Consider the following 69,184-nt stretch of genomic DNA (forward strand, 5'->3'; position numbering starts at 1 on the left):
TGGCACCACCGTGGCTGCGGGGCTCCCTCCCCTCCCCCATTCCACCCGCAGACGGGAACCAGGACGCGTGCAGGGGAGGGGCGGGGAGAGGAGGGGAGGGGAGAAGAGGGGAGGGGAGGGGAGAGGAGAGGAGAGGAGGGGAGGGGAGGGGAGAGGAGGGGCGGGGAGAGGGGAGGGGAGAGGAGGGGAGGGGAGGGGAGAGGAGGGGAGGGGAGGGGAGAGGAGGGGCGGGGAGAGGGGAGGGGAGAGGAGGGGAGGGGAGGGGAGAGGAGGGGAGGGGAGGGGAGAGGAGGGGAGGGGAGGGGAGAGGAGGGGAGGGGAGGGGAGAGGAGGGGAGGGGAGGGAAGAGGAGGGGAGGGGAGGGAAGAGGAGGGGAGGGGAGGGAAGAGGAGGGGAGAGGAGGGGAGGGGAGAGGAGGGGAGGGGAGAGGAGGGGAGGGGAGGGAAGAGGAGGGAAGGGGAGGGGAGAGGAGGGGAGAGGAGGGGAGAGGAGGGAAGGGGAGGGGAGAGAAGGGGAAAGGAGGGAAGGGGAGGGGAGGGGAGGGGAGAGGAGAGGAGAGGAGGGAAGGGGAGGGGAGAGAAGGGGAGAGGAGGGAAGGGGAGGGGAGAGAAGGGGAGAGGAGGGGAGAGGAGAGGAGAGAAGGGGAGAGGAGGAGAGAGGAGGGGAGAGGAGGGAAGGGGAGGGGAGAGGAGGGGAGAGGAGGGAAGGGGAGGGGAGAGGAGGGGAGAGGAGGGAAGGGGAGGGGAGAGGAGGGGAGAGGAGGGAAGGGGAGGGGAGAGGAGGGGAGAGGAGGGAAGGGGAGGGGGGGGCGGCTCCGCGTCGGCCCCGCCGGCACCCGGGCCTCTTCCCATCCACCCCGAAGCCACCGGCTTCTGAATCCGCAGCGCCTGCTCGGAGCCCTTAGATGGGCCTCAGTTTCCCCAGGGGGAACGAGGAAAGAGCGGAAGGGGAGGCAGCGAGGGCGGGAAGCGCTCTCGGAGCGTGGAACCCAACGAAACCGCGCCAAACCGTCACGCAGCACCGGGGAAGGGCGGACCCCGGCCTCCACCCGACCCGGGCGCCCCGACCCCGGCCTCCACCCCGACCTCGGCCTCCGCCCCGACCCCGGCCTCCACCCCGACCCCGGCCTCCACCCCGACCTCGGCCTCCGCCCCGACCCCGGCCTCCACCCGACCCCGGCCTCCACCCGACCCCGGGCGCCCCGACCCCGGCCTCCACCCCAACCCCGGCCTCCACCCGACCCCGGGCGCCCCGACCCCGGCCTCCACCCCAACCCCGGCCTCCAACCGACCTCGGCCTCCACCCGACCCCGGCCTCCACCCGACCCCGGCCTCCACCCGGCCCCGGCCTCCGCTCACTCCGGGCGCCCCGACCCCAACTCGGGGCCTCGATCCGCCGCGGGGGCCCAGCCTCGGCCGGGAGCGCGGCCACGCCCCAAGGGCGCAGGCTGGGGCTGCGAGCCCGGGCGCCGCGGGGAGGGGGCGCGCGCCGGCCGCCGTCCCCCGTCCCCGCCCCGCCCCGCCCCGGTGCCCGCCCCGCCCCGCCCCGTCCCGCCCCGCGCGCGGCGGGGACTCGGACCGCGGCCGGCGCGCGCCCAGTGCAGGAGCGCGGCGCGGAGCGGAGCGAGCGCAGCCGACGGCGGACGCGCCCGGCCCCGCGTCCCGCGAGCCGCCGGCCATGGCCGCCCCGGGGGCGCCGCCGCCTGCTGGCGCTCGCGCTGTGCTGCGCCTGGGGGGGCGCTGGCGGCGGTCGCGCCCAGGCCCGGCTCGGGCTGCCCGGGCCGCTGCCTGTGCTTCCGCACGACGGTGCGCTGCATGCATCTGCTGCTGGAGGCCGTGCCGGCCGTGCCGCCGCAGACCTCCATCCTGTGAGTGCGCGGGGCCGGGGCCGGGGCCGGGGCCGGGGGAGCCGGGGGGAGCCGGGCCGGGCGCGGGGAGGGACCGGGGCGCGGGGCCGGGGCCGGGGGAAGCCGGGCTGGGCGCGGGGAGGGACCGGGGGAGCCGGGGGGAGCCGGGCCGGGCGCGGGGAGGGACCGGGGCGCGGGGCGCGGGGCCGGGGCCGGGGGAGCCGGGGGGAGCCGGGCCGGGCGCGGGGGAGGGACCGGGGCGCGGGGCCGGGGCTGGGGGAAGCCGGGCTGGGCGCGGGGAGGGACCGGGGGAGCCGGGGGGAGCCGGGCCGGGCGCGGGGAGGGACCGGGGCGCGGGGCCGGGGGAGCCGGGGGGAGCCGGGCCGGGCGCGGGGCGGGGGGGGGCCGGGGGAAGCCGGGCCGGGCGCGGGGAGGGACCGGGGCGCGGGGCCGGGGGAGCCGGGGGAAGCCGGGCCGGGCGCGGGGCGGGGGGGGCCGGGGGAAGCCGGGCCGGGCGCGGGGAGGGACCGGGGCGCGGGGCCGGGGGAGCCGGGGGGAAGCCGGGCCGGGCGCGGGGAGGGACCGGGGCGCGGGGCGCGGGGCCGGGGCCGGGGGGAGCCGGGGGGAGCCGGGCCGGGCCGGGCGCGGGGCGGGGGGGGGCCGGGGGGAGCCGGGCCGGGCGCGGGGAGGGACCGGGGGAGCCGGGAGGGCGCGGGGCCGGGGCCGGGGGAGCCGGGAGGGCGCGGGGCCCGGGAGGGGGCGCGGGGGCGCGCCGAGCCTTTGTCCGGCCGGGCGCGGACCTGGGCGCCGAGCGCCGCCTTTGTTCGGAGCCCGGGGTCCCCGCGCCCCCGCCCCCGGCGCCGCCAGCCCGGCCTCGGCCCCCGGCCCGCGCCCCCCTCCGCCCCCCGCGCCGCCCCCACCCCCGGGACCCCGGCATCCGCCCGGGCCTCGGCCCCGCGACCCCGGGCGCGGCGCTCGGCCGGCGTTCCCGGCGTCAGCCCTCGGTTCTCCTCCGCGCGGCCTCCGCAGGCCCCGAACCCCGGGAATCCCGGGCCCCCGGGCGCCTCTTCCCGCCCCCCCCCGGTCCCCCTCCCCGGGCGGCCAGGCTGCGGGGACCCGAGGCCGCCCGCGCGCGCGCCCGCCATGGTCCTCGCCCCCTGGCCGGGCGGAACCGCGCGGAGCCTCAGCGAGGGGCGGCAGCCTGGCCTCCGAGCGGCCCCGCACCTACCCCCTCCCCGCACCTACCCGCTCCCCGCACCTCCCCTCCCCGCACCTACCCCCCCCCCGCACCTACCCCCTCCCCGCACCTACCCCCACCCCCCCCTCCCCCGCACCTCCCCCTCCCCCCACCCCCCTCCCCCGCACCTCCCCCTCCCCCCACCCCCCCCGCACCTCCCCCCTCCCCGCACCCCCCCACACCTCCACTTTCCCGCACCTCTCCCTCTCTCCCACCTCCCCCACTTTCACCTCCCCCGCACCTCCCCCTCCCCCTGCACCTCCCCCCTGCACCTCCCCTGTCCCCTCCTTCCTCCCCCTCCCCCCTCCCCAACTCCCTACTCCCTCCCCACCCTTGTCCCCTCCCCCTGCATCTCTCCCCTCGCCCCCCTTTCGCCCCCCTTTCCGGCCTGGCCTGCCTTTGCCCTCGGGAGCTGGGGGAGGGGTACCCCAGGGCCACCAAGGGTTTTCCAAACCCCAGGCTGAACTCTCCAGTGAGTGGCTGGGACACCTGGGTCCGGACGCCATTGCTCACCTGTGGTCAGAGCCTCCATGTACGGTGTTCTGCTCTCCAATCTGAACAGTAGGGGTTGCAGCACACAGGTGCACAAGTGAGGTGCTTTGCCTTCTTCCACGGTGTGGTCCCCAAAAGTGTAGCCGAGAATCAGCAAGGAAGCGCAGAGCCATCGCTCGGAGACAACTCCGAAGGGGTCAATCGCAGCAGCCATACCTTTCAAGACTTAGGTGTGATTTTGGGATTCTCAGAATTGAGTTCTGAAGTGAAAGCACACATTATGTGACCCAAGCCCCAATCAAATCCCCCAGAGAGACGAGCAGAGGTGAGATGATGGCTTGGGGACAAGCTCATTTCATCCCCTGTGGCCTGGTCTGGAAGAGCAGAGGCTGGAAGCCAGGAGCGGGGCAGGCAGAGTCAGGGTTCGGGAAAGGGGGCTGGGAGGAGGGAGAGGCAGAGGAGGCCCTCCAATGGAAAGGGGACAAGGCCAGAGCAGCCCTGCTGAGCGTGGTGGTGTGGGCTGCACTGACTGTCTCGCAGAAGGATCGACAGCCTTGCTGCAGCTCCCAGTGCTTATGCACCCTGAGATGGGCTGTTTTGAAGAAATGGGGGGGGGCTGAGATTGTATCTGAGTCTGAACTGTTACAGCATGCCTGAGGCCCAGAGCTCCACCCACTGTGGAAAGGAAGAGCAATAATGTAAGAAAACAATTTGGTAGCAGATGCGGAATCAAGGCTGTCTGGTGTCCACGGGGCCACCCTGTTGACCCATTGTCCTCGGCCTGCTGTCTCAGTCCATTGTCCCATGCTTCAAATTCCACCAGGGAAAACGCTGTCTGCCCCTCCTGCCCAACGCCTGTGTTTCCTCTGGTTTCTAGCTTGGGGCCTCAGATAGAGCAATAGGAGATAGGAGAGGGAGGAGGGGCTCTCTGTGGGGCCTGGGCGGACAGGAGTTGGGGGGTCTCATCGCGCTTGTGTCCTGCCTGAATTACACACCTGAGGCTCCGTCACCCATCACCACCAGGGGTACAGATCCCACCAGCTCCCATAAAGCTGGTCACTCCCTGTGAGAGGGGAGAAGGCGTGGGAGGGCCACTCTTGCTCTTGGCCCCTGGCACTGCCCATGTGTGTCCTGCTAACAGGAAAGGCACTCGGCTCCTGGCCATGACCCTGGGGACCCCACTGTCCCCTGCCATGTGGCCTGGGTGTGTCACAGCTGTTTGGCAGTCCTTAGTTTGAGCCTTTGCTTTGTGTAAGACAAATTTTTGCTTTCTTTTTATAGTTACTACTGACTTGAAGCCACAAGACGCTACTGTAGCCATCCCGATACATTTGAAAATGCCATACACGCACTTAGGAAACACTAGAGCCGGCTAGGCACTGGTGGATCAGCTTGGGAGCCTCCTGAGCAGAGAGGCTGAGGGCTGAGGGCTGAGGACAGGTTTGAAGCCAGCCCAGGCAGGCAAATCCAAGAAACTCTAATGTCCAGTAAGCCAGCAAGAAGCCCACAGTTGAGATGTGGCTCAAGTGGTAGAGCACTAGCCTTGAGTGAACAGAGATAAGACATGGCGTCCTGAGTTCAAGCCCAAGTACTAGGCCCTCCCCCTCCCCCCCCCATGAGTTTTGATAACTATAGGAGATAAAGCCATTCCTCTCTCCCACTGTTCAGTGCTCTGCCAGGGCCGAGAGGTGGTTGAGTGCACTGAGAGCCTCTGGTGCACGCACAGAGGGGAGAGGCCTTTCCCTCTGGGCCCAGGTCCCTTCCAGTCCCCCAGTGCCCAGCCCTGGCCCCCCACCCCCCGTCTCCTCCCAGTGCCCTGCCCTGGTCCCCCCCTCAACCCCCCCCGTCTCCTCCCAGTGCCCTGCCCTGGTCCCCCCCCACCCCCTCCCAGTGCCCAGCCCTGGCCCCCCCCATCCCCTCCTAGTGCCCAGCCCTGGCCCCCCCATCCCCTCCTAGTGCCCAGCCCTGGTCCCCCCCCTCACCCCCCCGTCTCCTCCCAGTGCCCTGCCCTGGTCCCCCCCCTCACCCCCCCATCTCCTCCCAGTGCCCAGCCCTGGTCCCCCCCTCAAACCCCCCCCGTCTCCTCCCAGTGCCCTGCCCTGGTCCCCCCCCTCCCGTCTCCTCCCAGTGCCCTGCCCTGGTCCCCCCCATCCCCTCCCAGTGCCCAGCCCTGGCCCCCCTCATCCCCTCCTAGTGCCCAGCCCTGGTCCCCCCCCTCACACCCCCCCCGTCTCCTCCCAGTGCCCTGCCCTGGTCCCCCCACCCTCCTGTCTCCTCCCAGTGCCCTGCCCTGGTCCCCCCACCCCCCGTCTCCTCCCAGTGCCCTGCCCTGGTCCCCCCACCCTCCTGTCTCCTCCCAGTGCCCTGCCCTGGTCCCCCCCCCACCCCCTCCCAGTGCCCAGCCCTGGTCCCCCCATCCCCTCCTAGTGCCCAGCCCTGGTCCCCCCCTCACACCCCCCCCCGTCTCCTCCCAGTGCCCAGCCCTGGTCCCCCCCCTCCCCCCGTCTCTTCCCAGTGCCCAGCCCTGGTTCCCCCTCCCTCCCTCCCTCCCTCCTCACAGTGGTCTCACTCGCTTCCTCTGTCCTCACAGTGGTTTTCCTCTGAGGGCCATGTCTTCCTTGTGAAGGAGGTGTGTTGACCCACAGCCAGGGCAGCCCTGACTTGGAGTTAGACGGGCAGGTTCTGCCATGGTTGTTTGGTCCATACCACCGGTGTGCCCAGGCTTCCTTTTATGTTGGTCTGATTGGTGGAGTCCAGGGGCAAGACAAGGAGGCCGGAGCACTCAGGGGTGGGGCTGAGAGCCAGCAGGAGCACTCACATTGCTGGGGGAGCATTCACATAACTGGGGGAGCACTCACATTGCTGGAGGCTGAGAGCCAGCAGGAGCACTCACTTTGCTGCGGGAGCACTCACATTGCTGGGGGATGAGAGCCAGCAGGAGCACTCACTTTGCCAGGGGAGCACTCACATTGCTGGAGGCTGAGAGCCAGCAGGAGCACTCACATTGCTGGGGGAGCACTCACATTGCTGGGGGAGCACTCACATTGCTGGGGGATGAGAGCCAGCAGGAGCACTCACTTTGCTGGGGGAGCACTCACATTGCTGGGGGCTGAGAACCGGGCAGAAGTGGGGTTAACTGTCCCCAGGGCTGCCCAGCACAGCTGCCACTCACAGGTATGTGTCACGGGAGGGGTGCTGTGTTACCACATGAAAATAAGCCTTTCAAAATCGAGAGTTGGGATGCTTTGTTTTCTTAGTCCAGTGTTTAATTAGAAAAGCAGGAGAGACCTTGTTCTCTTCTTCACAAGTCTCAAGCCCACAAACAGAAGACGGGAGATAAGCCGCTGTTTCTGGACGTGACTGCTGACGGGGCCTGGCCCGGCAATGACGTGGGCCACGTTCCCCAGTTAAGTCCTGCCCGTGTGCAGATGCACGGTGCTGGTCGGTGTGGTGGAAATGGCTGGAAACTGCCACCTTTCTCCTCCTACCTGACCGAGGACCAGGACCACGAGGAGAAGATGGCAGGCCCCGGGCGTGGCCCCCAGACCTTCTTGTCCTGTGGGATTCACTTCAGACATTTTTGTTCACGATCTCACGGCCCACAGCATGTTCGCTCCTAGAAGCCCAGGCTCAGTCCTGTTCCCTCGCCTCCCTTTCTTACTGAGATTTGAACTTCGGGCTTTGCATACCCTGGGCTAGCTGCTGTGGGCTGTGTAGAGTCACACCTGCAGCTCAGGAAAGATGAAACCTGACAATAACTGGTTTTTTATTTTTGTTTTTTTGGTCAGTTGTGGGGCCTGAACTCTGGGCCTGGCGCTGTCCCTCAGCTCTTCAGCTCAAGGCTAGCACTCTACCAATTGAGCCACAGCACCACTTCTGGCTTTTTCTGCTTATGGGGTGCTGAGGAATTGAACCCAGGGCCTCATGCATGCAAGGCAAGCGCTCTACCACTGAGCCACCTTCCCAGCCCCAACCTGACAATAACTGTTACAGTGAATGGGCTTGGTTCCCTGCTTGAGGCGTGTGTCCAGTGGAGCCCCCCCTCCCTGGGTGGGTGCTCCTCCTTGTAGTCCACTCCCTCTGCTCTAGCTGAGGAACTGAGCCCAGTGGGTCACCCCTCTTTTGTTTTACTGCCTGGTCCCACGTGGAAGCTTAACCTGGGGCCCTTTCCTTATTGACTTTCATTTGGATAATCAAGCGTCACTTGGAGGGTGTGGAGGGTGTGGGGAACCTTATCACAAGACGATTGAAATTCCCAACTGAGTCTTATCAGCCGTGCTGAGAGTTTTATTCTAGGTTTTCCCCTTCCAGCCTTCTGCACAGCCAGAAGGTGGCTTTTACTCTTCTTTGGCTTTTCCTTACTGGAGTAGAGTGGTCTGATCTTGGTGGCCTCACGGAATGAGAAGCACTGGAGCCTGGTCCGTGTGCTGGGGTGGGCTGGGGTGGGCTGGTGTAGGCTGGTGTAGGCTGGTGTAGACTGGGGTGGGCTGGTGTAGGCTGGTGTGGGCTGGTGTAGGCTGGGGTGGGCTGGTGTAGGCTGGTGTAGGCTGGTGTGGGCTGGTGTAGGCTGGGGTAGGCTGGGGTAGGCTGGTGTAGGCTGGGGTGGGCTGGGGTGGGCTGGTGTAGGCTGGTGTAGGCTGGGGTGGGCTGGGGTGGGCTGGGGTGGGCTGGTGTAGGCTGGGGTGGGCTGGGGTGGGCTGGGGTGGGCTGGGGTGGGCTGGGGTGGGCTGGGGTGGGCTGGGGTGGGCTGGTGTGGGCTGGGGTGGGCTGGTGTGGGCTGGTGTGGGCTGGTGTGGGCTGGTGTGGGCTGGTGTGGGCTGGTGTGGGCTGGGGTGGGCTGAGGTGGGCTGGGGTGGGCTGGTGTAGGCTGGTGTAGGCTGGGGTGGGCTGGGGTGGGCTGGGGTGGGCTCCAAGGTGCCTCCTTCACTCCCCAGTGTCTCCTGCAGCCTCCCTGCAGCCTCCTGGTCTTGGCGCTCCCTCTCAGGGTGGTGTTAAACTTCTCCCACTGAGGGCTTCCCCGGGGAGCCGTTCCCCAGTGTGGAGGGGACGCCAGCGTCTGCCCACGCCCTCCATCCTCACAAACCCGCTTCACGCCCTCCGTCCTCAGGGACCCGCGTCTGGCACTTCCTTGTTTCTGTGGGTTCCGTGAGCTCTGTGGTGACATCAGCGTGTGCCCACAAGTAGAAAGTCGTTCTTGCCTTTTTTCTTTTGCCACCATAACCAGCCTTTGAAAATGGCGATCAGTTTTGTTGATCGCAGGAGACCAGGTCTTGGAACGCTGCTTTTCCCAGGGCCCAGGCTTGCTTCGGCTGGGGTTCTACGCTTGAGGCATCCTTACCTGGTGCTATTTAAGTAGTTGCATTGGGATTTGTATTTTATTACAGAGTTGAGTGAGTGAGTGGGTTTTGCTGTGCTGGGATTGAACTCAAGACTTCACGCTGTCATTAAGCTATGTAACAACTCCAACATTAGATTTGTGTATGTACATGCGCACCTGCATGTGTTTTTGTGCATGTGCATGTGCGCGTGTGCGTGTGTGCACGTGTGTGTATTTCTGGGATCACCGCCGAGGCCTTGCGTTGCCACTTGAGTGTTCCACACCCTCAACAGATGCCTGTCTTTAATTACACGACTGGATGCTGTATGAGAATCTCAGAATAGTGATGATGTTGTCAAACATTTTACAAAAACTCCACACTATTTTTATTGTTTGGTTAAGTGAACTGCAATGTGCAATTGACTATTCGTATCTTAAATTCTTCAGCTCAGACATTGTAGCTTTCACCTCTGGAAAATTTACCTTTAAAACGCATCGGTGTGTCTAGTCAACACTTGGAACCTGGAACATGCTAATAATGGCCATTTCCCGTGTTCCTTTTTCTCTGTCCATTGGGGTTGGTTTGGATGTCATGGTTTAGTCTCCCTGGCTGATGTATTTTTTTTTTAAATTAGAATCCAGACATTGTGACTCTCTTCTTCATGATTAAATTTTCCTTGAGCTTTGTTTTGGGGTGTAATGAAGGTAGCTTGGTTCTTTCAGGCCTTACTTTTAAGGTCCGTTCAGCAGGACTGGAGCAGAGTTCTGTCATAGACTAATAATTTCCCACAGGTGACAGAGCGAGACCCCTCCTCTTCCCCCCCCCCACGTCTTCAGATTGTCCACGTGGCGGTGGGACCAGCATGTGGTGGGGCTCCTGTGAGGCCCGACTGCCTCTGGTCCTCAGGAACTTTTTCCTGTACTGGGCACTCAGGACTCCCTCTTCTCCCTTGAGACACTCATGTCCTGTCTCCCCTCCCCTGCACCCCTGCAGCATCTTCTCTGGGGCAGAGCTGGGCTGCTGCTTGTGTCTGTCCCCGCTTAGGGATGTCGCCGTGATGGCTAGTGCACTCAGCAGGAGAGCAGCCGGCTCAGGAGTCCGGCTCCATTCTCTTTTCTGAAAGCTGAAGTCTACACATACTTTCTTTTTTGGAAAGAACCTTCTTTAAATTCTTTTGCAGCAAGGTGTGGCTAAGAAGTCATCAGAATTCCCATTCTCAAGTTCAGATTCTTGAAAAACTTGGCTGTGGTGTTGCCCTGTCTTTGGAATGCTCTGTGTCGGGGTATCCGGCCTTGGGCTGCCTGGGGCCAGCACAGGGCAGTGGTTCCCAGCGGATGGGGGAGGGGGCGGAGAGGGGCGTGTCCTGCTGTGCTGGGCTGTGGCCGACTCGTACCTTTCCTCCACGTCTGCCTGCTGACCATGAAGGTCGTGTGGCATGGTGGTCAACAGTTGGATGTCTATGGTCTGGCGTTTGTAGACCGTGCCTGGCGCCGATGGTGACTCAGTGTCCCAGCTTGGTCCATTCTCAGCCCCTGCCGGCCTCTGCCGGCCTCCAGGCTGTCCTGGAGGGGGGGGCGGGAGCGGGAGCGTGACCTCAGCTGCCTGGGGCGAGGTTTGCTGGTCACTTCGCCTGGGGAACTCTGCCCTTACCTCTCAGCCAGGGGCAGGGACCCTGGGGGGAGGATCTGGGTGTCGCTGTCCAGGAGGAAGAGCTCTGAGCCTTTGCTGCCCCTTCTTGGTGAGGGCTCCTGGAGCCCAGGGAGCAGATATTGCTTTGTGACTGTGCGACTTGGGCAGTCCCCCTAGAATGACTGCTGTGTTGAGAGAGAGCACAGACGGCCGCAGTGGGAAACAGCCCTTCTCCCGAGGACCTGTTCCATTTTGGGAGTGCAGAGCCTGTGCACAGCCGTCCCGTGGTTGTGGCCCAGGGACACGCCAGATCTCCTGAGGAGGGGGAGTAGCCTGGGGAAGGGGTTTTCACCGCCAGCTCCCCCGGCGGCAGCCTCCGCGAGGCCTGCAGGGGAGGCCAGGAGACTCCTTAGTCCTGAAGTTGGACCTTCTGCTCCTGGGGACCAGGATGTGGCTGTGTTTCTGAACAGTGTTCACTTGGAGTTCTTGCAATGGTTTTCGTGCCTGTCTTGGGGCTTGACCTCAAGGCTTGGGCACTGTGTTGTAGGTGTTTCTGTTCAAGGCTGGTCTTCTACTGCCTGAGCCACTTCAGCTTCTGGCTGCCTGAGTGGAGATGAGGGATCTGGCATTTGTCTGCCTGGGCTGGCTTCAAACCAGGCTCTTCACATTGCAGCCTCCTGCAGTGTGTGTGCCCTGCGGCACCGGTGTGCTGGCAGTGTGTGTGCCCTGCAGCACTGGTGTGGCTTGTGTCTGTGGCCTGGCCGGTAGGCATTCCTGTCCTCTGGCTGAGGCTCCAGCTCTTCCTGTCAACCGCAGGCAGATCTGAAGTTGTCAGGACACATGTGAAATCTCTGGCTCTTCCCACTCAGGGCCTTCTCTGGGGACTCAGAGCACTGTGGGCCTCTCTGGGCTTGCACTCAGGGCCTTCTCTGGGGACTCAGAGCACTGTGGGCCTCTCTGGGCTTGTGGTAGGTCAGAGGCACCAGCATCAAACCAGCCACTCCAGCCTGAAGCGAGAGCTGAGCAGTCCTCAGTGTAGCAGGAGTGAGGAAACCCTCCTCTCACCCACTAAGTGCACCATTCTGTTTATTTTCCTTTTCACACACTTGATTTTGTAATTGGCAAGTTGTGTATGGTAGAAACAGTGAAGATACAGATAACAAAACAACCCAGATCCAGACATTAGGGAAAATATATCTCTTGTTGGGCTTTTCTGTCAGTTGGACACACTACTAGGCACATGCTCCACCATCTGAGCCATGCCTCCAGCCTCATTTTGCATTGCTTATTTTCAAGGTCAGGCCTCATTTTACGCCTGGGCCAGTCTGGGATTGATACTCTGCTTCTGTTTCCTTCTTTGGCTGGGGATGACAGGCAAGTGCCACTGAGTCCAGCCACCAGCTTTGCTTATGATGGGGTCTCAATCATCTTTGATGCCCCGACGGTTTGCAGACAACACCCCAATTCCCCATCCCCCAGCAGCCAGGATTACAGGCTTGAGCCCTACCACTGGGAAATTTCGTTTTGTCTTTTTGTTAAAGGTAACAGAGCCTGTAGTGAGAATAGGCAGTAAGGGGACAGATGAGCCAACTGGTCTGAGGAATGGGAACAAACTCCACTGGAGCCTGGGTGCTGGGCAGCCCGGAGACATGGAGGCCCATTCGCCCTGGTGAGGCTCCATCATCATCTCAGTAGGGCTCTAGTGAGGCTCTTTGTCTCTGAGGCCTTGCAAGGCTCTATCATCTCGTTGAGGCTCCAGAAGGAAAAGCACCTCTGAGTGCAGTGAGTGGCTCAGATGTGATCTTCTCGGTTTTTTTTTTTTCCCTTGGGTCCGGTTGTGGGGCCTGAACTCTGGGCCTGGGCGCTGTCCCTCAGCTCTTCAGCTCAAGGCTAGCGCTCTACCACTTGAGCCACAGCGCCACTTCCGGCTTTTTTCTTTTTGCTTATGTGGTGCTGAGGAATCGAACCCAGGGCCTCAGGCATGCAAGGCAAGTGCTCTACCACTGAGCCACCTTCCCAGCCCAATCTTCTCGTTTTTCATGAGCTGACTTCTCAGCAGAGACTCATAATGCCAACAGGAAATGGCCGGCCCTGATGTATGGTTTTCAGTGCAGACCAGACCAGATATTTAAGCACCATCTAATTTTTCTGAGGATCCTTGGCTGTGGTACCCTTCATTAGCCCCTTTATTTTGGGAAACAGGCCTTTTTCTGAAATGCCACATCTGTGCGAATCTGATGTTAGTCCCCCACCAAGGAGAAAGGAGAAAGTGGAACTAGAAGGCTACTGCATTGTGCATTCTTAGGCTAATATTTTCTCTTTGTGTAGGGGGAAACATCGCCCTTCTTAGGAAGGGTGATTTCTTCACTCAGAAATGTCATTGGAAAGACAAGCTCATCCAAGGCAAGCTCTTAGTTTACTACAGGAGCACCTGGTATTTTGTCAGTGGGAAACAGGCCTGCAGCTTATCTGGAGTGCTTGTGGTTCATGTTTGGGTCTCCTCCTAGAGACAGCCAGGCTACTTTCTTCAGGGGAGAAGATTGAGGCTGTCACTTCCTGGAGAGAAGCAAATGTTTTCCAAAGGTGACCAGAGGGGCTGCCCTGCCCTTAACCTTGAAGAAGAGCAGTTACAGAGGATGCAGTTAGTCACCATGGTTACTTCCTTAGAGCTGAGGATGTTTGCATTGGCTGGCAACAAAGGGATAAACATTAACTTTGAACATTGTTTTCTTGTCTGTCTTTTGCCTTGTATAATCTTCTAAAGTAAATGCTTTTGCGACTTCATCCACCCACCTCTTTCCACCCACCTCTATCCACCTCCATCCACCCACCTCTATCCACCTCTATCCATCTCTATCCACCCACCTCTATCCATCTCTATCCACCCACCTCTATCCATCTCTATCCACCCACCTATGCCTCCACTCTGCTGTATCCACCATCTGATCAACTATCCACCTCTGTCCATCCATCTCTCCATTCATTCATCCATCCATCCATCCCTCTACCCACTTACCCTTCCACTCTCCATTTATCCAACATCTAGCAGACCATTACCATCATCTGTCCATCTCTCCACCCATCTGTCCATCTACTTGCCCACCCATTCACCTCTCCGCTCATTGTCCCCACCCGTCCCCAAGGCTGGGCACTGGTGCCCTTGTGTCCCCCAGTCTGGGGTGGCCGGCCTATGAGTGATACGCGTCCCCCTCCTTCAGCCTCTGCGTGGTTGAGGTGAGGGTGGGCTGGCGCCAGAGCCCTGGGCCTGGAGTCGGCCTCCTCCCCAGCTTAACATCTGACCCTTCGCTGCTCTTCCTGGTCACAGTGCCTCCCCCGCACTTCCTTCGGGAAATGATTGTATTTCCAGCCAGCATTGTGAGTGACTAGCTTCCCATGCACAAGGGGCGCTGCTCTGGGGTGCCTCTAGCTAGTAAGCCTCCACACCCTGACCCTCAGCACTGAGCGAGTGGACTGCGGGATTGTGGCCGAGGCTGGGGAGGAGGTCTCCATGGACACCGTGACTTGTCCCTGCCGTGGCCTGGCCCCTCTGGCCCCTCTGGGCTCCTGGGCTCCCTGACTCTTGAGCACCTCCTTCTCCTGCTGTGCTCAGGGCAGGCTGGTCTCTCTGGAGTGAGCTTGGCCGCATTTCTTATCTTACAAGTTCTACGTGTGAGCTGTGAGGCGCCCCCTCGGTGGGCTGGTGTGAGAGGTCTCAGTCCCTGTTGATTCTCTTCTCAGACCCATGTTGTCGGGGGAGGTAATGAAAGTGTAATCGGCCCGATTTGAGGCCTTTGGAAAAGCAGCAAACAAAATCCAGTGTTTGAGGGGAGCCTGGAGCGGCTCCCTTGGCGGGGCGCTGGGCCTGTGGCGAGGTTTCCTCTCCCCGTTGACTTGGATGGGCGCCCAGTGGGATAACAGTTTCGTCGGCTTGGCTGAACTCAGAACACATCCGCTCCCTGTAGAGACCTCACTTAACCCGTTCTCTCGTTTGAATGGCAGTGCTGAGCATCTGCACTTTCCCACCTTCAGAGGGGAGGCCCGGCTTTGTTTCTGGGAAGGTGTTTCTTAGGAGAGGTCCTTGTGAAGTCAGTAGGCTTCCAGGAGAGCAGAATGGGCTCTCCACAGGGTCAGCCTCAGGCAGTTAGCATGTCAGGCCCTTCCCTCAGCCGCGGGGGGGGGGGGGGGGGGGCAGGAGCGAGGAGCGGCTTTGTAGGCTGGGAGGCGCTCTGCTGCCTGCCTGGGCTGTGGACTTGAACTGCAGGCACCTCCCGGCAGGGCCAGCCCCAGGGTTCCTGGAATGCAGAGTACTCTCTCTAATGTCCCTTTGTCTTCTCTATGCCTGGCACTGTGCTCTCCTGACTTGTTTGCTCACAGCTCATGCTCTGCAGCCTGAGCCACGCCACTAGTCCAGCATTTTGCTAGTTGTTTTGGAGATAGTGTCCTGTAGATTCCTCTGTTCAGGCTGATTGTGTTCCTCATCTTCTGTTGTCTTCTCAGGACCCTGGACTGTTGGTATGAGCCACCATGTTCAGCTAATTCTTGCTTTTTGTCTCTGTTGTATTTCTTGCCTCTCTGATGTTTCTCCTGCCCCCTTTCCCTCCTGACCCTGGTCCTGCCTGACACGGCCCTGATCTGTAAAGCACTGGTGCAGTGGTCCCCGGATACAGAACAGAGACCCACAGAGGGATCCGGGGAGCAAGAAGGGGGAGGTGCAGGGTGGAAGGAAGAAAACAAGAAGGAAGGGAAGAAGAAGGTAAGGAAGGGACGACAGATACTTACGGGTACACAGTTAGGGACATCTGTTGGTGGGCCGGGCAGCGTGACTGAGGCCTGCATTCCCAGCGGGTGGAGGCAGCCTGGGCAGGCCCGTGAGACTCGTTCATGAGACACCAGAGTGGGAGGAGATGGGCCTAGCATGCGCGAGGCCCCGAGTCCATATCCACGACTGCCAAAACCCAGCGAAACATGCCATGAGCTGCGCCCGCGCCGAGGAGCAGGTAGGCTGCGTTGTTTGCCAGGTATGGAAGCCAATCAGGGAGGGCTGTGGGCTGGGAGGGGACGGCAGGGGCCTTCCCTGCGTGTTGGGAAGCAGGGTCGTGGAGTGGGGCAGGTGTGGAGTGTGCTGGTGTCTCACGGAGGGCAGTGTGGTGCAGCCACACTGGGGGGGGCCCTGCGGTGCCTTCAGGCTCCTCCTCCACGTTACTCAGTGTGGAGCAGCCCCAGGTCCCCCGGCAGCGTGCCCTGTGCCGTGCTCACTAGGGCACAGATCCTGCTTCTCTGGCAGCACCGTCAGCCACTCACAAGCAGCCTGGGTCACAGTCTAGAACTCCCCCTCTGGGCTGCAGTCCTGGTGGCAGTGAACGTCCGGCGAGGGCCTGCAGAGCCCGAGGCACCCATGCTGCTCTTCCTGGGGGCTGCTGCAGGCCGGGATGGGGGGGGTGGTCAGCACTGATGTGGGCCCTGTGTTCACTGGGGCCCCGTGTTCGGCACCGATGCGGGTCTTGTGTTCACATGGGGCCTGGGTTCCTTCAGCAGAGATGTGGGACTACTCAGGCCTGAGGACTCACTGGTGTGGCAGGTTAGGTAAACCGTTAGCAGGGCGGCCAGTGTGGCGTGGTGGTGAGCGTCCCACAGGTCCAGGTGTGGAGGAGCCGTCGGGTCCATGCAGGAGGCCATGACGGGAGAGCGGTCCCCTCGGCCAGCCGCCCGGGGACCCTGTCCTGCTGGACGCAGTCTTCCACCACAAGCGTTGGGTGGCCTGGTCGTGCGCTGATGACGGTCGGCTGCCGCGGGTGACGGCTGTCAGCTGGTGCTGTGCAGAGGCCTGTGCGGGCATGCTTTGTTCTCTGCGGAGCTCTGACCCCGGCCTGTGATCACCCAGCGGGAAAAGGTGCTGAGGCCGCAGTCCTCGGCCGGGGCAGGGGCTCCCAAAGAGACAAAGAGCCCGGGCCGCAGACAGACAGCGCGGAATGTGCTGGCCTGTGGGGCGTCGCTGTTGTCAGGGAGGGGCGCACACCGAGCCCCCTCCTCTGGAGCCTCTTCAGTGGGCGGGGGGGGGGGGGATGAGTCACAGGCCTCCTGTTCTGGGCTTTAAGTTCAGAATTTAAATGTAAGCAGCTTAACTCAAGGGCTTACACAAGCAGTGCACACGTCTGAACCGAGGCACAGCTGGGGTTAATTCTAGGGGTGACTTCGGGTGCTGTCCCGCATGGGCCTGAAGAATCCTGGAGACTTGGGGGGACTCGGCCTGGAGGCCCCCCAGGCACCAATCTTGTCACTTCTGTACACACAAGTCACTGAGGCCCAGGGTGCCGCCCGAACCAGCCCAGTGGCAGAGGGGCGCGGCAGGCCTTCCTGGCACTTCCCTGGCCGTGTGCCTGTGGCCGCCGGACTGGAGAAGAGGAGCCTGCCCCGCACTGTAGTGAGGAGCGAGGGCTATCGTCGGGAGGAAAAGACATCTTGTGTGCAGTGCACTGTGTTGTTTGCTTGTTTGCACCAAGAAATACCCGGCCTCGAATGGGGCCTTTTAGCCGCAGCCTGGGGTGCGGGGTGAGGGGTACAGGGTGCGGGGTGAGGGATGACGGGTGTGCGGGATGACAGGGGTGAGGGGTGAGGGGTGCGGGTGAGGGGTGAGGGGTGAGGGTTGACAGGGGTGAGGGGCGCGGGGTGAGGGGTGAGGGTTGACAGGGGTGAGGGGCGCGGGGTGAGGGGTGCGGGTGAGGGGTACGGGGTAAGGGGTACGGGGTGAGGGGTACAGGGTGCGGGGTGAGGGATGACGGGTGTGCGGGATGACAGGGGTGAGGGGTGCGGGTGAGGGGCGCGGGGTGAGGGGTGAGGGGCGCGGGGTGAGGGGTGCCGGTGAGGGGTGAGGGATGACGGACGGGTGAGGGGTGAGGGTGCGGGATGATGGGGTTGAGGGGCGAGGGGTACGGGATGACGGGGGTGAGGGGTGACGGGGGGCGGATGCGGGGTGAGGGATGACGGGGGTGAGGGGTGCGGGATGACAGGGGTGAGGGGTGAGGGGTGCGGGTGAGGGGCGCGGGGTGAGGGGTGAGGGTTGACAGGGGTGAGGGGCGCGGGGTGAGGGGTGCGGATGCGGGGTGAGGGATGACGGGGGTGAGGGGTGAGTGGGGCGGATGCGGGGTGAGGGATGACGGGGGTGAGGGGTGCGGGATGACGGGGGTGAGGGGTGAGGGATGGACGGGGGTGAGGGGTGCGGGTCCGGGTGCGGGGTGCAGAGGAGCCACAGTGGCAGAGCCTGGCTGGCACTCGATTCTCTCTCCCCTGTGCCCTGTGTCCTGTCCGGCTGCCAGACTGGAGCCTGAATCCTGCCTCCCTGAGAACTTGTATCTCTGGGATCTGAGGCGGGCGGCGTGGCCTTGGCCTGGGAGGTGAGTGGAAGCCACAGGCCCTGCCCGCGTCTGCTTTCTCAGTTAGGAGGACGGTGCACTCTGCACCTGCATCTTGTTTCCCATAACAGGAAGACTTACACAACCCTTTTAGCACACGCAAGAGCCCCATTTCCCATCTCCTGGGATGGCCTGGCCCTGCTGGGAAGCGCCCAGGGCTTTCTTGGAGGTCTCCGATTAGGAGGAAATCCTCTGCTCATGTGTTCTCCCTTGTTGGGGAATGGTGGATTTCATGCTCATCTGTGCGGTTGGATTTTGGGGGCTCCCTGTTTGCTTAGAAGAGGCGCATGGGACTCTGGCCCTCTGGTCACGTGACTGCTGGCATGCTTGGGCATGGCACACGGGGGGAGGGGGGGAGCTTCCTGGGGCAGAAGCCAGGGGGTACGTGGTCTGGCCAGTGTCTGTCTGGACAACAGTGATGGTAGTTTGCAACATCTGTGAAAAGCAGTTTTGGGTTTTGTTTCCAGGGAAACAGTGTGCATGAAGCCGCTTGTTGTTGTTTATTCACAAAGCACAGGGGGTGCTTTGCATGGATTGGTGCGTCTGCAGGAGGCCTAAAACACTCTGCTCCCGCCATAAAAGCAGGGCTGGACTGGCAGGGAGAAGGGTGAGCCAGAGCTGCGGGGTCGGAGGGCCTCTGGCTGGGTCCCCGCTGGCTTCAAACTGCGATCCTCAGGTCTCAGCCTCCTGAGTAGGGAGGATGACAGGTGTGAGCCACCGGTGCCTGGCTTACATTTCACATTTTTTGGGGGGGGAGTCCGGTTGTGGGCCTGAACGCTGGGCCTGGGCACTGTCCCTCAGCTCTTCAGCTCAAGGCTAGCGCTCTACCACTTGAGCCACAGCGCCACTTCCAGCTTTCTTTTTCTGCTTATGTGGTGCTGAGGAATCGAACCCAGGGCCTCAAGCATGCAAGGCAAGCGCTCTACCACTGAGCCACCTTCCCAGCCCCAACATTTCACATTTTTAAGTGGTTCAAAAAAGCCGAAAGGAGAATGCTGTTCTGTGCTTTGGAGTTCGTGTGGAGTGGTGTCTGGCAGTGGTGTCACTCCGTGGCACGTGGTGCTTTCTGCTTGTTCCCTTCCTTGTGTGGTGGCCCAGGCCCGGCTGTGGCATGGTGGCAGTGGTCAGCGCTCCCTGCCTAGTTGAAGACGTCCCTCCTGGCCTTCTGGGCCTTGGCCTGCGGGCTGCCGGCCTCTCGGTGGACTTGGACTCTTTTGTGTCCTCCCCCCCATGGCTGGCACCTCCCTTCCGTGACTGGGATGCTCAGCCTGTCTCCATGTGGACTCTCTGTGGCGCTCTGGATGTGGATGTAAATCAAAGCCCCACTCGTGTGACTTGTCGGGGCTACAGTGGCACATCCAGGCCAAGGCTAGTATGGACGTCCGACCGAGGTGGAGCTGTGGGGGGTGGGGAGGAAAGGCTCTTGGCCTTCCTCTTTCCTTCCCTGGAGACCCTGACCCCAAACACAGAACTTGGGCCAGAAAGGACCAGTTTCATTTGCTGTCTCTAAAGTTAAACAGTTGATTTTCCAGTGTTAAACAAAAGTGTTTTGAAATAGGTTGTGCTGAACCAAAAGCTAGCTAGGCCCCGTGCTGGGAGCCACCGACAGTTACTAAATGATCCTTGGGAAGATAGATGAGAAGGAGCTCAGAAGATGATGGCAGAGGTCTCACCTGGCTCCTGAAAAAAACAAATGACCGTTTTAGCCGTGCATGTGTAAGCATACCTGTCGGGGACAAAGCCTCTTCCTCCTGACGCACATGCTGAGTTGGCTTTGTGCTTTGGGGCAGCCTTCCTGGAGACGTGCCGTGGGCAGGCACCTGGTGATCAGCCAAGTCCTGGCTGATGGAATTCCTGGCCTCGGCGAAGGCTTTGCACTCTTGGTTGCACAGCAGGGTTGCCTTGTGCAGAATTACCCAAGTGAGTTGTCCTGGAATTTCTGCCAGTGATGGCATGCGTAGGTAGTTAATGCAATCTCATCTCCCATCCTGACTGTCTAAACAAATTCCCTTACTGTGGGCATTGTCCCAAACATTGACTGGGCTCAACAAGATTAGACGGCCAAGAGCAACTTGAGCAATTTAATCCGTTTGGAAAGTGGCTGTGTGGGAAGGACGGGAGTGGCCACGGCCGTGAGCTACTCTCCTGTGCCAACCATGCCCCGTTTGTTCACAGGGACCTTCGGTTTAACAGAATCAGAGAGATCCAACCTGGGGCGTTCCGGCAGCTGCAGAAGCTGAATACACTGTAAGTTGAAGCGTTTGGCTGATGACCTAGGCAGAAAACAAATGAACAGTGAGCATCACCTGCAGGTAGCACCCGCGCTCTGCTCATTACCCACTTCTCCTCGGTGGGAGGGCCGGGGGGGGGGAGGTGGAGGTGGAGATGGACTGTGATATCGGAAGCTGGGGTGGCGCTGAGTCTGACGCCTGTGTGGAGTCCCTGACTCTCATAGGTAAACACATTCATACATCCTGTGCTGGCAGGGCTGGGTTGCTTCTTGCCTTGGCCTCTTCCATGTTGAGGGTTAGCTTGAGCTCCATCCCGTTGAGACAAGGTTCTCAAGCCTCTGAATTATGCCCTAGGTCTTGGACCTCCTGGGGAGCTGGTTGGGCCCACCTAGCAACAGAGCTGCCTCGGACGCCTGGCTGGGCTGAGGAGAGAGGGTCCTCTGAGTCCCCGGGAGGGCAGGGCTGGACGCCTCTCAGGTCACCTGTGCCGCCATGGTGGCTTCCTACTGGCCACAACCAGCCGAAGTGGTCAGTGGGCGTGGCAGGAGTGATGCCCACCCTTTAGTCTCGCAGGGGATTTAGTTCTCGCCTGGATATGAAGGGGAAAGGTGTGGTGTCGGTGGAAGCCACGCGGCTCCTGGAGTTGGCATTACCGTCTTGCTGGGTCTGGGCCTCCATCCTTTCCCAGCACCACAAGGTGTTTCTTCAGCAGATGCAAGTAGATTTGGCCTTGTCTCTTTGCTCTGTTAACTTCTGTTGGAATTTTCTTTTGTAGGCTTCTGAACAATAATCAGATCAAGAGGATACCCAGTGGGGCGTTTGAAGACTTGGAAAATTTAAAATATCTGTAAGTCAGTGGCCAGTTCTTTTAACTTGCATGCCTGTGTTGTCTGTGTTTAGAATGTTTAAATGTAACCTCACGGTCTGCTCCTTATGAATGAAGGTCTGTGAATAGTACATCCGCCCAAGGGGCTTCTTTCCAGGTGAGTGAAATGGTGGCGGGATTCAGTTTTAAATGAGTTGCCGGTGGTATAAGACCCAGGCTGAAATGGAGTCAGCACACAGTGCACAAGTTGGGCGGCCTGGTTGGGGGTGGGGGACGGCGGCCTCACACACGCCCAGCGAATGAACCTTTGCCGCTAGATGCCATTGTTTTTGTAGCTGGGGTGGAATCTCACTAACTCCTGCTAAGGTTCTCATCTTCCCCTAATAGGTTTGCCTCTTACTTTTATCTAGGGAAGTTTTAACTTAGCTTTTAAAAATTGATCTGCCACAACTATCGTTTAAAACTTGCTTGCCGAAGTCTACAGCCGTCGCCTGTGGGTGTGCTGCTCTGTGCCCTGCCGTGCAGGCTGGCCACCTTCTGCAGAGGGAAACGCTGGTCTTGCCTGGGTAGCATCCTGGGTCTGGATAGGTTAGAAGTCCTTCTACTTGGTTTCAGCAAATTGTTCTTCCTTTTAAGACTAGTGTTCCAAAGTGAGCCATTTTAATTAAGGGTTTGCATCAGTTACTCTGTGAGTGCTGTAACTCAGCTACAACTACAGGCTGAGTTTAAAAGCAGTTAGGTTGTGTGGATGTGTATTTGGAATCTGTTTTGGTATTAGGTGTCAGTGGTTCCCAATTACAGGACTATCTCTAACTGGTATAAACAATGTACTTTCCTTAATGAAACATATGTGTCAAGTCCCTTTCCTGTCTTTGGAATAGAAAGCTGATATTTTAATGCTGTATGTATATTAGTAATTTTTCCAATGAGGGACAGGAAGGATCTCCTTTGAGTTTTTAGCCTTAGGTTGCTGTTATTTTTAATTACCATGCCAGCTCTGAAAGGGAGCTCTCATTTCCTGGAAAATCAGCACAGTTAGCTGACAGCTAAGCCCGTGGGGTGCGTGTGTATGTGTGTGTGTGCGTGTGTGTATGTGCGCACGTGTGCGTGTGTGTGTGTGTGTGTGTGTGTGTGTACTTGTACTTTTAACCCTACTTTTTGTTCTTGGTTTTACATCAGATGGAGGGTATGAAGACAAGCTCAGCATTAGGCAGTGTGGGGTGCTGTTCCTCACAATCTCACTTAAGTACGACCTAGCACCCTTAAGCATGGGTGCTCAGGCCTCTTCTTTCCCTCCCAGGTGGAGTCTGTGGCATGGGCCGCTGGGTGGGGTGGAGGTGTTGGTAAAGGAGGTGTGGGAGGCGGGCTAGTGCCCAGGGCAGAGCGGCCCGCCACATGCAGGGCCTGATTTCTTCTCCCAGTCCTTGGGGTCCTTGGCTGCATACCCTTGCACAGTCATTGTAGAGTATGTTAAATGTTCAGTGACTTGCTGCAGTGTATCATCATTTCAGCCCTACATGCCAGGTCAGTGCCAAAGTTACGTTCCTGGAAGTCAGCAGTCTGTCTTTCATGGAACCCTCAGTGGCCTTCCCTTGAATTCCTATATCCTGACGATAGAATTATTGCCACTGAACTTGTAGGCAAGATTCAACTCTGCGACAAAGGGAGTTACAAGTCATTATAACTCCCTATTGTAGCATCACTATTATTATGAAGTAGGACTACTTTTTTACTTACTGTTTTATTTTTAAATTTTGTAGTGCTGGGGGTAGAACCCAGAGCTCAGCCTGTGATAAACAAGCATCCCACCACCAATGTCTGAAGAAAAACGCATCTGTATTGGATTTACTTGTTTACATATTCTTCCAAAGTATTCTATTACTCCCCACCCCCCTTTTTTTTTTGTTGGTCGTGGGGCTTGAACTCTGGGCCTGGGCATTGTCCCTCAGCTCTTCAGCTCAGGGCTAGGGCTCTACCACTTGAGCCACAGCGCCACTTCCGGTTTTCTGGTGGTTTACTGGAGATAAGAGTTTCACAGATTTTCTTGCCCAGGCTGGCTTTGAACCGTGATCCTCAGATCTCAGCCTCCTGAGTAGCTAGGATTACAGGCGTGAGCCACCATGCCCAGCTATTACTCCCTTTTTAGAAGGGCGTGTGGGTCTCCTCGGTGCTGCGCTTTGCTTCAGGAAGTGAGCTCAGACTCGGCTGGATGGCTCAGGCCTGTGGAGCCACGGGGCCCAGGGAGGCGTGAGCAGTAATGCCATATCCTAGAAGCTCTGTACTCACTAACTGCATTACCAGCACCTGTCCATTTATGGACGAAACCAAGGCTCCAGAGTCACATAGCAAGCAGAAGGAGAATTGAAGGCCCCTCCTGGCTTCGTGAGGGGCCTGGCCGTTGATCACAGGTGGGCTGTACCTGGCCATGCGTAGTAGGGCTCCTAGCTCCTTCATGTTGCCAGCAATTACAGAGGGAGGAGGTGGGAACATAGGGAAGGCCTAGAGCCAGCGGGGAGAACGGGCCCGAGCCGGGGCAGGGAGGGAAACCGGCCCGCAGCCAGAGTTCAGGACTGCACCAGAGCTCATGCTTTGCCCTGGACAGGGCTGAGACAGTGCTGCTCACTCAGGAGAGTAGCCGCATGGACACGCCACCAGGTGGCGCAGTGCCTGATGACGTGGCAGTGCAGGAAAGCGTGGATCCACTGCCAGGTCTTCCTCCTGTGAGAGAAGGCCCGGTGGGTCCCACGAAGAGTGAGGCAGGTCCTCTGTATCAAGGTGGAAACCTGTTACCAGCCCCAGTGCCACAGGGATCAGCTGTGCAGCAAAGTTCAGCTCATACACCCACCTCTGTGTGCATGTGTGTGTGTGTGCACGTGTGTGCGTGCATGTGCGTGCACATGGGTGCATGTATGTATGTGTGCCTAGGTGCTGTCCTGGTCTTTTTGCTCAAAGCTGGTGCTCTCCTATTTGAGCTATAGCTCCACTTGTGGCTCTTTGATAATTTTGGAGAGTCTCATGGACTTTTTGCTCTGACCAGGCTTTGAGCCTGGATCTTCAGATCTAGTTAGGATTACAGGCATGAGCCCCTGGCCCCCAGCCACACCTACCCGTGTTCCTTCTGGAGCTAGGGAGCTTTGCGGTGTCTCTTCACTTGTATGCTAGGTTTGTGCAGGACTCTGGCGCTTTCTCTGCACAGGACCAGGCTGCTCGGTTGTCCATGGTGTCTCTTCACTTGCATGCTAGGTTTGTGCAGGACTCTGGAGCTTTCTCTGCACAGGACCAGGCTGCTCGGTTGTCCATGCAGCACAGAGGCACCAGAAACTTCCCAGGGGCCATGAGGGAGGTTGTGTTCCAAGAACAGCCTACCGAGGCCTTGGAAAAGGCATCTCCTGCAGCCATAAAGTATTGGTCTTGTTCTGACAACTTCACCCACTTAGTAATGTAAGTCTGCTTGTAGTTCGCAGGTTAGACAAAAGCAGACCTAGTGGGACATGTGGCTTTCTCTCTCTCTCTCTTTTTTCAAACAACTCAGGGCCTTATCCTGGCTGCACAATCACTCTTACTTGGGCCTATCTCCGTCCTTGCGCTGCTAGTTTGTTTTTCAGATATGATCTCATTCTGGCCTGGGCACACCTCAGACTGAACCCCCCGCCTCTGCATTCTGAATAATTGCACTACAGGCATGAGCCACGATGCCTTTCTGTTCTGGAAGGGGGGAACTCAGCCATCCATACTTGGCCCTGACATGTTACTCTTCTTTGTTTGTTTTTGATTTTTTGCGGGTCCTGGGGCTTCTTTGGCCTAAGGTGAGCACCCTACCACTTGAGCCACAGCGCCACTTCTGGCTTTTTTTTATTTGGTCCAGTCGTAGGGCCTTGAACTCTGGGCCTGGGCACTGTCCCTCAGCTCTTCAGCTCAAGGCTAGCGCTCTACCACTTGAGCCACAGCGCCACTTCTTGCTTTTTTCTCTTTGCTTATGTGGTGCTGAGGAATCGAACCCAGGGCCTCAGGCATGCAAGGCAAGCACTCTACCACTGAGCCACCTTCCCAGCCCTTGAGTAGCTTCTTTAAGAGTCTCCTGGTGTTTCCTGCCCAAGCTGGCTTTGAACCATGATCCTCAGATCTCAGCCTCCTGAGTAGCTGGGATTATAGGCGTGAGCACTGGTGCCTGGCCCTGGCATGTTCCTCCTGAGGCCTCGCTGCTTCTGTTGTGTGAGGTGCCAGTGGGAGCAATTCAAGGCATTTCAGACTCTCTGTTGTCTGTCCTGCTAATTATTTCTGGATTTTTTTTTTTTCTTTTTTGGTTAACTCAGGGCCTGGAGCTTGCTAGGCTGGTGTTCTACCACCCAAGCCACAGCCTGGTCCTGTTTCTGAGTTAATTCGAGGCTGTGCTGGCTCGGCAGCAGCGTCTTACGGTGGATGTGGGGAGATGGTTTTATTTTCTCCAGGGTTGGAAGCAAACGTGTCCAGGGAGCTTGCCAGCCACGGCGGGCCAGTCTGTGTGTACCTGGCAGCGGCACTGTCGGTCACCTAGGTTGGACCGGCCGCTTTTGCCCGACTTACGGTGCAGGCAGAGAGGGGAGGTTTGTGAGCAGCACTGTGCTCAGCCCGATGTGTTGTTTGCCCCCTAATGCAGTCGCCAATTGTGTCAACAGATTTTTTTCTCCATGGGAGCCGCGGCCTCTCCTGTGTGCGCTAACACCCTCCATGTTTCTTCTTGCAGCTATTTGTACAAGAATGAAATCCAGTCAATTGACAGGCAAGCGTTTAAGGGACTTACCTCTCTAGAGCAACTGTAAGTGCCCCTTCCCGCCGTGCCTCAGCTCTTGGGTGTCGCCTGCCCTCCGCCTCCGCAGGGAGAGGTGGGCCAGGCCTGCTCTTTGCATGGTGCATGTCGGAGCCGCCCGGGGTAGGGAGGACGCGTGGCATGTCTGACCTGGCACTGGGCCCAGCGTCACCGAGTAGCAGGGAAGCTGTGTCCTCTGTGCCCCAGACCCTGGGCCTCGCATACACCAGCCCAGGAGCAGGAGGATCACCCCATGTCTGCCCCACAGAAACAGTGTGGTTGTCACGGTGCATGAGACAGACATGCAAGGATGATCGAGTCTGGGCGTGGCCAGGGCCCCTGGGTCTCCGTGGGTGAGAGACTGGGCTGCTCACTCCGCACTCAGAGTTTCAGTTCTTCGCCTCTGGGGAAAACACAGCCCCCCCCCCCCCCCCCCCCCGGTGCAGTAAATGTGTGTGGCTAAATGCTGTGCCTGCGCCTGTGCATCTGACGTCGTTCTTCTCTATGAAGTCAGCGTGTTTTTTGTTTAAATACAAAGTTCTGTTAAAAGCGTAAAGGTCTTCTGTGGGTTTCCTGACAGCCTTCCTCACACCTGAGGAGAGACCTGTGGGGTTCTGTGCAGGAGGAAGTCAGCCTTCTGCTCTGAGTCTGGGTACAGCAGTCAGGAGAGGGGCCAGCCCAGTCCCAGGCCCACCCCGGTGCCCGCGCCCAGGACGCACACTGTGAGCCTGTGCTCAACACATATTTACGTGTCCAAGTGCTTAGCTTCCGCTCTGCTTGCTGGGTAGTGACTGAGCATGCGTGAGAATTTGCAGTTACTGTAGAACTGTCTCAGACAGAAGCAAGCTTCACGCCACGGCAGAGACCCATGGAACTATCTAGAGGACTGCACACACGGGGAGGCTTTGTGGAGAAACGGCTCTTGTGTCAGCAAGGTTCTGGTGCCTGGGGGCCATTCTCAGCCAGGCTGCAAGTCCAGTGGAGGGACACAGGTGGGACAAGTGGGCGGAAGAGGGGCCGCGTGGCTCAGTGAGTGGTGTGGGCCGGTGGCGATGGGCCGTTTGCTCCAGGAGGCAGACGCTGCCATGGGACAGCAGCTGGAGAGTCCCAGTCTGGAGCCGGCTCTCTGCTCCGTTTAAAGAGTCCTGCAGTGCATTTAGGGGACAAAAGCAGGCCACCAACAGCACGTGGGAGGCGCACCTGCAGTCCCTGACGTTTGTCAGTCTCGGCCTGTCCCGGCACAGAGCGTCTCTGCAGCCTTCCATCTAGATGTGCATCCTTTCCCGCATCCTTGTCTGCTCCTTACCCGCCTCCTTGCAAACGCTGGTGTTCTAGTCTGCGTCCTTGCCTCCCGCAGGGGAAGGTGGGCAGCACAGCACAAGGCCCTGAAGTAGAGGGTGGGGTCTGTGAAGCCATGCTGGGTCCACGGGGCCTCTGAGCATCTCCGCAGCAGCTGGGGCCTGGCTGCTGCCGCAGCTGGGGCCTGGCAGCTCCTGCTCCTGCGGAGCTTTGCTGAGCTGTCCGGGGAGTGGATACCCAAGACCTATGCTTCTTCAGGCAGGAGCTTCAGGCCCCGCTGGCTCCTCCTGCCTGCCAGGCTCACCGTACAGTCCTGAGCTGCCACCTTAGAGACAGACGTCAGCGCCCCTGCTTTCCTCTGCCGGCCTCAGCTCATTCTTCCAGCCCGGCTCTCGGCTTTCCTGGCCGCTCCCTGATGGTGTCTGCGTCTGAGCCACTGAGGCCAGGGACCTTGAGGGCCATGTGTTATCTGTCCCCATATGCCTGGCACAGACCCAGATTCTGGGGATGGAAACTGAGGGTTTCTGCGTGGTCTTACCCACTTCGAGATCTTCAGGTCAGATGTCCTGGGAGATCAGTGGCCTCCGTGCCTTCCTCTTTCTGCTTGACTTGCTTTGTTTTCTCAAGTAGAAGATGGTGGGTGCAGACACCCCAAGTCAGGGAGGCGCTGTGCCAAACCCACTGGTGGCTGCTGGCCTGCTGGCGGTGGCCCTGAGGGACCGACGAGCCCTGCCCAGGGGAAGGAGCTTGAGTTTGGGACCTTTAATCATTTCAGAGCCAGTCCAAGTGGTGACTGAGCCTGTCTTGGACACTCTCGCTTGAGTTGTGCACAGAGCCTGGTACTGCTGGGTGTCGGCTCTGCTGGTGGTTTGGTCACAGCGCTTGTGGAGGAAGGAACATTTCCTTATCTCGGGGACCACCCTCTGGAAGACCCTCTTGAGTGGGGCGTCTGCCCACGCCCCCAGGAGGCATGGCCTTGAGGAAAGCATCCCTGTGTTCTGAAAGGGAGAAGCTGTAGAATTAGAAGAGTTGAGTTACACCAAAGATGCATGAGTTGTGGGACGTAATGGGGACATGGGAGGATGCCAGGCCCCATAGGGCACGCTGTCTTTTGCCTCTGCTGAGCCTAGTGATAGGCCTGACAGATCGCATAGGGCTGCATTAAGGTTCGGGCTCCCGCAAGCCAGCAGAAGAGCAAAGCACAGGTGTTGTAAGACGGATATAGATGCTGACTTCACGATTGTGTTGGCGTTGTCCTTTTGAGGTCCTGAGTGTTTCAGAGGTGAGTGTGTCAGGTTGGGCCTCTGCTGGCTGCTGGATGCGGGGTCTCTGTGAACCTGAAGCTCCCGTGCTGTGACGTCTTCGGTTGTGTCCCATCTTCCTGAAGGGCTTTCGCTTGTCTTGTGCTCAGGAATAGGGAATGTAGAGATTTCCAGGGTCAGGGAAGGTTTTAAAGCAGAGCATGCAGACTTGAGAAACCATCACACTGCTTACATGATGTGTCTCTTTTAAACTCCTAGATACCTACATTTTAACCAGATAGAAACTGTGGACCCAGAGTCGTTTCAGCGCTTACCGAAGCTGGAGAGGCTGTGAGTCCGTCTTCCTTGGCATTTTGTGAGGGGGTCCTGCCCACGCTGCCCATCGATGAAGTACCAGCCTTTGCTTTGTGCACAACTCCCCTAGCCCAACCGTCCGCGGTGGGGCTTGGCCTAAGACTAAACAGGAAAAAAGTCCTAGTTATTTCTAGGGGGAAGAGCCTTACTTTCAAAATGTTCATTTGTATTAACTCTGACTCACAGAGGCCTTGAAAAAATGCTGGGCGTGGGACTGTTTACGTGTCCTTGTGTCCTTGAGTCTGGAAAGTGTTTTCTAAGAGTGGCCTGTTGTGTTTTTGTCTTGGAACAGGTTTTTACATAACAACCGGATCACACATCTTGTACAGGGGACCTTTAACCACCTGGACTCCATGAAACGGCTGTAAGTAAGACCCTGGTGGCTCTGTGTTTGGGGCTCTGCCCGCCCCTCCTGGCTGTTCTGTGGGGGGCTCTGCCCGCCCCTCCTGGTGTCTCTGTGTGTGGGGCTCTGCCCACCCCTCCTGGTGTCTCTGTGTGTGGGGGGCTCTGCCCGCCCCTCCTGGTGTCTCTGTGTTTGGGGCTCTGCCCACCCCTCCTGGCTGCTCTGTGGGGGGCTCTGCCCGCCCCTCCTGGTGTCTCTGTGTTTGGGGCTCTGCCCACCCCTCCTGGCCGCTCTGTGGGGGGCTCTGCCCGCCCCTCCTGGTGTCTCTGTGTTTGGGGCTCTGCCCACCCCTCCTGGTGTCTCTGTGTTTGGGGCTCTGCCCACCCCTCCTGGTGGCTCTGTGTTTGGGGCTCTGCCCACCCCTCCTGGCCGCTCTGTGGGGGGCTCTGCCCACCCCTCCTGGCCGCTCTGTGGGGGGCTCTGCCCACCCCTCCTGGCTGCTCTGTGGGAGGAGGGGGCTTTGCCACAGCCGGCCTGGCCCATGGGAGGACTGGCTGGCTCCCAGGAGCAACCCTGTATCACAGGGCGTCTGTCTTGCTTTTTCAGGGAGATAGTGTAATATAGACGTCACGATCGCTTCTCTTCCCGATCACTTCTCGTTCCCCAGCCCTCAGAGAGCACTATGGAAAGCGCCGGGAAGGAATCAGAGCCCCATGTCCCGCTGTCCAGCCCAGCACAGCCCAGCACAGCACAGCAGGCAGGACTCAGAGGTGGCTGTGACGTTTAAAATGTGCTGGAATTCCTCCCATTACCATTTTAGTTCTGAAATACACATTTGAGTAGAGAGAATAAAATCCGGCATGAAAAGAATCTTCTATTCCAAGCAGACTGCAGCAGCCATTTCCCACTGAGTAACCCTTACAATAGCAGTCACATTTTCGTCCAGCTGGGAGAGGGTGATTTGGCATCCCTGTCACGTTTCATGGTCCCAACGGCACTTTTTTTTCCAGTTAGGTGTCTCTGGAATATTGGGTGTCTGTGATAAACTAGACTCAGGAGGCAGCCAGAGCCATCAGCCCCGTCGCTTGGTTGGGTTTATCTTTTCAGTGAGGATGTAGACTGTCAAAACTACTTACGGTTTATTTTTTTGGACACCATCAGTTCCACTGAGGCCCACCTTCTCGGTGGGAAGGTGGACTGGACCTTCCATGTCGGAGGAAGAAGATAATGGGCTTGCCCGGGGTGGGGATGGAGCGGGCTGCCCGCAGCTTTACCTTGCTCGGTTTAGTCACAGGGTGACTACAGCTCAGCGCACCCTGGCTCCCCGCTGCCGGGCCCCCGGCGTGCCAGTGACAGAATGGAACGCCAGCTGTCATACCTGATGCCCTCCCCCCTTAGTTTTGATGATGTGGCACTGAGGAATTGAACCCAGGGCCCCACGCATACCAGGCTCTCTGCTCCTGAGCCACATTCCCAGCTCAGTGCCTTCCTCGACTTGTCTTCATCCCTGTGCTGACCTTTATGGCCTTGACACTCCAGCATGGGCTGTGGTTCTGCTCGTGCCTGGACGCTGAGTCTGCCTGGAGCCGGCCTTTTGTCAGACGATGCTGACCCCTGCAGCAGGGCCGGGCCTGTTCTGTGGGTGTTTGGGACAAGGGCAGGTCTTCTCCAGGGCACCTGGCCACAGAGGGAACCCTCACACCCACCTTGTCTCATGCTGGGCCCCAGTGGGGTCCAGGGCTGTGGACCCATGCCCGGAAGGCATGGGTCCAGGATGAATTGACAACCCCCCCCCCCCACCATAATTCCGGTGCCCAAAGCTGCTGCTGCTTCTCTCTGTAGGCGGCTAGACTCGAACGCACTTCACTGCGACTGTGAGATCCTGTGGCTGGCCGATCTCCTGAAGACCTACGCCCAGTCGGGGAGCACGCAGGCCGCGGCCACCTGCGAGTACCCGAGACGCATCCAGGGGCGTTCCGTGGCCACCATCACACCGGAGGAGTTGAACTGCGGTGAGCGGGCCCTGGGGCGGCGGGCGGGCCCCGGGACGGTGCTGAGGAGGGCGCTGCGCCCCCAACCCATGCTGGCGTCCGCTCTGCGCCCTCCACTGTGTTCAGCCGGGCTGAGGCCATGCTTCCCTTTGGTTGTTGGGCACAGAGAGGCCCCGGATAACATCAGAGCCCCAGGATGTGGATGTCACCTCGGGGACCACTGCGTACTTCACCTGCAAGGCCGAGGGCAACCCCAAGCCCGAGATCATCTGGCTTCGCAACAAGTGAGTGGGGCTGGGCCAGAGCTGGGCCGGGCACCATGTCCAAGTCCATGAATGGCCCGTGAGCATCGAGCTGCTGGTGCTCACACTGCCGTGTTCTCTGCCCAGGCAGAGAGGTAGGAAGGAGAAAAGGGTCGCACAGCTTGTCTTCCACGTGACAGCTGCCTGGGAGACCCCCTGACCTGAGCAGACTCCAGGCGCATGTCCCTAGGCACACTGATCCTGCCTAAAGAATACAGGCAGTTTCTAGAGAGCTCCTGATTTTGGTAACACATAAAAATGTTTACCACTTTCTATAACTTGTGGAAATAAAGCGTTTTGAGTTTTCTCTTTGCTGTTTATTTTCCCCCTGGGAATCAGCACCATGTTTACGTGAAGCGTTTAGGTAGCCGGTTCCAGTGGTTCACACCTATCATCTGAGCTATTTGGGAGGCTGAGATCTGAGATTGAGGTTTGGAGTCAGCAGGAGCAGACAAATCCAAGAGACTTGTATCTCCAATTCGCTGACAAAAGGCTAGAGTGAAGCTGCCGCTCACGTGGTAGAGTGCCAGCTACAAAGCCAAATAATGACACTAGGGAAGCCCTGGGTTCAAGCCCTGGTATTACTAGCAGCGGCCCCAGGGGTGAAAAGAAGCGTTTAGGTAGACTGGACATGGGCATAATGAAAGTAGATGTGTGGGTTAAGTAACAGGGCAGCTGCCTAGGAGCTGCTCTGGGGGTGTCTGGGGATGCTCTGGGGGTGTCTGGGGATGCTCTGGGGGTGTCTGGGGATGCTCTGGGGGTGTCTGGGGGTGTCTGGGGATGCACTTGGGGTGTCTGGGGATGCCCTGGGGGTGTCTGGGGATGCTCTGGGGGTGTCTGGGGATGCTCTGGGGGTGTCTGGGGGTGTCTAGGGATGCTCTGGGGGTGTCTGGGGATGCTCTGGGGGTGTCTGGGGATGCTCTGGGGATGATCTGGGGGTGTCTGGTGATGCTCTGGGGGTGCTCTGGGGGTGTCTGGGGGTGCACACCAATCCTCAGGCAGCGAGGAGGAAGACAGCTCCCCTTGCCCTCGGCTCCGGCCCGGCCACTGCATTCCGAGCTCTGGGTCTGTGTAGAACCAGGACTGGCTCAGGGTGAAAGCGGCATGTCCTTGTGCCGCCAACCTTGGCACACGCCGGGTCTCTGTGTCTGTAGCAATGAGCTGAGCATGGAGACAGACTCACGCCTAAACCTGCTGGATGACGGGACCCTGATGATCGAGAACGCACAGGAGGCCGACCAGGGCGTTTACCAGTGCATGGCGAAGAACGTGGCCGGGGAGGCAAAGACGCAGCAGGTGACCCTCAGGTACTCCGGGTCTCCAGGTACGTGTTTGGCTTCCCCTTCCTGCTTTTCTCACACCGTAACTCGGTGCAGTCTCAAGGTGACACAGCCCCACTGTGCCAGCGCTGTTCCTGAGGTGGTGGTGAAGTCACAGTGTCACTCCGGTCCACAGCGTGGGTCTGGGGACCCAGGAGGCGGGCTGGGGAATGCGGCCAGACCTGGCCAGGCCCCCACTCAGGGCATCCACGCAGCCACGGCCCCTTGGTGTCCTTGACTTTGAGGTTTTGCCAAGGGCTGACGTAACTTAGGAAAAGGCAGTAGTGTTGATTGTTTAAAACTTAAAACTGCCATGTTTAAAACGTTGGCGCTTAAGTTTTAAACTCGTTTGTCTGAGTCCCGGCTGTCCAGCTGTGGCCTCGGGCATGTCTGGTCCCAGCTGGGCTTGAGGTCCCCCCCCCACCCCCCCCCTCCCCCCGGCCAGCCCGGGCTCTGCCGCCGCAGCCCGGCTTCTTGCCTGCCTCCCCTTCCTACACAGGCTCTTGCTTCCTGGGATTTCATGTTCAGGCTGAGGGCAGTGGGCCTGGACTTGCATTTGGGTCCCTGGCTTCTTACCACTGGCCTGTGCCTCCCCGTGCATCCGGCCTAGACACCACGACTACTTTTTAGCCAGTCAGAATATCCAGCCGTCAGCTTTATTCGGAAGGAATCGGATGTGTACTGCTTGCCGTGTCCCTCTGGCAGAGAGCCTGTGCCTCGGCGCCTACAGAGGCAAAGCTGGCCTTGGACAGAGGCATTGTGCATTTCTCCTAGGACGAACTGATCCACAGAGTTTGGGATGTGCTGAGGACAGCAGTGTGTGTGTGTGTGTGTGTGTGTGTGTGTGTGTGTGTGTGTGTGTGTGTGTGTGTGTGTGTGTGTGTGTGTGTGTGTGTGTGTGTGTGTGTGTGTGTGTGTGTGTGTGTGTGTGTGTGTGTGTGTGTGTCCCTCCCCCTCCCCCCCAGGCAGGACATTGTTTATCACCAGCAGGGCGTGGCTTCCCAGAGGGGGACTTGAGCCTCAGAGCTCCACATTTTACTCCCTTTGGTCTGAATGTTTTATTTCCCATGAGGCCCACAGTCTTGTTTAAATAACTTTGGGGTGTCGGCGTGGCCGCCCTGGTGTCCCCCAAAGCAGAGTCAGCCCTGAGTCAGATGAGGGTGCGTGTCACACCCCACCCCGACAGCCAGCCCTGGCCCTCCCTGCTCTGCCTGGCTGGCTCCTTAGGCAGAGCTTTCATATTTTATTTTGGCATTGTAAACGTTGATGCTTTTTATTTAATTTTTATTTCTTCGTTATTAGAAGGAGATATACAGAGCGGTTAGTTACACAAGTGGTTCTGGGCAGTGTCACCCTTTCCCTCGCTCTCTCCCAGGTTTTCCCTCCCGTTCCCACCCACAGGTTGTGTAGTTCATTTTCAGCAGTGTCCCTTGAGTAGCATTGTTGCATACTTCTGTCCCTCCATTTCTGTGCCCCTGACCCTTCCAAAGACAGATAAATGAACAGACAAGACACAAAGAAAACAAAAAGGAAAAACCTTCTGCTTCCTTTTCCTGGAGTTACATTTTCTACATTTATGTGTTGACTGTTAGAAATTAGAATAACAATGCTTTATGGCCCCTGGCAGTTGGGGACACAGGCAGTGTAGTGGATGAATGAAGTACTGTGATGAACTGCTGGGTTGTACTGGGAACAGCTGGCCTGTGACCTGCTCCGGAGGGCTTGCCCAGAGTCCAGGCAGATAGGACCTGGAAACCCAGCTGACCGACACCCACATTCCATCAGGTACACGCAAGCCTGTTTTTAATTTGCAGAATTAAACTTTTGGTCATTGAAATAATTAAAATTATTCGTTTTTCGTCTTCCAATTCCTACCCGTTTTGGAAGTTTCAGTAGCTGTCTTAGAAAACTTTCAAGGTATTGTGAAATTACTGAACTCCAGTGTCAGTCCAGTCTTTATTTTTCTCTCTTGTCTCACTTGGCTAGTGTACTATTTGAGGGTTTGCGTGTTTTTTAATCTGCAGAATGAGTTATTATTTTCTAACTTGGCCCTGGTCTGCTGTCTCTTGGGTGGGTGTGTGTTGGGGTGAGGGCGGAGGCAGTCACGCCGTGCTGGTGGCCTCTGGTGGGTGCTGCATCATGAGAATTTCTCCCCATTACCTCAGGCCGGCGGTCAGCCTGCTCTCCAGTTCTTTTCCTCAGTAACGGCAGGGGTGCAGGTGTGATGTCAGTGTTGGGCCCCCGCTGCAGTTTTCAATCGGGCCCCTTGTGGGGGGCTTCTGAGCTTATCTCCTCTGGGTCCTAAGGTTCCTTCAAGTCAAAATTAAAGACCAGATTCTGCAGAGTTCACTTTGGCTGTGTTCCTCTCTGAGTAACTCGGCTTCAGAGAATCTAGACTGTCGGTCTGGTAAAAATGATGACACTAAATGAAATGTTGGATCTGTATTTTTTTTTTTTGGGTCCAGTCGTGGGCCTGAACTCTGGGCCTGGGTGCTGTCCCTCAGCTCTTCAGCTCAAGGCTAGTGCTCTACCACTTGAGCCACAGCGCCACTTCCGGCTTTTTTCTTTTTGCTTATGTGGTGCTGAGGAATCGAACCCAGGGCCTCAGGCATGCAAGGCAAGCGCTCTACCACTGAGCCACCTTCCCAGCCCCTGCGTCTGTATTTTTAATAAATATTTAGATACTTGAATAATACAACTTAAACATCGTCAGGTATAAAAAGATGCAGCAAAGTCTGTCTTCTGTCTGTCTTCTCCACTCAGTCCCGTCCCTGTCTGCCTAACAGACCGCGTTGTGTGCCACAAGGCGCAGCTGTCAAGGGTTAACAGAACTGACATACGTATGAAAACAAATAAGGTTCTTAGAGTCTCTGCTTACTTTTGGCCCACACTTCTCACAGGCTGCTGAGTATGTGAATCGTGTTTACCGTTTACATGTTCCTTTCCTTTAAAAATGGAGTGAAAATTTAGAAATGCACGGAATTAAATTATGGTTGCTCTGCTCAGTTTGGAGGAATGCGGAGTGAAAGTAGCCTGAGTACAGAAAATAACGCTCAGAGCCTGTGAAGCCGGAGGAGTAACTGGGAGTTTCTGTTTGTGACAGCCCGGCTGGCTTTTGTAATCCAGCCTCAGAACACAGAGGTGCTGGTGGGCGAGAGTGTCACCCTGGAATGTAGTGCCACCGGCCACCCTCAGCCGCAGATCACCTGGACCAGGGGTGACCGGTCCGCGTTGCCGGCCGACCCGCGGGTGAACATCACCTCCTCCGGAGGCCTGTACATCCAGAAGGTCGCACAGGACGACAGCGGGGAGTACACCTGCTTTGCCTCCAACGGGGCTGAGAGCATCCACGCCACGGCCCTCATCATCGTGCAGGGTGAGTCCCCGCGCGGCGGCCCGACGCCAGGCTGGCCCCGTGTCCCGCGTCCACTCCCGGCTCTCCTCAGTGGGCTACTTTTTGCCCCTAGCACCCCCTTCCTGATAGTTGATGACGCACGCTCTGATCAAGTTTGTCTGGAAGATGAGCCTGGTGCTAGGCGATGGAGTCCAGAGCACTAGGCTCCTAGTGTGCGTGAGAGTCTGCACATATATCCCTGAACTGACAGCCATTCAACCCTGAGCAGAGCTGTGAGGGCACCCTGAGGTTGTGGTGGTTGTGTGTCAGGGTGTACATGATGGAGACGGCTGTGAGTATATCCTGTGATCATGGTGGTTGTGTCAGGGTGTACATGATGGAGACGGCTGTGAGTGTATCCTGAGGTCACGGTGGTTGTGTGTCAGGGTGTACATGATGGAGACGGCTGTGAGTGTATCCTGAGGTCGTGGTGGTTGTGTGTCAGGGTGTACATGATAGAGACGGCTGTGAGTGTATCCTGAGGTCGTGGTGGTTGTGTGTCAGGGTGTACATGATGGAGATGGCTGTGAGTGTATCCTGAGGTTGTGGTGGTTGTGTCAGGGTGTACATGATGGAGACGGCTGTGAGTGTATCCTGAGGTCGTGGTGGTTGTGTGTCAGGGTGTACATGATGGAGACGGCTGTGAGTGCAGTCTGAGGTTGTGGTGGTTGTGTCAGGGTGTACATGATGGAGACGGCTGTGAGTGTATCCTGAGGTTGTGGTGGTTGTGTCAGGGTGTACATGATGGAGACGGCTGTGAGTGTATCCTGAGGTCACGGTGGTTGTGTGTCAGGGTGTACACGATGGAGACAGCTGTGAGTGTATCCTGAGGTTGTGGTGGTTGTGTCAGGGTGTACATGATGGAGACGGCTGTGAGTGTATCCTGAGGTCGTGGTGGTTGTGTGTCAGGGTGTACATGATGGAGACGGCTGTGAGTGTATCCTGAGGTCACGGTGGTTGTGTCAGGGTGTACATGATGGAGACGGCTGTGAGTGTATCCTGAGGTCGTGGTGGTTGTGTGTCAGGGTGTACATGATGGAGACGGCTGTGAGTGTATCCTGAGGTCACGGTGGTTGTGTGTCAGGGTGTACATGATGGAGACGGCTGTGAGTGTATCCTGAGGTTGTGGTGGTTGTGTGTCAGGGTGTACATGATGGAGACGGCTGTGAGTGTATCCTGAGGTCGTAGTGGTTGTGTCAGGGTGTACATGATGGAGACGGCTGTGAGTGTATCCTGAGGTCACGGTGGTTGTGTCAGGGTGTACATGATAAAGACGGCTGTGAGTGTATCCTGAGGTTGTGGTGGTTGTGTTTCAGGGTGTACATGATGGAGACGGCTGTGAGTGCAGTCTGAGGTGGTGGTTGTGTGTCAGGGTGTACATGATGGAGACGGCTGTGAGTGTATCCTGAGGTTGTGGTGGTTGTGTCAGGGTGTACATGATGGAGACGGCTGTGAGTGCAGTCTGAGGTGGTGGTTGTGTGTCAGGGTGTACATGATAAAGATGGCTGTGAGTGTATCCTGAGGTCACGGTGGTTGTGTGTCAGGGTGTACATGATGGAGACGGCTGTGAGTGCAGTCTGAGGTGGTGGTTGTGTGTCAGGGTGTACATGATGGAGACGGCTGTGAGTGCACCCTGAGGTCGTGGTGGTTGTGTCAGGGTGTACATGATGGAGACGGCTGTGAGTGCAGTCTGAGGTTGTGGTGGTTGTGTGTCAGGGTGTACATGATGGAGACGGCTGTGAGTGCAGTCTGAGGTGGTGGTTGTGTGTCAGGGTGTACATGATGGAGACGGCTGTGAGTGTACCCTGAGGTTGTGGTGGTTGTGTCAGGGTGTACATGATGGAGACGGCTGTGAGTGCAGTCTGAGGTTGTGGTGGTTGTGTGTCAGGGTGTACATGATGGAGATGGCTGTGAGTGTGCCTGAGGTCTTGGGGTGGGAACTGAATGTGCATTGTGCCCGTAGCTCTGGGCGAGTTCTTGGGTGAGGTTTAGACCCAGAGTTCTAACAGGTTTTATTTTTAAATCTTTGCGGTGTTTTTCTGTATTGCTTAGTGTACCTTTCGGTGACTCTAGGACAGTTTCTCACTGAGCCGTGTGTTTAGTCTGTCCGGCGATGCAGAGTAGAGCGTCAGTGTGGGAGGCCGCCCCTTCCCACACAGCCGCTGGAGGGCATCTGTCTGCACACTTTCCTTCTCACCAGCCATGTAGCCACGCAGTGAACTGACCTTTTTGTACTTGTTGCGTTTAACTAGATGGCCTCCAGGCTGGCCTCTTGTGTGGCTTGTGCAGTAGTGATGACATCTGTCCCTGTAGACACCAGCTGACACGTTGATATTCGCACCTGTTACTGCGGATGGGGTGGTGTCTGTCTGTGTTACCTCCACCACCGTCTCGGTCCATTGTCTCCAGCTGTGCACGTGAGCGTTTGCGTGGTGACAGGGAAATACCATTCTTGGCATACTTGCAGCCCCCTTCCCCCTTTTTTTTTCTGAGTTGCTTGTAGGTGTCAAGCACTCGTGTCCTGTTGCTTGTGTGGCAGTTTTACCTCATGCTGTTCCTAAGTGGAATGTTTTCACACAGCGCTTCCTCGGTTTACTGTGACGCCAGAGAACAGGGTGGTGACGGAGGGTCAGACCGTTGACTTCCAGTGTGAGGCGAAGGGACATCCCCAGCCCGTCATCGCCTGGACCAAAGGCGGTAAGCTGCGGACTCCGGCCTTGCTGGCTCCTTCACTGCGGCTCCTACGGGAAACAAACAAGGAACAGGCCGACCTTCCACCCGAGTGCCTGCGGCGTCCACCCCTTCAGAGGCTGTAGGAAGTACACTCAGATGAGGGCCAAACGCAGCGTGGGGCACTGGCTTCCAGGAGGGAGCAGCCCAGCTCGGCTCCAGCCCCAGCTCTGCTCTAGCTCAGCTCGGCTCCAGCCCCAGCTCCGGTCCAGCCCCAGCTCCGGTCCAGCCCAGCTCAGCTCCAGCCCCAGCTCAGGTCCAGCCCCAGCTCTGCTCTAGCTCAGCTCAGCTCCAGCCCCAGCTCAGGTCCAGCCCCAGCTCCGGTCCAGCCCAGCTCAGCTCCAGCCCCAGCTCAGGTCCAGCCCCAGCTCCGGTCCAGCCCCAGCTCCAGTCCAGCCCAGCTCAGCTCCAGCCCCAGCTCAGCTCCAGCTCCAGCTCAGGTCCAGCCCCAGCTCAGCTCCAGCTCCAGCTCAGGTCCAGCCCCAGCTCAGCTCCAGCTCCAGCTCAGGTCCAGCCCCAGCTCAGCTCCAGCCCCAGCTCAGCTCCAGCACCAGCTCAGCTCCAGCTCCAGCTCAGGTCCAGCCCAGCTCAGCTCCAGCTCCAGCTCAGGTCCAGCCCCAGCTCAGCTCCAGCCCCAGCTCAGCTCCAGCCCCAGCTCAGCTCCAGCCCCAGCTCAGCTCCAGCCCCAGCTCCGGTCCAGCCCCAGCTCAGCTCCAGCCCCAGCTCAGCTCCAGCCCCAGCTCAGCTCCAGCCCCAGCTTGCCCCCAGCACCTTGGAAGCTGGAGTGCCTACCCCGTCCTGGCCTTCGTCAGCTTAGTGTCTGTTGTCTCCCTCTGGGAGTCACTGGGCACGGGTTCACCCCTCCCACGTCAGCTGATGGGGAATCTTCATGGCCCCTTAGGGGCATCTGTTTGGGTGGCCGAGGAGCGGTCATTGGTTGGCATCCTGATACACAAAGCTCAGACTGTAGGGTGTCTCCATCCTTGGAAGTAGTGTGGTCCCTGGATGCCAGCGCCCTTCTCTCTCCAGCGCCCGCTGCCTGTGTCTGGTTTACAGGTGTCCCTGTTGCGCCCAGGTGGCCCTGTTTCATGTGTCCCGTGTCCCCTAGGGAGCCCGCTCTCGGTGGACAGACGGCATCTGGTGCTGTCCTCCGGCACGCTCCGGATCTCCGGGGTCGCCCCCCACGACCAGGGCCAGTACGAGTGCCAGGCGGTCAACATCATCGGCTCTCAGAAGGTCGTGGCCCACCTGCTCGTGCAGCCCAGAGGTAGGCGCTGGCTCGGGTTGCTCAGGTCTGGTGTCCTGCTGGGACGGCACTCTAGCGATGGAGTCATGCCTGCACTTGTGTTCCCAAGGGGTCTCCAGGCGCTGGTCAGCGCTTTACCTGTGTTTATCCTGTGACGGAGACGCACAGAGCCCCAGGAGGCCGGCTTGTTAGATCAGGCCCGTCGCTTTTCTCCTGGTAACTGAGGCTCACTTGCCAAGGCGTTCCTAGTGGCCCCGTAGGTCGGCTGCTCAGCGCAGCGGTGTGTGCCTCCTGTGGGCCTTTGCCTCTCTGAGTCTCCCCTGCCTGAGCCCCCGTCCCCCGGGAAGTTAGGGTGTCTTGGCCGGCAGGCCCTGAGTGTGGTGCTGGAGGCGTGGCGGGTGGGCGGGCCCTCGGAACCCCAGGTGAGGCTCCGTGGCGGGTTTACCAGCCTGTCCCTGTCCTCCCTTGTCTGGGATGTAACCTGCCCCGGAAGCGATTCCTGAAGCGGCCTGAGGCCCCCTGCTCCCTGGAGCTGTGTCCCCTCGACGACGGGCCACGGCTGGCCATCCTGCTGCCGCTGCCGGCCCCCAGGCTCCCGCAGCCCCCGGCCGAGCGCGCCTCAGCCTTGTCCCTTGATGCTGCTGGTGTTGGAGCCCAGGGCAGGAGGGGATTCGAGGCTGGCACAGGGCAACAGGTCTGCTCTTGTCCCTGTGGGCCTCGACGTGGGCACAGGCTGCCGGGAGGCAGGAAAGTCCCTTTGCGGAGGCCCCGGCTCCGCCCCAGTGCACAAGCTCTGCTCTCTGAGCTTTTGGGGTGTCACTAGCGGCGCTGATGACTATCTTGCCTTCCAGTCACCCCGGTGTTTGCCAGCATTCCCAGGGACATGACTGTCGAAGTGGGCAGCAATGTCCAGCTCCCGTGCAGCTCACAAGGGGAGCCTGAGCCGGTCATTACCTGGAACAAGGTAAGGAGGGGCCACCTCCGCTGCACACACACGCGTGCTCACCACCCCTTCCCCTCCACACACGCACACGCGTGCTCACCACCCCCTCCCCACACACGCACACGCGTGCTCACCACCCCCTCCCCACACACGCGTGCTCACCACCCCCTCCCCTCCACACACGCACACGCGTGCTCACCACCCCCTCCCCACACACGCGTGCTCACCACCCCCTCCCCTCCACACACATGCGTGCTCACCACCCCCTCCCCACACACGCATGCTCACCACCCCCTCCCCTCCACACACACGCATGCTCACCACCCCCTCCCCTCCACACACACGCGTGCTCACCACCCCCTCCCCACACACGCGTGCTCACCACCCCCTCCCCACACACGCGTGCTCACCACCCCCTCCCCACACACACACGCACGTGCTCACCACCCCCTCCCCTCCCCACACACGCACGTGCTCACCACCCCCTCCCCTCCACACACACGTGCTCACCACCCCCTCCCCCCACACACGCGTGCTCACCACCCCCTCCCCCCACACACGCGTGCTCACCACCCCCTCCCCACACACACACGCACGTGCTCACCACCCCCTCCCCTCCCCACACACGTGCTCACCACCCCCTCCCCACACACGCATGCTCACCACCCCCTCCCCACACACACACACGTGCTCACCACCCCCTCCCCCCCACACACACGTGCTCACCACCCCCTCCCCTCCACACACACGTGCTCACCACCCCCTCCCCCCCACACGCACATGCTCACCACCCCCTCCCCTCCACACACACGCGTGCTCACCACCCCCTCCCCTCCACACACACGCGTGCTCACCACCCCCTCCCCTCCACACACACGCGTGCTCACCACCCCCTCCCCTCCACACACGCGTGCTCACCACCCCCTCCCCTCCACACACACGTGCTCACCACCCCCTCCCCTCCACACACACGTGCTCACCACCCCCTCCCCTCCACACACACGCGTGCTCACCACCCCCTCCCCTCCACACACGCGTGCTCACCACCCCCTCCCCTCCACACATGCACGTGCTCACCACCCCCTCCCCTCCACACACACGCGTGCTCACCACCCCCTCCCCTCCACACACACGCGTGCTCACCACCCCCTCCCCCCACACACACGCGTGCTCACCACCCCCTCCCCTCCACACACACACACGTGCTCACCACCCCCTCCCCTCCACACACACGCGTGCTCACCACCCCCTCCCCTCCACACACACGCGTGCTCACCACCCCCTCCCCTCCACACACGCGTGCTCACCACCCCCTCCCCTCCACACACGCGTGCTCACCACCCCCTCCCCTCCACACACACGTGCTCACCACCCCCTCCCCTCCACACATGCACGTGCTCACCACCCCCTCCCCTCCACACACACGCGTGCTCACCACCCCCTCCCCACACACACGCGTGCTCACCACCCCCTCCCCCCACACACGCATGCTCACCACCCCCTCCCCTCCACACACGCGCGTGCTCACCACCCCCTCCCCTCCACACACACACACGCGTGCTCACCACCCCCTCCCCTCCACACACGCACGTGCTCACCACCCCCTCCCCTCCACACACACACGTGCTCACCACCCCCTCCACACACGCACACGTGCTCACCACCCCCTCCCCTCCACACACACACGCATGCTCACCACCCCCTCCCCTCCACACACACGTGCTCACCACCCCCTCCCCTCCACACACACGCATGCTCACCACCCCCTCCCCTCCACACACACACGTGCTCACCACCCCCTCCACACACACACATGTGCTCACCACCCCCTCCCCCCCACACACGCGTGCTCACCACCCCCTCCCCTCCACACACACACATGTGCTCACCACCCCCTCCCCTCCACACACATGTGCTCACCACCCCCTCCCCTCCACACACGCGCGTGCTCACCACCCCCTCCCCTCCACACACACGCGTGCTCACCACCGCCTCCCTGGTCCTCTTCAGACATTGCTCAGAAAAAACAACCACACTTCATGTATGCAGGACACTTCATGTATGCAGGGATCAAACGTGCCCTGAAGATACCTATTCATGAGAGCACTTTCCAGCAGCCAAGCAAAAATCCCGTAGACCCGTTTTCACGGGCGAGAGCGTTAGTTCTTCCTTTATCTCATTTTCTCCTGCTCAGCCAAGCTGAGAGGTCCCGGTAGAGCTCACCGCCCGGCACGAGGCAGGGGGCGGGGGGTCACAGGTCCCACAGGCGAGGATCGAAGGCCCAGGTCTCCTCCTGCTCGGTCCTCTCCACACTCATGGTCACCTGGCAGGGGTGTCGGTCCTTCGCCTGCCCCCGGGACGCCTTGCGGTAGCCCCAGCCCACGGGAGCTTTCTGCACGCTCTGCCCCTGCACACACTCACTCCTGAGACTCACCTTTTACATAGAACTCTGTCCTCAGCCGAGCATCTGCGTGTGAAGAGCTCCTTGTGTGCAGCGTTTGGGGAGGCTGGAATCGGCCTCCTTCCTTTTCAGGCTGGATGGGCCTTGGTGCTGTTTCCACTTGCAGTCTACTTTAACACGGGCCATCAGACTCTGAGGGCAGCGTCCGTCTCCGAGTCCGACTGTGATACTGCTTTACTGTTCCCTTCCAGGATGGGGTTCAGGTGACAGAGAGTGGGAAATTTCACATCAGCCCCGAAGGCTTCTTGACAATCAATGATGTCGGAACGGCAGATTCTGGTCGCTATGAGTGTGTGGCCCGGAACTCGATCGGTTACGCCTCGGTCAGCATGGTGCTGAGTGTGAGTGGTAAGATGGGTGTCGGCGGTGCGGGACGGGCGCGCGTGGAGGGCGCGGGATGGGGCGTGCGTGGAGGGTGCGGGGCGGGCGCGCATGGAGGGTGCGGGACGGGCGCGTGTGGAGGGTGCGGGATGGGGCGCGCGTGGAGGGTGCGGGGCGGGCGCGCGTGGAGGGTGCGGGACAGGCGCGCGTGGAGGGCGCGGGAAGGGCGTGCGTGGAGGGCGCGGGATGAGGCGTGTGGAGGGTGCGGGAAGGGCGTGCGTGGAGGGTGCGGGATGAGGCGTGTGGAGGGTGCGGGGCGGGCACGTGTGGAGGGTGCGGGGCGGGCGCATGTGGAGGGTGCGGGGCGGGCGCGCGTGGAAGGTGCAGGACAGGCGCGCGTGGAGTGTGCGGGAAGGGCGTGCGTGGAGGGCGCGGGATGAGGCGTGTGGAGGGTGCGGGAAGGGCGCGCGTGGCGGGTGCGGGGCGGGCGCGCGTGGCGGGTGCGGGGCGTGTGGAGGGTGCGGGGCGGGCGTGTGTGGAGGGCACGGGACGGGCGTGCGTGCAGGGCGCGGGACGGGGCGTGTGGAGGGTGCGGGGCGGGGCGTGTGGAGGGTGCAGGGCGTGTGGAGGGCGCGGGACAGGGCGTGTGGAGGGTGCGGGACGGGGCGTGTGGAGGGGCCTCTGTTGGCACCAGGTCTTGCAGGTCAGGTTCAGTGTGATTCGAGGCGGGTCACTCAGCAGTGGTCAGGGCTTAAGGCCTTTCTTCGGATCCCCTGCCCTGATGCAGGGGCCCCCAGTTCTCTTCCAACCTTTCAGATCCATTGTGTGGCTGTGGGCACCATTTGTCCCTGCCACTGAAAACATTGGCCTGCCCCAGTGTCTGTCTCCTGGCTGGACGTGTCTGGTCCGGTACTCTTGCGATGGCAGCTAGCGCCACGCTGGTCTGCAGCCCGGGACACCAAGATCTCTCTGTGTCTGCCCCTCCCTCCTGCCTCCTTGTCTCATGCTTCTGGCCTGTTCTCGGCACGTCTTGCTCATGAGAGGAGAAGACCAGGGTTGGGGTTATGTTTGGGAGCAGATGGGTCTGTGAGCCCAAGGGGTGTGAAATGGGAGAGAGAAGCCCCTAGCCCCTGTCAGGTACACATGGGGGAGGGGGGCTGTCTGTCAGGTACATAGGGGGGAGGGGCCTGTCAGGTACACAGGGGGGAGGGGCCTGTCTGTCAGGTACATAGGAGGGGGAGGGGCCTGTCTGTCAGGTACACAGGGGGGAGGGGGGCTGTCTGTCAGGTACACAGGGGGGAGGGGTCCTGTCTCTCAGGTACATAGGAGGGGGAGGGGCCTGTCAGATACATAGGAGGGGCCTGTCTGTCAGGTACACAGAAGAGGGGCCTGTCTGTCAGGTACACAGGGGGGAGGGGACCTGTCAATTAACATAGGAGGGGGAGGGGAGCTGTCTGTCAGGTACACGGGGGGAGGGGAGCTGTCTGTCAGGTACGTAGGAGGGGGGGGCCTGTCTGTCAGGTACGGGGGGAGGGGGGATGTCTGTCAGGTACACAGATGGGGGGCTGTCTGTCAGGTACGGGGGGGGCGCTGTCAGGTACACAGAGACCGGCCTGTGCGCCTACCCTGTTCCAGCAGTTAGCAGTTGGTGTGGGCTGGGGGTTTGGGGTAGGGGTGAGCAAAAAGACTAAAATTAATCTGTGAAAAGACGGCCTTAGAGAGCAAGGATTATTGTGGCAAATCAAGTGATTCTATTAGCCAAAGGAAAGAGGGAAAGAAAGGAGATGGGGGAGGAAAAGAGGGAGAAAGATGGGGAGACAGTTGTACCGGAGTCCACGTGAGGAGTGCATTCTGGGTGGAGGTGACCCAGGGGGAGGAGGCCCGACCCGAGCGCGGCAGCCCTGCGCTGTGGTCGCTCTGAACTGTGCCCACGCCCGGCCGGCACGGCTGCGGGGCCCGGAGGAAAAGCATCACCACCAGCTGCCCGAGGGGGAGGCTACGGTGGGGGATGAAACGTGGTTGGAATGCAGTTATGTGGTTGGTGGCTGCGGGCCCCACAATAGCATTGAGGAGAGGGGACAAAGTGCACCCTTGGGGTAAGCGTGTGGGCGTGGTGGGACTTGGGGTGGGTCGAGGGACGTGTGGTGTCTGTGTGGGGTCCTGTAGAATGGTGTGAGGTGTTGCTGGGCGCGGTGTGCATGTTGCACGTGGTGGTCTGCAGAGGAGAGTCGTGCCCTGTACAGATGTGGGGTGGTGGCTGTGACAGCCAGATGGCAGGACACGTCCTGAGGGGAGGGGCAGAGTTGGAGAAGGTTGGGCTCCGGGAGAACACGGGTCCTTGAGAGGAAGCCTCCACGTTCACCACCAGCTGGATCCCAGGGGAGCCCTGTGACACCCACTTCCTGTCCTTTCCTTTGCTATGGCAGCCTCCACACTGTCGGAAGACAAATTCTAGTAGAATTTGTGATGCAGTCATTTAAGCGTTGGTTTGAAAAGGAGGACTAGCTGAGGGAAAAGCACGGTCTGTGTCCAGATGAAGTCGTGTCTAGACGTGGCAGCATGCTCACGTGGGCCCCTGTTTTCCCAGTTCCTGATGTCAGTCGGAACGGCGACCCTTTTGTTGCTACCTCTATTGTGGAAGCCATCACGACTGTTGACCGAGCCATAAACTCAACGCGGACGCACCTGTTTGACAGGTAGGCGGGCCTGGGGAGGGCCCGGGCTGGGGTGAGGGTTGGCTGGTGTGCGGTCCTAGTTGCAAGGCTTCTGCCTGTTTTATCTGATGAAAACACTGCATATTAATCCTTCAGGCAGCGTTGGCTGTGGCTTTTCTAGGTGCTAAGATGCTAGCAGGAGGGATCCTTTCCAAATAGGATCTGAACTGTGACTCACAACCAAAACATTTCAGCAGGCTTAACTCATTCCTTTGGCTTGTCACTAACGATTGGGCAAAAAACAAAATGTTTTAAGAGTTGCTATTGGGTCTTGTTTGTGTTGGGAATCCTAGCTGTTTTTCTGCACCTTAATTGAAATGCAATTCCTGTGACTTTCTCTCCTGACTTATTAATGGTTTGTTTTTAGTGTCTTTGGTTCTTGTCTGTCTGTCTGTCTTGCTTGCTTGCCTTCCACCTGGGATAAGTAAGGTACGGTTCATCACGTTGTCCAAAGTAGCCATAGAAATTTCCTTCACTTAAGTCTACTTTGGGAGTCTGGCTTTTGTCTCTGGTAATTCGTTTTGTTGTTCCTTTCCCTCCACTCCTGCCAGCCGTCCACGTTCTCCTAACGACCTTCTGGCCCTGTTCCGGTACCCCCGGGACCCCTACACGGTGGGACAGGCCCGGGCGGGAGAGATATTCGAGAGGACCCTGCAGCTTATCCAGGAGCATGTGCAGCACGGCCTGATGGTCGACCTAAACGGAACAAGTCAGTGCCCGCCCTCTCTCCTCTCCCTAGGCTCAGCCCACACACACCATGCTAAGCGCGCTTCACAAGAAGCCCTGCGCTTCAAGCCCTCGCCCAGAGCAGGTCTGCACCGTTCTGCCCAGCGCATGTGGGCTGCCGTGTCTTAGGTCAGCGGCTGGTGCTCGGACGCAGAGCCGGCCGAGTCTGGCAGGTCCGGCCTTGCGGCCAGGCGGTGTCTGTCCGCCCCACAGGCTGCGATCATTCAGTCCTCACAGGGCAGATCGCACGGAAGCCTTTGCCGAGTCTCTGGCTTCGTGCCCACAGAAAGCAGAGCTGAGCACTGTTGGAAAGATGTTTTTGAAGACGTGCACCCAGAGGGTGGGCCCCTAGCTCTGGTGGATGGTGTGGGCACGCAGCCACCACTCTGCTCCGGTCCTCACTTTGACCAGGCCTGAGAACCCGAGTGACCTTTTCACGTGCGTCCCTGTCCGCCCTGCCGCTTCCGGGCTGGCGGGCGGGCGGGCGGGCGCGCGCTGAGCGGCCCTGTTGGTTGCAGGTTACCACTACAATGACCTGGTGTCACCGCCCTACCTGAGCCTCATCGCCAATCTGTCCGGCTGCACCGCGCACCGGCGCGTGAACAACTGCTCGGACATGTGCTTCCACCAGAAGTACCGCACGCACGACGGCACGTGCAACAACCTGCAGCACCCGATGTGGGGCGCCTCGCTGACCGCCTTCGAGCGCCTGCTGAAGGCCGTGTACGAGAACGGCTTCAACACGCCGCGCGGCGTCAACGCCGGGCGCCGCTACCATGGGCACGCGCTGCCCATGCCCCGCCTGGTGTCCACCACGCTGGTGGGCTCGGAGGACGTGACCCCCGACACGCAGTTCACGCACATGCTCATGCAGTGGGGCCAGTTCCTGGACCACGACCTGGACTCGACCGTGGTGGCCCTGAGCGAGGCGCGCTTCTCGGACGGGCAGCACTGCAGCGCCGTGTGCACCAACGACCCGCCCTGCTTCTCCATCATGATCCCTCCGCACGACCCGCGCGTGCGCGCCGGCGCCCGCTGCATGTTCTTTGTGCGCTCCAGCCCAGTGTGTGGCAGCGGCATGACCTCCCTGCTCATGAACTCCGTGTATCCCCGGGAGCAGATCAACCAGCTCACCTCCTACATCGACGCCTCCAACGTGTACGGCAGTTCGGACCACGAGGCCCGCAGCGTCCGTGACCTGGCCAGCCAGCGGGGCCTGCTGCGGCAGGGCATCGTGCAGAGGTCCGGGAAGCCGCTGCTGCCCTTCGCCACGGGGCCGCCCACCGAGTGCATGCGGGACGAGAACGAGAGCCCCATCCCCTGCTTCCTGGCCGGCGACCACCGCGCCAACGAGCAGCTGGGCCTGACCAGCATGCACACGCTGTGGTTCCGGGAGCACAACCGCATCGCCGCCCGGCTGCTGGCGCTGAACCCGCACTGGGACGGCGACACCGTTTACCACGAGGCCCGGAAGATCGTGGGCGCGGAGATGCAGCACATCACCTACCAGCACTGGCTGCCGAAGGTGCTGGGCGCTGTGGGCATGAAGATGCTCGGGGCGTACCAGGGCTACGACCCCGGGGTCAACGCCGGCATCGTCAACGCCTTCGCCACCGCGGCCTTCCGGTTCGGCCACACGCTGATCAACCCCGTGCTCTACCGGCTGGACGCCAGCTTCCAGCCCATCCCGCAGGGCCACGTGCCCCTGCACAAGGCCTTCTTCTCCCCGTTCCGGATCGTGAACGAGGGCGGCATCGACCCGCTCCTCAGGGGGCTGTTCGGGGTCCCCGGGAAGATGCGGGTGCCCACACAGCTGCTGAACACGGAGCTCACGGAGCGGCTCTTCTCCATGGCGCGGACGGTGGCCCTGGACCTGGCTGCCATGAACATCCAGCGGGGCCGCGATCACGGCATCCCGCCCTATCACGACTACCGGGTCTACTGCAACCTGTCGGCTGCCCACACCTTCGAGGACCTGAAAAATGAGATCAAGAACCCTGAGATTAGGGAGAAGCTGAAAAGGTGAGTTTCAGGAAACCAGAACACAAGGCCTATGTGTGGTGCCCAGTGTCCTGGACGGAAGGCTCCGGGTGTGTCCAGTGTCCTGGACGGAAGGCTCCGTGTGTGTCCAGTGTCCTGGACGGGAGGCTCCATGTACGTCCAGTGTCCTGGACAGATGGAAGGTCCTATGTGTGTGCAGTGTCTTGGACAGACGGAAGGTCCCATTTGTGTCCAGTGTCCTGGATGGATGGAAGGTCCCGTGTATGCCTAGTGTCCTGGACAGACAGAAGCCCCATGTGTTTCCATTGTCCTGGACAGACAGAGGCCCCATGTGTGTCCAGTGTTGTTGGACGGAAGGTCCCGTGTGTGCCCAGTGTCCTGGACGGAAGGCCCCGGTATGTCCGGTGTCGCTGGACAGAGCTGTGTTGGTAGGCCTGAGCCAGGTGTGGTCCGTTTGCCCACCAGCCTCACTCTTGTCTGCTCAGATGGCTGTGAGCCAGCAAGCTTTGGTGAAGACGAGAGTTGTGCATCCCGGGCTCTGGCTTTGGTTTGCTCAGAGGTGATGGCTGGGGAGGCCTCTCCTAGGGTGGGGCCTTCACCCCCCACAGAACAGTGCTGCTCCCGAGGAGAGGAGGGCAGGCCAGCAGACAGACCCACTGGGCAGGTACCGCACCTGCAGCCACCTTCTGTCACCCTGTGAGTCTGACGAGGCCTCAGCTCAGTGCAGGTGGTTCGCTCTGAGTCGTGCTAGGGCCCTCTGTCCTTAGCTCACTCACATTGTTTCATGTTGATTATGACATTGTCTACATCCGAGTCTTTTACAAACATAAAAGCAATTAGTCATTCATTCTCCCTTTATGACTGTCCTGGTTTTGGATCTCTGAGCCAGGTGAAGGCCATTTTACATGTAAGATCTGCTATTTTCCACTTAGTCATTAAAAAAACCCAAAACTTTCCTTGTGGCCTTGAACCGTGTTCCCTCGTGACTTTACCCTGGAGTCCCTCAGGACCGTAGCCGAGCCCCCTCTGCCCCCACACCGTCAGACCCAGAACCCTCAGGATTCCTCCTGGGCTTTGCTGGGAGCTATCGCTAGGCCTCCAGGGCTCTGCTATTCATGAAGCTCACAGCATTAGATTACCAGGGGAGGGGGGGCACATACCTCCACATGTGCAGGGTGGGTTTTTCTCCGTGCTGGCTAATTTTACAAACGTCCTAGCTTTGTTCTTGTAGTGACTGCCACAGATTAGTCCACTAGTCTTTTCTCTCTTTGCCAAACGATTTATTTCGCAATGCAGCCCTGGGCTGGTTCTGTGTGGAGGCAGAGATGGATATTCGCACATCTGTTCTATTAACCTGTGACAGGCAGCGGAGGGCACGGCTGAAGGGCGATGAAATCCCAGCACCGACGGCAGCGTTTCCAGCCGTCTTCTGTGCTGGCAGCCACATCAAGCGGCTGGGCTGGAGAGCTGGGCCAGGCCTGGGCCGCTCCTGTACTGTGTCCTGCATCCTGGCCTGCAGGGTCTTGGGGGCGGCTGTGAGAGTCCTGGGGTGCATTGCAGGCTCGTTCTCACCGTGGAAGCTTCCAGCCCTTGAACCCAGCGGGGTGGGGACAGAAAGGGGGAGGTGCGGGGCGTGCACTCCTGCTCCTTTGCAGGTGACTTCGGTGGCATCTTGTAAGTGGAAGGAAGGGCAGTCCCCATGCTCAGAAGAAAACAGAGCGATGCCAGCTTACGCAGAACGCTTGCTCCACTCACGAAATGACGGCCGGGCGATGCTGCCCATCTGTCTGCCCTCAGGCCCACCGAGTGCCCCTCCCCCAAGCTGTGAGAGGAAGCAGCCCAGTGTTTGCTCAGCTCCCTTGTCTTTCAGTGTGTGTGTGTCTGAGGTATGCATGCAACGGGAAACTGGGAAAACCTGTGATGAGTAAGTCCTTCCCCCACCCCACTTTTCGTCTTTTGGTAGTACTAACGAGGGCTTGAACTCCAGACCTCTTGCAGGCGTTTTACTGCTTAAGCCATACCCCTAACCCTTTTTGTTCTGGTTATTTTTGAGGTCTCAACCTTTTGCTCAGCCTGGACTTTGATCTTCCTGTTTCATACTTCCCATTGGAGCTGGGGCCCAGATTTTCCTTTGGAGATGGAGCCTCACATGATTTTTTTTTTTTTTTTTTTTTTTGGTCCAGTCATGGGGCCTGAACTCTGGGCCTGGGCACTGTCCCTTTGCTCTTCAGCTCAAGGCTAGCGCTCTACCACTTGAGCCACAGCGCCACTTCCGGCTTTTTTCTTTTTGCTTATGTGGTGCTGAGGAATCGAACCCAGGGCCTCATGCATGCAAGGCAAGCGCTCTACCACTGAGCCACCTTCTCAGCCCCCCTCACATGATTTTTTACTTGGCTGCCCTTGAACTGTGATCTTCTTGGTAATGGCCTTCCAAGTAGGGAGGATTGCAGGTGTGAGCCCCTCCTCTTAGCTGAGGCCACAGGGCCTTAAAAAAAATATAGGTGACAAGCATAGCTGGGCACCAGTGCTTATACCTGTAATCACAGCAGCTCATGAGGCTGAGATTTGAGTATCGTGGTTCGAAGCCAGCCTGGGCAGGAAAGTCCTGGAGAAGCATCTCAGACACCCAAAAGTTAGAAGTAGAGCTTTGGTTCAAGTGGTAGAGTACTAGCCTTGAGCACAGAAGATCAGGGACAGCGCCCAGGCCCTTTCAAGTCCCACAACCAGCACACACACAAAAGAAAGAAAGGAAGAAAAGACTAGCAAGCAAAGGTGCAATCTGCATAAATAACATACAGCAGTGTGAACAGTAAGGTCTGTGTTGTATCACATGCAAAGGTGTAATGTGTGTAAGTAACGTACGGCGGTGTGAACAGTAAGGTCTGTGTTGTATCACATGCCAAACAAAAGTGTGCTTCTTTCACCCCAGGCTCTATGGCTCACCACTCAACATTGACCTGTTCCCAGCCCTCATGGTGGAGGATGTGGTTCCCGGCAGCCTCCTGGGGCCCACCCTTCTGTGCCTGCTCAGCACACAGTTCCGGCGTCTGCGGGATGGGGACAGGTAGGCACCAGCGCGCGGCAGGGTCTCCTGCACCCCCTTCCTGGGCCTGGGAACGCAGGAGTGGAAGAGGCCCTTCCTCCCCTGGCCCTGTGTGCCGCTGTGTGCCAGCTGCGTGCCAGCTGCCACTCGCGTCCAGACCCCAGGGAGAAGCCCGTCTTCAGTCATTGAACTTTGGTGAGACAGCTTCGCTTGGGGCCAGTGAGCACTATGAGTTAATGTCCTGAGGATCTGGACGTACAGCCCCTGCAGGGCTAGCACGCTCTCTCCGGGGCGTGTTCCACTCTGCGGGGCTAGTGTGCTCTTTCCACTCGCGTGTTCCAGCCTGCAGGGCTGTCACAGGCTCCTGTGCTGGTCTTCCTTTTTTGTCTCCTTGGGTGGAGTGCTGAGCCATGTCTGAGTCTTTCAGTCGTCATCGGAGGTGGCTGCCTCTGCTCGGGGGACTGAGCCGCTCTCGTTTCCGGCACACAGGCTGTGGTACGAAAACCCGGGGGTGTTCTCCCCCGCCCAGCTGACGCAGATCAAGCAGACGTCACTGGCCAGAATCCTGTGCGACAACTCGGACAACATCACCCGCGTGCAGGCGGACGTGTTTCGGGTGGCGGAGTTCCCACATGGCTACGGCAGCTGCAAGGACATCCCCCGCGTGGACCTCCGGCTGTGGCAGGACTGCTGTGAAGGTGCGTGGCCGCCCGTGGTCTCCCCGTTCACAGTCTTTGAGTGCTCACGGGGCTGGCACCACCACAGGGACTTGGCAGGCAGGGTGCCAGCCTTACTGGTGTGTGCACAGCCGGGCATCTAGTGACACAGCCTCACTAGTGTGTGTGTGCACAGCCGGGCGCCTAGTGACACAGCCTCACTGTGTGTGTGTGTGTGTGTACAGCCGGGTGTCTAGTGACACAGCCTCACTGGTGTGTGTGTGTGTGTACAGCCGGGTGTCTAGTGACGCAGCCTCACTGTGTGTGCACAGCCGGGCGTCTAGTGACACAGCCTCACTGGTGTGTGTGTGCACAGCCGGGCGTCTAGTGACACAGCCTCACTGTGTGTGTGTGTGTGTGTGTGCGCACAGCCGGGCGCCTAGTGACACAGCCTCACTGGTGTGTGTGTGCACAGCCGGGTGTCTAGTGACGCAGCCTCACTGTGTGTGTGTGTGTGTGCACAGCCGGGCGTCTAGTGACACAGCCTCACTGTGTGTGTGTGTGTGCACAGCCGGGCGCCTAGTGACACAGCCTCACTGGTGTGTGTGTGTGCACAGCCGGGCGTCTAGTGACATAGCCTCACTGTGTGTGTGTGTGTGTGCACAGCCGGGCGCCTAGTGACACAGCCTCACTGTGTGTGTGCACAGCCGGGCGCCTAGTGACACAGCCTCACTGTGTGTGTGCACAGCCGGGCGCCTAGTGACGCAGCCTCACTGTGTGTGTGTGCACAGCCGGGCGCCTAGTGACACAGCCTCACTGGTGTGTGTGTGCACAGCCGGGCGTCTAGTGACACAGCCTCACTGTGTGTGTGCACAGCCACGTGCCTCAGTGGTGGAGCTGTGCTCTGAGAGGTGTATATGTCATCGCCCTGCGCGTACAACAGCATGCACTTCCCGGGGCCGTCACGCCTGTGGCTGGTTGATGTGACCCGATGCCTGGGCAGTGGGCACTGCTGGCCAACCATCTCGCTCCAGGTCAGCGGTACACTGTAGAATAACGACAGAAGACTTGGTGTGGTTGTGGCCTACGCCGGCAGGATGGCGGGGACTGGCCCTGAACAGGGCTGGCTGTGTGCTCCCTGACCGACAGCCCAGGATCACTGGAGACACCTGGTCCTAAGGTGCTGCTGGCCGAGAGCCCCCAGATCTTCAGGACAGCTAATGTCATTTGTCAAAGAAACTTCAGCCTCCTCCTATTTTTTCCCTTAAAACCTCACTAAGTACAAGTACCATGTGTTAGTCTATCCATACACAAATAAGGAGACGAAAACAATATCGAGGAGGCATGTTGAGTATATCTAGTTGTCTTTGGACAGTTTATGCTCGGTGTTCTAGGTATCCGTAGCCATCCCTGGAGGAGCCGGACGTGGTCTGTGGGCACCGGGGGCCATCCTGGCCCGTCTGGGACTCCTGTGCCTGCCTGAGCGTCCTGCCCGTGTGGCCACTACCCGAGCACCTCTCCTCCATGCTGCCGTCCGCAGGCCGCTCTTCCAGCTGCCGGCTTCGGGTGGCCACTGACCGACATTGCATTCCCAAGTCTCTGTCATGGTTAACCCCTGTTTCTAGCTTCTCATTTGTGCACCAATTTGGCTTTTTCAGTACTGTGATTATGGCTTGTAGACATTAAGCTGGAAGACATGCAGAACCCGATCTGCTGTTTGTGGCAAACTCCTATTTCAGGAAGGTGGAGGGGGTCCTGCCCACACTGAGGGGCGGGGTGGGGGCGGGGATGGCCAGCCCTCGCTTGGTCCCACCCCCAAGGCCCATGGGGGAGGTGTTGAATGAAAAGTGCCCGAGTTCAGGAGCTAAGTAACCACACAGGAAAAGTAGCAAATGGGACCGTCTGGGTTGAGTATTAGAGTTGTTTTTACCACCTCCAATGAGAGGAAGGGCGGGAAAGAGAGTGCCCGAGACACGCGAGCGTAGCGTGGGGCACACGTGAAGTGTGTCTCTCTGGTCTGATTAACATGTGGACTTGTTCTTGCTGTGTATCCAGTGCTTGGAGTCCCTTACTCCCTTGTGCATCCTGTTTTGGGGCGCCTGCCTCTGGTTTTTTGTGATTGTGTTTTAGATTCTTAGTGGTTCCTCCTGTGTGGTTGCTTTTCCACAGCCTGGCAGCACAGTTCATTCAGTGTGTTTGGCCAGAACTGTGGGAAAGTCAGTTCCTCTTGTTCTCAGAGACAAACTCATGTTTCCAGACCCCAGTGCTGCTCAGAGGAACCTAGCCAGGTTCTCTGCTCTATGGCTGGGAAAGTTCACAGGCCTGGGACAGACAGCACGGGAGGGGGAATGAACATCCTCGCTCTCTGTCCTGGTCCTGGGTGGGTGTGGGGTCCTCGCTCTCTGTCCTGGGTGGGTGTGGGGTCCTTGCTCTCTGTCCTGGTCCTGGGGAGACCCAGCTCTTGGGTGTCTCCTTCTAGAGCTTAGGGTAGGGCTGGGAAGGTGGCTCAGTGGTAGAGTGCTTGCCTTGCATACACGAGGCCCTGGGTTCGATTCCTCAGCACCACATAAGCAAAAAGAAAAAAGCCAGAAGTGGCGCTGTGGCTCAAGTGGTAGAGCGCTAGCCTTGAGCTGAAGAGCTGAGGGACAGCGCCCAGGCCCAGAGTTCAGGCCCCACAACCGGAACCCCCCCCCCCCCCGCCAAAAAATAATAATAATAGAGCTTAGGGTAGGCCTCAGCCACCTTGAAGAGGCAGTGCACTCCACGTTGACGTCAGTGGTTTTGGACAAGGGGCAGAGAGCCTCCTGGCACTCAGCCCAGGATGTGGGCAGACATTCTCTGTGTGTGCTGTGGGACCAGCGGCATCTGCAGGTGGCAGGGATAGCAGGGTGGGCATCGGACACGGTGGGCAGGTCTGTCCTGGTGATGCAGGTGGCAGGTGGTGCCGTGGGCCTGGGTAGGGCCAGAGCAGCCAGCTCTTGGGCTCCACGAGCCCGTCCGCTGCTGCCTGTCTTCTGGGTGTTCCGTTGGTTTCACAGACACACCATAGAAGATAGTCGCTCTTGGACAAGGTGTGCTTATTTTCTGCTAAAGTCAGAGCCATCTCTGCCTCTCTCCAGCCTGCAGGACCAGGGGCAGTTCAGTGCATTCTTCTGCCTCTCTCCAGCCTGCAGGACCAGGGGCAGTTCAGTGCATTCTTCTGCCTCTCTCCAGCCTGCAGGACCAGGGGCAGTTCAGTGCATTCTTCAGTGAATTCTCTTACCTTTCCCCTCCAGACTGCAGGACCAGGGGACAGTTCAACGCATTCTCCTACCACTTCCGGAGCAAGCGGTCTCTGGATTTCAGCTACCAGGAGGATGAGCCTACCAAGAGAGCGAGACCGCAGAAGGAGCTGGGGTGAGATCTGGGTGCGGCTGTGGAAAGTGCTCCCCGCCCCATGGCGTCCAGCAGGAGCTGTCTCCATCAGCCTGCGCTCCTGCCTCGGGCCGGGCTTCGCAGGGATGTCCCCCAGGGTGGGGGGCAGGTCTGTAGTCTGTCCTGCTCGGTCCTGCTGGGTGCAGGAGGACCCATCGCCGCGCCTCCCCCCCCCCGCCCCTCAGTGCAAAGCACGGTGTGCCCAGCAATGCCACCACAGCCTCCTCCGAGCTCTCAGAAGGAACAGTGACAAATGACTTCAAGGAATTTGTCCAGGAGATGCAGAGGACCATCACAGACCTCAGAAGACAGGTACAGGCCCTGTGGGTCTTGTTCCCTGTGGACAGGGAACGAGCCCGGCTGGGCCACTGGAAGGTGGTTGTGTCTGGTGGTGGATGGGGGGGGGCGGGTAGCCCCCGGGGGATGCCCCTCCTGTGGCTCTTGTTGCGGCCTGCCAGCGGCTGGGCTGCGTCCAGCCTCAGTGCTCTGATGTCGTTACAGCAGAGCGGGGCGGGGCGGTGGGCCGTGGCTGCCCTGCTGACTCGGACCTCTGCCTGGTTAGCGCCCACCGGTCCAGTCAGTACCCTTGAGGTCCCGGCCATTGCTAGCCTAGTGTAGGTAGGAATGTTTTGCACAAGAGCTGCGGGGCGGACGCTCTGTGCCCTGTTGCAGATCAACACGCTGGAGTCTCGCCTCAGCACCGCGCAGTGTGTGGACGCAGATGGCAAGTCGCACGCCAACCACGCAACGTGGAGAAGAGACGTGTGCAGCACCTGTGAATGCAGAGTGAGTACCGGGCCCGCGCCGTGCCCGTGTCCGGAGGGCGGCGGCCTTCCACCGTCCTTCCACCGTCTCGGAGCCCGCTGGGCCTGCCCCTGCCCTGGCCTGGTTACCCCGGCACCTGAGCAGTGGCTGTGGAGGATGCAGGCCCACTACAGAAACTAGAACGCCACTTTGTGCGCCCTGTCCCAGGGCCAGTGGAGCACTTACCTGCCCTCGTGGCTCTGTCCAGTCCGGGCTGGACGGAGCAGGGCGGCCGCGGACGGGGGGCAGGGTGGGATGGAGCGCTGCTGGAAGCGTAGTGTGGCTGCAGCCGCCGGGGGAGCTCGAGCTGGCAGCGGAGGCGGTGAGACGGAGCCCGGCGTGGGGCCCTGGGCACCGGCAGGGTCAGATTTTAGCCTTTCTCATCCCTCACATCCCTGGGCTGGATGCGACTTCCTGTGTGGCTTGGGGAGAATGGAGCACGGGAGAGGAGAGCCGTGTCCCAGCCGGATCCTGGGAGTGACAGCGGTGCCATCCCAGGTGCCCAGCTGTCTGTCAGGAATGACGGGCGTCTCCCGTTCTTCTAGGATGGGCAGGTCACCTGCTTCGTGGAAGCCTGCCAGCCTGCACCCTGTCCTGAGCCCACGCGGGTGGACGGAGCTTGCTGCCCAGTCTGCGTAGAGGGACCTCAGGAGAATACCCCGAGGGCCTCCTAGGCAGAGCCCCTTGAGCTGGTCTGCAGTGTCCTCGAGAGATCAGACCCGGGGCACCGGAGCTGTGGACCCCGGGAAAAACCCGGACCCCGGACGTTCTGGACCGCTGCCCTGCTGTTCCCTGCGGCACGGGCTGCTTTGGACCCCACATCGCAGAAGGAAGCAGCAGACAGGCAGGGGTGCAGATGTCCGTCTTCACTGCATGTTAGACTTCTCAGGATTTTATTTAATTCTTTTAGAATGAAAAATTGGTGCTATTGTAAAATTGCACAGTTCGGTCATTTGGGTTCCTAAATTGATTCTGCCTAAAAACGCCGTTTTTTTTGCTAAGTAAGGCAGCATACCTCTGACGTCCTCTCTGCCTGGTTCTGAGACCTAGAGCTTCCAACAGGCGAGGCCTGAGAGCTGGCTGACATCAAGGGAGCCCTTGCCTGGCAAAGGGACAGTCTTAAGAGCACATTAAGCCATCATCTCTGCAGGACCACTGAGGCCCGCTGCATCCTGCCTGCCCTGCCTTCCCCTGGGGCCTAGCCTCTCATTTACCTGTGACCCCCCCGCCGCCAGGCCTGTGACAGCGGCTGTAACCTCTCAGCTTGCCAGCATCTACCCTTGACCCCGCCGCCAGGCCTGTGACAGCGGCTGTTGGAACAGTGTTCGGAGAAGGGCTTAGTTCCCGTCGCTGCGTGTGCACACGGTCTTGCTGTGGACCGTACTCTCTGGTCCACACGGCATCCAAAGACCTCACGGAGACCACAGGCATTGGCAGGCAGGATGGTCCCCAGGACTACACCCCTTTTTCAGATCCTTCTGATGGGAGACGGGTGGGTGGGCCAGACTTGAATGTGGGGAAGTCTGAGTTACATTGTTTAAAAAAACAAAAAATCCAAAGTCCTATACCTCACGGGTGCTTTTCAGTGCACGGTGTTTATAAAATCGCCCACTTTTTAGGTGTTAGATGTGGTACAAAATCAAAATTCTATGCAAAAAAAAGTTTAATTCAGCGATGAGCAACATCATACCTCATGGTCTCTTTTTAACTGGCCAGAACTTTCCATTGTGTTCTCCGCACGGAGTGGCCTCTGATAGGAGGACCATCCCTGAAGTCGATCTCTGTTCGGTGCCCTTGTGGGGCGGGGCAGGCCGCACGCCCCCTGCCCAGGGGTTGGCACACCTGGTGGCGGAAGTGCCAGGGGTGTCATGCACACGTGCACACAGGCGTGTGTGGCGTGTGCACCACCCGTGCCCGAGGGGAGGTAGAATGAGGCGCTGTGGACACCGGCCGCGGCCTGCTCCGGCACCCTCACCACAGACGCACGCGTTGCCCGTGCAAGGGTGCTCCTCTTGTTTTGCCCTTCTCTTGTACGGACAGGCGGAGGCTGTTTCTTGGTGGGGATTCTGTGAGTGGGTTTGTCTAGGACGTGGTAGTGATGTAACTGCTCAGGTATGGGAGCGGGCGCGCGGCTTGCGGCGCGGCTTGCCGTGGGCGCAGCCCGCCTCGTGTGCCGGGCAGTCGGCACGGGAGTGTGCTGGGGCAGGCGGGTGGGGGTGGAGCTCAGGCTTTCGACCAGTGGAGGTAGGCTGACTGATTCATATGAAATTCTGTAACTCATGCCAAAACGTCTGCGGAATGACCAGTCGGATCTTCTGTCTTCATGACCCAAGACGGCGGGCGGCTCCGGGGTGCACTCCGCAGCCACCGTGGGCTGTGAGAGGTGAAGGCCGTGTATATATTTATTTACTTTCTAACTGTGGCCAGTGGCCCAATGCTGGTGTTATGTTCATTGTATTCAGTAAGTACCAAAGACCTGTTTGCACTTTGTAACGACACCTTTCAGTTCAAATAAAAGGGCCACATTTCAAGTGGAGAATGCCTGTCTGCCTTCCTTTCTCCTCTCCTCTCTCCCTCCATCCTTTATTTATTTTTGCCTTGCAAGGACAAAGCTCCAGTTTTCTCACCAGGTGACACCCAAGCAAGGCCAGGAAAGGAAGTACGCCGAGATGGATGCCCAGAAGTGTACCAGGCAGCGAGTGTTCCATTCGAAAACAAAAAAGAGAGTGCGTTCGTGAAAATGGGATTGGCGAGTCTCATTTGTATTGTTAAGAGGCAGGTGGGAGCTAACTCCCGGGAAAAATGTCCTGAAATCTTGGTGTGGACAGAGCGGTTTGTCAGAGAGGAGGAGAGGGCTACCAAGACACCCTGTTGGCATCCATGATGGGTGGGCAAGCTCTCCACAATGGGTGGTCCCAGAACTGTCGTCCGTGTGCCTGCGCAGAAGCTGTGTCCTCTGTCTGTGCAGCTCTGCCCTGTCTGTGCCCTCTCTGTGTGGCTCTGCCCCGTCTGTGTCCTCTGTCTCTGTGTGGCTCTGCCCCGTCTGTGTCCTCTGTCTCTGTGTGGCTCTGCCCAGTCTGTGTCCTCTGTCTCTGTGTGGCTCTGCCCAGTCTGTGTCCTCTGTCTCTGTGTGGCTCTGCCCCGTCTGTGTCCTCTGTCTCTGTGTGGCTCTGCCCCGTCTGTGTCCTCTGTCTCTGTGTGGCTCTGCCCAGTCTGTGTCCTCTGTCTCTGTGTGGCTCTGCCCCGTCTGTGTCTGTCTCTGTGCGGCTCTGCCCCGTCTGTGTCCTCTGTCTGTGTGGCTCTGCCCCGTCTGTGTCCTCTGTCTGTGCAGCTCTGCCCCGTCTGTGTCCTCTGTCTCTGTGTGGCTCTGCCCAGTCTGTGTCCTCTGTCTGTGTGGCTCTGCCCAGTCTGTGTCCTCTGTCTCTGTGTGGCTCTGCCCCGTCTGTGTCCTCTGTCTGTGTGGCTCTGCCCCGTCTGTGTCCTCTGTCTCTGTGTGGCTCTGCTCCGTCTGTGTCCTCTGTCTGTGTGACTCTGCCCCGTCTGTGTCCTCTGTCTGTGCAGCTCTGCCCCGTCTGTGTCCTCTGTCTCTGTGTGGCTCTGCTCCGTCTGTGTCCTCTGTCTCTGTGTGGCTCTGCCCCGTCTGTGCCCTCTGTCTCTGTGTGGCTCTGCCCCGTCTGTGCCCTCTGTCTCTGTGTGGCTCTGCCCCGTCTGTGCCCTCTCTGTGCGGCTCTGCCCCGTCTGTGCCCTCTCTGCGGCTCTGCCCCATCTGTGCCCTCTCTCTGCGGCTCTGCTCTGTCTGTGCCCTCTGTCTCTGTGCAGCTCTGCCCCGTCTGTGTCCTCTGTCTCTGTGTGGCTCTGCCCCATCTGTGTCCTCTGTCTCTGTGTGGCTCTGCCCCGTCTGTGCCCTCTCTGTGTGGCTCTGCCCCGTCTGTGTCCTCTGTCTCTGTGCGGCTCTGCCCCGTCTGTGTCCTCTGTCTCTGTGTGGCTCTGCCCCGTCTGTGTCCTCTGTCTCTGTGTGGCTCTGCCCCGTCTGTGCCCTCTCTGCGGCTCTGCCCCGTCTGTGCCCTCTCTCTGCGGCTCTGCTCTGTCTGTGCCCTCTCTCTGCGGCTCTGCTCTGTCTGTGCCCTCTGCCTTTTGTGGCAGCTTTGAGCCCTACTCCAGTCTGTGCAGGAGAGATCACTATTAAGGGGAGACTCGGGCGGGCAGGGTTGTTCCTCATGTATAATATCATGTGCTAGTTCCTTGTCCTTTCGGGTTCGGGACCGGCCTTGCGCTGCTGGTGGCAGCCTGTGTCATACCATGAGGACGGGCAGTGGCTCAGCAGCCAGCCAGCCGCGCTGAGCCTGCGCAGGGCTTTGCACTGGGCTGGCCCACACAAGAAGGTCCTCATCCTAAGACCGACTTCCACCATCATCAAAAATTACATCAGGATTCCTCTCGTGACCGGTGACACACTGATGTTCTTGCATGACATGAATGATTTCCGTTCTACTTCGGCTTTGGGGGTTGCCGCAAAGGACTGTGCACATAGGAGAGCCCAGTGTCTGCAGGTCAGCCATGTTCACAGAACCACTGGGGACAGAGTGGCCAGGCCAGCGTGGCACAGGCCTGTCCTCCCTGCTCCCGCAGGCCGATGGCAACCCGGGGCTGGAGCTCCACAGCCCACAGGCCCAGGGCTGGAGCTCCCCAGAGCTCCCCAGCCCACAGGCCCGGGGCTGGAGCTCCCCAGAGCTCCCCAGCCCACTGGCCCGGGGCTGGAGCTCCCCAGAGCTCCCCAGCCCACTGGCCCGGGGCTGGAGCTCCCCAGAGCTCCCCAGCCCACAGGCCCGGGGCTGGAGCTCCCCAGCCCACAGGCCCGGGGCTGGAGCTCCCCAGCCCACAGGCCCGGGGCTGGAGCTCCCCAGAGCTCCCCAGCCCACAGGCCCGGGGCTGGAGCTCCCCAGAGCTCCGCAGGCCACAGGCCCGGGGCTGGAGCTCCCCAGAGCTCCCCAGCCCACTGGCCCGGGGCTGGAGCTCCCCAGAGCTCCCCAGCCCACAGGCCCGGGGCTGGAGCTCCAGCAGCCCACAGGCCCGGGGCTGGAGCTCCCCAGAGCTCCGCAGCCCACAGGCCCGGGGCTGGAGCTCCCCAGAGCTCCCCAGCCCACTGGCCCGGGGCTGGAGCTCCCCAGAGCTCCGCAGCCCACAGGCCCGGGGCTGGAGCTCCCCAGAGCTCCCCAGCCCACTGGCCCGGGGCTGGAGCTCCCCAGAGCTCCGCAGCCCACAGGCCCAGGGCTGGAGCTCCAGCAGCACTCTCTCTCATTTGGGCCCTGAGTGTGATGGTTCGTGTTTGGTCAGTCTTCCGGTGGCGGGTCTGCTCCTGGTTATGTGGACACGGGAGTCGTTTCCTCCACCCCAGACTGAGGCAGTGGCAAGGGCAGTGCGTGACTCTGGGAGGCTTCGCGGGCCCAGCGGCGACTGCCTGTGTGTTTGCAGGACTCATTAAAATGACTCGCGTCTGGGTTTCTTTGTTCTAATGACCTGGGGTGCAGAGGACAAGCAGGGGGAAGCCTACTGTCAGTGTTCCCCACTGTTCTGAAAGTCTCCCCGGCACAGCAGGGGTCAGACTGAGGGGTGAGCAGCACCATGCGCCCGGGCACTGCCGGGAAGCGGGACCCAGGCAGCGCTGGGCCGGCTGCTTTGCATTCCTGAGCTGGGAACACCCCGGGACGCATGGCTGGTAGCTTCTAACTGCGAGATGGTGTGACTGTCACCAAGGTTTGTGAAAGATTGGGAACAGTAGTCTGGCTTTCATTCTATTTTCTGTCCCTTCCTGAACAGTCTTTATTACCGCAGAACAATGTACTTTTGACGTGTTTCAGCAAAACCATCTCTTCGGTTGCTACTAACCCACAGTCAGCAGTCCTAAAGTAGACCACCCGGCATCATGGTTCTGTGCTCCCAGAGCCGCCTTCCGGAAGGCAGGCTGGTTTTCCTCTGCCCTTGGGTCCTTGGGACACAGCCCCCACCAGGATGAAACACCGCCCAGCCAGTGTGCTGTGCAGCTGCTCCAAGGAAGTTCCTGGAAGTCACTTGTATTTGTTTCTTAAAAACTACAACAGCAGAAATGACCTCAGCGGAGGACCCTTGATCCTTACTTCCTTCAGCCATGGCAGAGGGAAGGGGCGGGGTCAGATCCTTCCGGGCCCTGCACCTCTGGGGGTCACACTCTGCTCCCGGTTGGTGCCCCACACCCAAGACCCACACTCGCTTCTTTGACTGAAACCAGCGTGTGGTTCATGTTGCCAAGCAAGGAGGAACTGGACAGGTGCGTTGTAGAGCATTATCTCTCTGCCTCTGCCACTCCACACATCAGTTGGCCCTGTCCTGGGGAGGACAAGACTAACCTGGGGACCCATGATCTGAATCTCCCAGGGGAGATTAGCCGCATCCTGCCATGCCCAGGCTTTCCAAACCTGTTTTCCATTTATAAGGCAGAGTGTGACACTCCTGCAGGTGAGTGCTGTGCACACCACAGGTCTTCATGTCCAGTGGCTGCACAGACCAGCGCATGGGTCTCCGGCACCCATGCGTGCTCAGCCTTGCTCTGCTTCACAGGTCTTCATGTCCAGTGGCTGCACAGACCGGCGCATGGGTCTCCGGCACCCATGCGTGCTCAGCCTTGCTCTGCTTCACCAGGTCCGGATTCGAGCCCCACCTCTGTGCCACAGCTGGTCTTTAGCAGACCAGGCGCTGTGTGTCCCTCAGCAGACTGGAAATGCAGCCCTGCGCTTGACCAAAGGCAATGAAGCCATGGCAGGAAACGCCCGTCTGACCTGGGACTGCCACAAGAAGCAGTGACTGCAAGCCCCCACGCCGGTGGGAGGCTAGCTGTCTGAGAAGCCGACACCCCAGCCCGGTGGCCCCCAGATTCCCGCCGGCCCAGGCCCCACTCCCTCCTTCCCCAGCCTCTGTGGTGTGGGCCTTTCTGGTTTTGTGTCCTTACACAGCCTGTCTTCCTCATTTCTACATCTCCATCACTCCCCTCCGCTGTCGGTGGTGAGCGGGCTCTGGGAACGTGTCCAGCGTGAGCGCTGTGTGCTCTTTACTGACTGTGAGTCACCGGCTGCCCCCGAGCAGCTCTTACCTCTGCACGGACCAGGAACCCCAGAGACAGGCCGGCGCAACTCACCATGTCTGCCTGCACGCGTGGCTGCTTCAGGGCCTCACCAGCTCTGCCCCAGCTCCTTGGCAATGGCCCGTCGGCCTTTACCGCGGAGTGAGCATAACCATTTTTATCTAACGTCTGAAGACTGGGATCTGGATGAGCTCCATCTCTGTTGATTACTGCAGGAGCTCAGGCTGGCTACGGACCCCAGGGGTGTCTGTTCGCTCATGGGTAAAATGCAGTGCTGTGGATGGGGCAGGGTGCGTGTCAGCGAGGAGGTGAGTGTGAGTCACAAGAGCCCACGTGCCGAGCAGGGGCACACGCCACACGTCCTGACCCAGGCTGGGCCTGCAGAGCCCCGCAGGGCAGAAGACAGCCAGCCCTGCGCTCACGTGGCTCTTTGGTGAATTGGAAAGCCAGCTTGACACATCCCTGCAATCTTGGTGTGTATGGGTTCTGGTGCTGGGACTTGAGCTCAGGTCAGGGCCTCCAGCTGTTGCTTAAGGCCAGCGCTCTCTCACCTGAGCCACACCTCCACTTCAGGGTTCTTGCTGAAAAGACAAGAATTTCTTGTATGTGTCTGCCTGGGCTGGCTTTGGGCCATGATCCTCAGATCTCAGCCTCCTGAGTAGCTACAGAGCTAGTTAGAGGACAAACAACTGGTCTGAAAAATGGGCAAAGCGTCTTAAGCCATTTCACCAAGATACAAGAAAAGCGATGAGCCACTATATGACCCAACACAGCGATTGATTTCCCGAATGAAAAGTAGGCAGAGGGGTAGCCCTGGCCACGGGCTGGGGGAGCAGCGTGGTGCAGCCAGTCCAGCCAGTCCAGCCGGGCAAGCCAGGATGATGCCCTGCTCTGCGGTAACTTCCCTGAATCCACAGCAGGCTCCCCGGCACCCTCCTCCCTCCTTCCCCTCCCTCCCTCCTTCCCCTCCCTCCCCCTCCCTCCCTCCTTCCCCTCCCTCCCTCCCTCCTTCCCCTCCCTCCCTTCCCCTCCCTCCTTCCCCTCCCTCCCTCCTTCCCCTTCCTCACTCCCTCCTTCCCCTCCCTCCCCTCCCTCCCTCCTTCCCCTCCCTCCCTTCCCCTCCCTCCCTCCCCTCCCTCCCTCCTTCCCCTTCCTCACTCCCTCCTTCCCCTCCCTTCCCTCCCTCCCCACCCTCCCCTCCCTCCCTCCTTCCCCTCCCTCCCTCCTTCCCCTTCCTCACTCCCTCCTTCCCCTCCCTCCCCTCCCTCCCTCCTTCCCCTCCCTCCCTTCCCCTCCCTCCCTCCCCTCCCTCCCTCCTTCCCCTTCCTCACTCCCTCCTTCCCCTCCCTTCCCTCCCTCCCCACCCTCCCCTCCCTCCCTCCTTCCCCTCCCTCCCTCCTTCCCCTCCCTCCTTCCCCTCCTTCCCTCCTTCCCCTCCCTCCCTCCTTCCCCTCCCTCCCTCCCCCTCCCTCCCTCCTTCCCCTCCCTCCCTCCTTCCCCTTCCTCACTTCCTCTCCCTCCCTCCTTCCCCTCCCTCACTCCCCCTCCCACTCCCTCCCTCCCTCTCCCTCCTCTCCCCTTTCCTCTTCTCCCCCCTCTCCCCTTTCCTCCCTTGTTCCTTTTTCTCAGTCCTCCGCAGGGCCACACTAATTATAATTACAACAGAATGGAACCTACGAACCTGAACCTATGTGAGGAAATTGGCCGGGACCTTGGTGTGCTGTGAGGAAATTCACATTCCTTCAGTGTTGCGCTCCACGGGGAGGAGGCTCCCCATGGTGTGTAACTCCTGCAGGAGTAATTGGGCTAATCATTTAGATGTTTTTATACTCAGAGAATATTTTTATTTAAACTCTGAATTAATGACCGTAATATTAAAGGTCTGTGCCTTTTGTTACAAGATGGACATGGAAATGGACACTGAAAATAGATGGAGGCCAGACACCGTTTGTAAGCTTCTAGTTGCCCTCGGAGACAGCCAGCGGTGTGCAGCTGTGTGCCAGAGAGCCATGGCTGCCCATCATCCACCCCTGTCCTCCTGTGCCATGACTGTCCATCCACCCCTGTCCTCCTGTCCTGTGCCATGACTGTCCGTCCACCTCCTGTCCTCCTGTCCTGTGCCATGACTGTCCGTCCACCCCCTGCCCTCTGTCCTGTGAAGGACGGGGATGCAGCACCTGATCCTCACCTGTGGCCCCCTTTGCTGAGGTATTTCCTGTGAAGATCATTAAGAACGTTGAGCCTGGACTTACCTCCATTTTTTATTACCAAATCGCCCTGGGGTTCGTGATGCGCTGATTCCGCCATCCAGCGAAGGCTCACTATCCTGCAGATCCGCACCCCACCCCACCCTTAGCCCATGCTGGCCATGATGCGCTGATTCCACCATCCAGCGAGGGCTCACTCTTGCTGCAGATCCACACCCCACCCCACCCTTAGCCCATGCCAGTGCCCTCCTCTGTGGGGCCCTAGGGGCTTCTCAGGGATGGGCAGGCTCACTCACAACTGCGATTCCCCACACAGGGAAACCCCAACTCCAGAGTGTTATCATTCCAAGGATGGTTCTGTAAATAAGCTGGAGGGAACGGACACGCTGCACACAGCGGCAGGCTCAGGACCAGGTTTCTGTGGGCCCCAGAAGAGCACAAACTGTTGGGAGGAAAGACCACAAACAGGAGCTCTGTGTGCAGCAGAAATGCCCACCCAGGGCAAAGACAAAGTCCGTAGGTCCCCAGATGATGAACAGGCCTGTCAGCCAGTGACAATGGCTCACTCTTGTCATCCTACCTTTTCAGAAGGCTGAGATGTGAGAATCTAGGTTTGAGCCAGCTCAAGAAAAGTCTGGAACTCTTAATCTATAAGCTGCAGACTGCAGGGCTGGCTGGAGGTGTGGGAGGTGCCGGCTGAGGGCGAATGTGGGCACAGACTAGGTGAAGGAAGTCCTTTAGGCCAAATCCAAAAAGCTAAAACCATAATGCTTTGGAGATGTGGATCTTTAGGACTATAGAAAGAAAAGCAGAACTGAGAGATACCTAGCAAATGAATAATGCTTTTTTTCTCAAGTATTTAAGTTTGGATGAGTGCACAAAGCACCACATGCATGCACACACACACACACACACACACACACACACACACACACACACACACGGCTGTGGTTTTCAACACGTGCAGTTCTGGACTCCATGAGAGCTGTTTTGAAGGCCACTTACCTGACTCGCCAAGTCAAATCTTATTAAACTTGTTTTACAAACGCGGGTTGCTCCCTGGCTATCACTTGGTTTAGAAAAGTGTCTCCCAGGGCTGCTGCATTGTGCCTCCTGCGGGCTGAGCCTGCTCACTGTGCTCAGGCTTTCTGTCTGCCTGCAGACAGGACCTTTTCTAATCTTTGCCAGCAACCGTCCAGTTGTCTCCCCTGGAATTACCAAGAGTTGGAACCTTTTCCTGAAATCCAGAAGCCAGAGACTTCGAGGGGAAACTTGCTGCTGTGGTGCACAGAGCGAGTGCACCAGTGCATGCTGACGGCCAGACACCAGGCTGCTCCCGGGTGAGGACGTGGCGGTGGAGCCAGGCTCTGCACCTCAGACTGCGGGTGAGGACGTGGCGGTGGAGCCAGGCTCTGCACCTCAGACTGCGGGTGAGGACGTGGCGGTGAAGCCAGGCTCTGCACCTGTGAGACCGTCCTCTTTGCTTTCCTTGGCCTGTGCCTGTGGCTTTGCCTCCTCATCTGGCAGTGTCACCGTGCAGCTAAGATCACCCAATCAGTCATGGCGGCGGGGAACTTGAGGAGCCTGACGAAGCCCCTGTGCTGCTGCGGGTGCCTGCTGGGCTCTGGGGCTGCACCCCTCCCGGCTCTCCGCCCTCAGCCTGGGCCGCCGGCCTTCCTGCTTCCGCCCGGTGGGCCCAGGGAAGAAGGTGTTCGGGGTGTTTGAGAGATGACTTCCTTCTTCTGGGACTGTTGGGTCTGAGGTGAGCATGCATGGGCTTTGCAGGGTGCAGACCCAGGAGGGCCTTGTGGGGAATGGGAGGCGGCAGAAAAGGGAAACGGAAGGATCTGGGCCTGGAGATGGGGACAGAAGCAGGGCAGAGCTGGGCAGCAGGACATAGATGGCCAACACTGGACAGAGGGAAGAGGCGGCGTAAACAACACTCCTGCATTAGTGAATGAATAGACACAGAAGAGATATATAGGTTTTCATTTACTTCTGCATAACAGGGTCACTGCCCTGACCCAGGCAGGAGGGGCCACTGGGTTTTCAGCCCAATCCACACTGTCCCTCCTGTCCACTCTAACTACACCTGGCTGCCGGGGTGGTGGACAGCACGGGGAAGGGAGAAGGCATGCCACCCTCCCCAGAAGGTGCTCCGGTGGCTGGATGGGCGGGACGCACGTACTTCTCTTCAAGGCTGGCTGAAGCGGGGCGGCTGGTGGCCACAGGCGGGGGAGGTGGTTAAAGTCGGCAGAGAGCTGACGGAGGGCCGTCCGTTCTCTGACTCCATTGACATGGCTGGCTGGCGACACACAGCACAGATGATAGGTGCAGTGGAATTCACAAAACAAAGAATTAAGGAAATTCCATGAAAGGCAGGACTTCAGGCCTCTGTTCAGCTGTGTGGGGACGTGGCTCCATCCGCTCCCCTTCCCAGGTACTCCTGCAGCCCGCTGGCTCCTCCTTCCAGCGCTGCCTTTCCAGACAGCTTGGATTCTGCACGCCTCTCAGCCGGGTTTACTGATGCTACTTCCTGCCTCTCCCTGCAGGGCACCTCTCCGGTACCTGGGGACCCCGTACCGTGTCCCCCGCCTGCCCCCTCCCCAGCCCAGGGGCCTGTCACCCCCAGCCTGCCCCCTCCCCAGCCCAGGGGCCTGTCACCCCCAGCCTGCCCCCTCCCCAGCCCAGGGGCCTGTCACCCCCAGCCTGCCCTCTCCCCAGCCCAGGGGCCTGTCACCCCCAGCCTGCCCTCTCCCCAGCCCA

General features: G+C 59.4%; 1 protein-coding gene across 1 annotated transcript; it reads left to right on the forward strand.

The window, feature by feature from the left end:
* The first annotated feature begins 904 nt into the window (after window positions 1–904).
* Pxdn (peroxidasin) lies at window positions 905–59,636 on the forward strand. Its single transcript, XM_070014687.1, is given in 24 exon segments — window positions 905–1,732; window positions 1,734–1,867; window positions 20,107–20,178; window positions 20,938–21,009; window positions 25,712–25,783; window positions 28,594–28,665; window positions 28,982–29,053; window positions 30,875–31,044; window positions 31,190–31,307; window positions 32,480–32,649; window positions 35,748–36,020; window positions 38,619–38,735; window positions 39,877–40,035; window positions 40,866–40,978; window positions 43,610–43,766; window positions 46,327–46,435; window positions 47,005–47,162; window positions 47,698–49,201; window positions 52,110–52,244; window positions 52,713–52,921; window positions 56,155–56,275; window positions 56,479–56,605; window positions 56,966–57,079; window positions 57,643–59,636. Coding segments are annotated over 24 exon segments (5,205 nt in total). The 3' UTR covers window positions 57,772–59,636.
* The last annotated feature ends 9,548 nt before the right edge of the window (window positions 59,637–69,184 follow it).

This window comes from Dipodomys merriami, unplaced genomic scaffold (genome assembly GCF_024711535.1).
Source record: "Dipodomys merriami isolate MVZ:Mamm:240054 unplaced genomic scaffold, mDipMer1.0.p SCAF_99, whole genome shotgun sequence".
Lineage (NCBI taxonomy): Eukaryota > Metazoa > Chordata > Mammalia > Rodentia > Heteromyidae > Dipodomys > Dipodomys merriami.